General features: G+C 37.2%; 1 protein-coding gene across 1 annotated transcript; it reads right to left on the bottom strand.

Moving 5' to 3' along the window:
- Positions 1–3,892: 3,892 nt before the first annotated feature.
- LOC139715837 (CMP-N-acetylneuraminate-beta-1,4-galactoside alpha-2,3-sialyltransferase-like) lies at positions 3,893–16,512 on the bottom strand. Its single transcript, XM_071627373.1, has 8 exons — positions 16,414–16,512; positions 11,279–11,383; positions 9,376–9,470; positions 8,551–8,611; positions 7,906–8,001; positions 6,310–6,496; positions 5,701–5,841; positions 3,893–5,374 (listed from the first exon to the last, which is right to left on the bottom strand). Exons 2-8 carry the CDS (start codon positions 11,299–11,301, stop codon positions 5,138–5,140), a joined length of 840 nt encoding a protein of 279 aa, XP_071483474.1. The 5' UTR covers positions 11,302–11,383; positions 16,414–16,512; the 3' UTR covers positions 3,893–5,137.
- Positions 16,513–64,517: the final 48,005 nt, after the last annotated feature.

Here is a 64,517-nt window from a genome sequence, read left to right as displayed (position 1 = left end):
GTAACACCAAACATACAATATTGCAATGCTACATACATACTACGTAAAAAAAGAAGAAAAAGAGAAATGAAAAATCGATTTTTAAGATGATGCCTATTAATACTAATGAAAAATGACTTACAAATAGAAGAAGGATAACTAAGAGGACTAAGTAAACGAGTTTCCAAATACAAAGGAAATCAGGGCTCGATATTACACTAAGATTATCTCTTTCAAAAGGACGAAGTAGAGTTTTATCATCATCTTGCGGCAAGGTAATGCATTGTGAACAAATCTGTGAAACACGTTTTGATAAAATTCCGCTAAAAACAAACACATTTATCACGTTTTAAATCAACATTATGTAGAAGTACAAGTTTCTTCACTTTAAAAAAAAAAAAAGTTGCTCGAAGGAGGATTCTAGTACTAATGAGTTGCTTGAATTGCAAAAGTCAAGTTTGATGATACTACCATTTTTTTAATGAATTAGTAATCTCCTATCACGAACCTAACACACTGATGGATGATAAGGTCATTGTTCATTACCATTGGCAATTATTTCTATAAGTTTAGAACATAGAAAACGCTGAATGTAATCAGCAAAGAATACTGAACACGACTTGCAGGCCCTATTTCATTAAAAGTTGATACGATAGCAACTGTTGCTGGAATAGCATTGTCATAGTAACAACAAGAATCCAGCTTCCTGATTGGCTGTTGCTCTTTGAAGTTGCCATTCCAGCAAGAGTTGCTATCCTAACATCTTTTATGAAATGGGGCCCATGCTAACGAGATGTCAAGGCACAGACTAGTATCTTTGTACGTGTAAACAAGCTTCTCGCATGGGATACTTCATCAAATCGGGGATCGGATACTAACATTTATAAGTTTGTTTCTACGACAAATCAATGTCTTTTTGTTACAGTTTATTCAACTCTCTTTTTGGATAAAAACTTTTTTTTTAAATCTTCATTTGCAACCTTTTTTTTCAGTCCAATTTAATTCAATTCAATTACGATGTACATGTATATCAACCTTTCAATCTTTCAATGACGTGGTATGAGGCCTTTTTATATTTTTGTTTTAATGTAGTCAACAAAAACTACATATCAAGGTGTAAAGCTTTTTTCTATCATCTCTATAATTCCTTGCATCTTATGGGGCAAAAAGGAAAAATAGAGGAGATAGCAAAAATGGAAAACAGTAATCATCAATCAACTATATCTTACAACATCAACTGGTTCAAAGTGCGACGTTAACAATGCATATTAACACAAACATCAGTAACACAGTATTGTAAACCTTGTCCCGCAACGAGTTTTCAAATTAGTAATGACACATTTACAAAAAGATAAGATAATTCTCTGCACTAAAAGTGGAAACAAAGATATAAAAGTATTTTTTAATGTAAAATCAGATCAGATAGACAAGTTGTATAGACGTCAAGGAAGTTGAAGTCAGTACTTCTTTAAATTTTCTACACAAATAAATCAAATTGAGAATATATTTTGTTCTCTCAAGTTCTAAATTGCCGAAATGTCATTTGGTCAAGTATCAGTCTGACGGCAATGACTGTTTCACTCCAATATAGCAAAGGGTCTATTAAAAATATTGCACGTCGTTAGGTGAGCTTGAACATTAGATAATTACACTTGTCTGGCATTACTGTACATGCAACCACAAAGATTATAGACAGTGCAAGATTTTATCTTCTTTTTGCATGTAACAAGAAGCACATATTCCATAATAATGGCATAGTAAAAGCATACAATCTGTAACATCACTCGGAACAAACAACTTTTCATCGAATTACTTGCCAATTACTGACTCTTATCAAACAGAGAAATCAGTTGTTAAATTTATACTGATTGTCTATATTTGTGATTCAAGATTGTGATTAAAGAGAATGCTTGCTGTATCCTATTAAAGACACAGCCTTACAGGAATAAGTTGAATCACCTTGGCTCGAATTCACGAAGGTGGTACAAATGAAATCACGGTTTAAACCATGGACAAAAACCATGGAGCGCCAAGTGTCGCATGGAATATTACGTTACGAAATCAGTCATTTCGTCGATGAAATGATTATTTTGTAACGAAATGACATCATTTTGTAACTAAATAAACATTTCGTCCACGAAATGATAATTTCGTTAACGAAAGGGTCATTTTGTCGACGAAATGACAGATTTCGCAACGAAATATTCCGTGCGACACTTGGCACTCCATGGATTTTGTCCATGGTTTAAACCATGGTTTCATTAATTTGTACCACCTTCGTGAATTCGGGCTTTTATGTTTTACTTTTGTAAGTAAGAATGATAGTTTTTGCGTCGATTGCATGACTCGTCCAGAGTATACAGGCACTGCTTTTCAGAGTACCTCTCACTCTTTTTTTTCCCCTCAGAACATACTAGTAGATAATGCAACAAATACAATATGTAAGAATAGTGATAGAGACATATTGTTCCATCATTATTTTTTCCTTAAAGGGGCATTCCAGACGATTTTCATAATTTCACATCATGTCTACATAAATCCATGTATAGATTTGTGGAATTTATTGTGGTCCTTGAGCAGAGAAACAGTATACTTACTCTGAAAAATCTTTAACAAATTACAATGAACAGTGTTGATGACATAGGAGCCTCATATATTTCAGAAATGTAGCAGTGTAATTCCATTACAATACCACTTGCTTAACAAGTTCACCTGTGTAGAATGTATGCATGTCATCTTCTTTTGTTCTGCTTCTTTATGCCCCAACTCACGCATTCTTATGGTGAGGCTGCCATGTCACCATCCTTGTTCGTGGTCATTTGTTGGAAAACATTCTTATTCCTCAACCCAATCACTATAAATTCTGAAACTCTGTACTCGGTATAACTAATTTATTGTTGTTCAAATGTAAAAGTCCGAAAATCATCCAGAGGTCTCCTTTAAATGAGTCAAATTTCAAAACGAATAGTTACTCGTAATGAACGAATCCTTTAGCAAATACACAAGAAATCATTAAACAATATTTCTGGAAATTTTACGTTGGAATATAAAATTTGTTAGTATCTCACTGAGAGGCAGTGTCAGCGTAAATTTGGAACAAGTTTCAAAGTGTCAAAGTCAAACTGACAATCATTTGACCTCTCTTCCTTTAACCCTAACTAGGCCGGGGGGGGGGGGGGGGCCTCGGAGGCCCCCCCCCCCCCCCTCGACGTTCCGCGCGATGTATCGCAATCGCAAAAAGCTATCGCTGCGACGTTTCATGACTTTTTTCTTTCGAGTCTTCCGCATCTTTTGACACCAAATTTGCGACGCCCGTGCGCGCGGTTCCGAAGTTACGCATAAATATGTACATGCATGTCAGACCAAAAATTGCTCAAAAACGTTAATTCGTGTACAATTTCAATGCAAACTGTGCTTACAGGCAAATTTCATAAAAGCATGATTATTTTGGTGTTTTATTGACTAAAATCAATGAATAACATATTTTCTTGTTCGGAGCGATGTCGCGGACAAATTTCATCGAAAAAACAATGAAAAACATAAAGTCGAAAAAACAAAGAAATACATAAGAAATTCCAAAAAACAATAAAATCTGATATCACAATTTTTTTCATTACATTTGCTAAGGACACTAAAAAGAATATTTACACAAAAAATGTGCCTGTTTTGAGCTTTATTTTGTGATTGATACCAAATAGTTTGATTTTATGCATCATCATGCATAAATTAGCATAATTTAGCATAAATGATGATTTTATAAAAAAATAACTTCATGGTATTTTAGATTACATCATAGGCAATGTGTGTGCCAATTTTCGTCGCGATCGCGCGGTCGACGGCTGAGATCTGGAGGGGGGGCCTGGGAGGGCCCCCCCCCCCCCCCCCGGCTCTATCAACTACCTAAATAGCCCGGCCTAGTTAGGGTTAAAATGACAAATTAGGAAATGACGAATATGCATACAGAATTGTATAAACCCAGTCCCCATTTTCCTCGCCAGAAAACTTACTGCGAGGCATACTCTTTCGTCTTTACCCATACCGAAAATTTCGGCACTCCGAGAAACTCGCAACGCTGAAAATTATTAGACAACGTGTGGTGAAGTTTCATTTTCCATGGCAAAACGGCGTTGCCCATCGCTAGACTTATGTTTGCAGATGTAACATTGAGCTGTTTTATATAGTCAGTGGCTCCCATGAACATGCATGATTGCATTGCTCAATAAAAAAAAATAAAAAAAAAGTCGTAACGATCGAGGACGGGGAAAGTCCGTGATTATATCATGAAGCAGTTGCTCAAATTGATATTGGTCTTTCTGTCCCCATCTAAATATCACTTGTGCTATGACCTTTGCGAGAAGACACAAATACTTAGGACCTGAGAAACAAGGGAAAACAAAACAAAAACAAAAACAAAAAGAAAATCAAGATACGGACAAAAACGACGAGGAAAAACAAACAGAATCATAATATTTCAGCTTGTGTGCGTCGTATGGTGTTCCGTTAAAACTGTAATTAGCTCCCTGAAAATCAATCTGCAGAATGGGTGGAGATAGCCACCCCATTGCACCCCTATCAATATCTTCTCACGAAAACACATAGCTGGTAACGTGATTCGTCACCTGATATGATATTTGTGCTGCATCATCTATACTGGGCACGTAATGCACAAATCGAAGGTAGAAAAGAGGCGATTAAGCTTCCCATGGCAGAAAACTCTACAATAGCGCGGATTCCACACGGGTTTGCCTTCGTACACACGTCAAAAACAGCGAAACCTTCGTTCCGCGAAGCAGATATCCTCTTGGCGTAACCATCCAAAGTCTGTGCAATTAACGTCCGCCTTGTCCTATCTGTCTGGCATCGCCCATCAAACCGAAAATTGCGAGGTCTATAGTACTGTGTAACACACGGTTTGTTAGCTTGTCGTTAGTCTGGAAAATGGCACCCACAAAGAGAAAGGACATTCTTTAATAAAAAAAAAAGAAAGGAAAAAAAATCTGACCACTCCATAGACAATCCTTGCAGGAGTGAAAGAGACTTACAGCACCAGGAGACTACTGAGAAAGAGAGCCTGAAATCGCGCCTACAGTAGATGGAAACGAAATGAAAGGTGTGTTTTCCTATTCTTCTTTTGGGACTCATCTTGACGCATGGTCCCTCACGTTTTCACTATGCCCCCAGTCAAATCCTGGATGACGCCCTGGACGACCAGCTTCTGGAGCCATTGCTTCTCCTTGTCGATGTTGTGCGTCCACGATTTCTTCATATCACTGGCCTTGCTCTTGTCGTAGTAGTGCAGTGGCTTGTCTTCCCTGTAGCCGAAACCCGCTACGCTCACTTCGTCACACAGACGCGTTGCCATGGAGATCGCTAGGCTGCCTGTTGTCGGTACATTCTGTATGGGCATGCGCAAGAGAGAGAATCTTGTCAAAACATTAAAGAAGTTGTCGATGGAAAGGTTACGCAATGGGAATGGAAAGATAACTAATCAAATACAGCTGATATCAGTTCATTCAATTGATTGTCAAAAATCGTGTGAATTTGAATATCGGTTAATTTGGCTTCATTTTGGCTGTTCTCTTCTTATATCTGTTAGAGACAGACAGACAGACAGACAGACAGACAGACAAACAGAAAAGAGAGACAGAGGCGTAGAGAGAGGGAAACATATAGAATGAGAGAGGGAAAGGGGGTATGAAAAGAGGAAAGGTGTCGCCTCACCTTGTTCATTTTCCCGCTGCTGATATCAAAGCCAATCATCGTTGCTGCCTCCCTCAGGATGAGGGGGTTAAAGATTCGGAATTCATCCGCTGGCTTGGGCAACGACTTGGCCACAGACTTCCAGAAGTGCAGCGAACTTCTCTGCAGACCAATAAAAAAGAAGAAGAGAAAAACAACAACTTTACAACAACCCTGACGATGACCATGATGGTCTTAATGTGACAATAATCACATGAAATAATAATGAGAAAATATCGACATTGATGCTACAACCAATGGTTAATCATGATAATTTCTTCAGTGTCAGTATATTTGGTGTAGGACTCCAATGAAACAGACGTCTGGGATTTATTGACATGTTTTATCTTAGGCTTACCCCCCCCCCCCCTCCCCCCAAATCCCACCCGAATCTTCCGTCTGAGGAATTTGGACCTAATACAATCAGAGTAATATGCAAAATACGTTTTGTTCAAGACGCGAAATATGGTAGCAATTGAGTAGTCATGAAAACTGCGCTTCCAGAGTTTGTAGGCAAAGCTGCAGTATTTAACTTAAGATTTCAAGCATGGTTTCGGGGAGCTGTTTGGAAACTACGAGCGAGCGACGCACCACCGTCTTTCCAGATGCCACGTCCACCAGCCACTCCCCGTCAGACGGCTTGAAAAGGATGACAACATAGAGCCAGTGGTCCCGGTAGAGGTCTCTATTCTGGAAGCTGCTCTCCGGGTAGGCCATCCGCAGGGTGGTCTTCGAGCCAACGTCTTCCTCGTAGCCGGCTGTTGGCGCGTCGTTTAGTCTGGAGAGAGATAGTCATAAAGAGAGAATGAGATAAGAGTAGCTATAGAGAATGATATGTACATAAATTTGTCAACAATTAATACAATCGTAGGCCGATAACTGGGAAAACAAATGCAACAATAGTAATTTTCATCCATCTCCCATAAATCACTATTAGCAGGTATCGGCAAAAATACAATGTATGAACAAATAATTGAATGAAGCTTCTTCAAGTTCCTGAGAAAAGGGAATAATGTTGTTCTATTATAAACGGAAACAGTTAGCACATACATTATGAACTGAGATACGTCACACGGTGATGGTATATAATCTTTGCAGAGCTTCGTTCTACATCGAAACATTGGGATTTTTTTTTTTCTCGCAGGACTGCGTCTTTCCACCGTCTCGATGTGAGACAGAAAGCACTGTTTAAAGTGCTCTCATCGTGGTACTGGGAGAAACTCCGGCAGAAAAGCAGATGTTCATGCTTCCGAAGGTTTCATTAATCCAAAATAATAAGGTTTGTTATTCCCCCCCCCCCCAAAAAAAAGGTTCGTAATTGCGAAACACTGTATATGTACTCCAAGAAAAATAGGCTCAACTTTGCACCTTTACTTGTGACATTACTATTGTAGCACCTTCAAGGGTGCAATTTTGCACCTTTCAGACCAGATGGGTGCGAAGTGGTCTGAAGGGTGCAAAGTTGCACCCGTAAAGTTACTACAATTGCGTCACACGTATAAAGGTTTAGAGTTGAATCTATTTTTCTTAGAATGAGATGTTAGTTCGTTCGTTCGTTAATCCTAAAATAAAAGAAGACTGTTATTCCGAAGGTCCTTTATTCTGAATCTTGTTAATCTGAAAATGAAATAAGGTTTGATAACCCGAAAATCAAAAAAGGTGCGTATTAACCTTAAAGATATCGAACCTTTTTATAAGTTAAAAAAGGAATTCTTCATTGCACAAAGATAACAATATATACATATTTTTGAGTCTCATCAAAGCTGTTAATAGGATTTAAATGAAGCCACAAATAGACATGCCTATAATGTGTTATGTCTATTTGTATGTATACATAAAGTAAATAAATCTACGTATACGTTGCTTGTGTGCAAATAAACATAAAATAGAGATATAAAAAAACATATGATGTATGTATATACAAAGTATAATCCGACATTTTCACTTGAACAATGCCAAAATCCACTAAAGATACTACTATCAACTATTGCATGTCTGCAGGACTTCAGTGAAAATCTTGACAGTTCCTATCTACAGTCTAGCGACAATGGATTCAAACAATACAATATTTCATAGATTTGACGGATTCATCCTTCTGAAAGTTCATCTGCCATCAAAGCACTGATGATGAGGAATCCTTCTCCTAGACGTTGATGATTGTACTGTAGAGGAATCTTAATCACTCACCTAAAGACTACGTCGTGCTCATCTATGGTATTACCCAGTGAAGTTTTCGAGAGTATACCACCGTTGCCGACGACCACGCAGCGTAAACACTGTTTCCTGACATGAGAAATAAACAACATACAACGAAATATCACCACAAGGCCTCGTCTCCTAAGAGATAGAAAATGTTGACCATGATTAAAATTCCTACTCTTACATTTACCATACAACGTCGTATACCATACCTAAATCACACCATACCGCAAAATGGTACACTCTACTTTATCATACCATACCATACCATACCATACCATACCATACCATACCATACCACACGAAAGCATAACAGGACATAATAGGGTAGATCTTTTTTTTAAATCTGATCAAATGGACGGATGAGTCGTGAAACCATTTCCTCAGTAGTATACCCACAAGAAACAGTGCGCCATACTGAACAAGTTCATGAACTTATCAAAGACTTCGTACGTCGTATCTCCGTTCATGAAGTTGGCCCTATTCAACAATTACCACTACATATTCCCCAATTCTCCGAAACTTATCCGATTAAGTTCAGAACGCCCAACACGAAGATCAACAGGAATCCCTGTGTCAAAGGACACAACTAATTGACTGTTGGTTTTTGTTCGTTTTGTGTCGTGGACTTACCGCCTTGTTGCATTGAAGCCAGTCCTGCTGACAACTGCCAGAGCTTTCTTGAGAACGCTCTCTGCGCATAGACACAAACAATGTAGTTATTCTACAGTGATGAAAATATCAAGATACATATATATATATATATATATATATATATATATATATGTATAGTTTATATTCTCGACTTCCAATTAAGCTATGTTCTATATGGCGTGGGAACATTCATTTTCAGTTAGTGGTAAATCTGTATAATCATTAATAATGTATAATTCATCTACAACACAGCATAACAATTTAGAAATAAAGGAAGTGAGATAATTCATACTTCTTAATATACTGTGCCGTAATTCTACAACCACGTTTCTGATAAGCCAGAAGGAGTTAGCGCAATAGACCTCCTCAATGATATTACTTTTCTCGTTGCAACTGATTGACTAATTGCCCTACATCGACGTAGACAAGCACTGAATTGATCAGTGTTTCAGTAGTAGCGCCATGATTTATAAAAAAATCAAAAAACCATGCGCGTAGATACTCGAGCAGGATTCGAACCTTAACGTCGATGTAGGGCAATTTGTCATGAATTTCATGAATTTAGATTACTTTTCTCATCATACAAGTTACATCATTTAGTAGGAAGTCAAAGATGACAATATATACTGGATGCATTTATGCCCTCAACGTCAGTGATCGGACAATGCTCAATATGTCATCGTCAGCTCACTGCTCGGCTACGTCGCAGGAACCAAATAGTTCAAGTAGCGTGTGCCCCTAAACTCCGGCGCCGTAAAATGAAAATACGACCGAAAAAATAAGACGAAAAAACAAATTATTCACCTGAATTCTGCAACCCAAAGGGCAGAGGATAAGAAAAAATATCGGGAATGTTGCTGTGATTTCTTGGCAAGAACGGTGGTAGATTGGCATCGTAGCTGAAATAAAATTATTGACAATGAGCCATGGATATTACTGGTTGTCGATACACTGTATCTAAATTATTTTTCATGACTTTGATTCCAAAGAAAGCAGGAGGTATTATGTTTTACCACTTAGATCTCCTTATTACGATTCGAGTAAAATCGTTCAGAGGATTTTCTTTGTGGTCAAAAGTATGAGAGGTCATTGAATTTGAAAAAAAAAGCAACAACTCAGCTCGGAATGTCCAATAATAATTGAACTTGGCAGAAAGGGTAGAAGTATCATAATATGAGCGTCATGATAGCGATGAAAGGTGAAAGGTGAAAGGTCAAGGTCAAAGGTGATCATGCTTTAGCCACAAATTGTCATTTCCAGTGAGTAGGCCTATACTTGAGCTCGGAATAGCTAGTTTTTATGTAAGTTTAATTGATAGTCATCTCAATGACCATGAAGCGATGAAAGAAGACAAAAGAAGTAATCGTACTTTAGCCGCAGTCAAGGTCAAAAGCAAGTGAAAATGTCATTTTTTTGTGTGTGTTTTTTTTTTTGTGGATATACATGTCTGTTTCCATTTGGTATATCCAATGATAATGTTGTTTGGTTCCGTGGATAGATAGAAACTGGAAAATATCTTCTTTATGCAAAAAGAGCTCAAGATCGACCCATGGCCAATAGTCATGATCACTGAACTTCACCACAACATATATTAAGATCAACATGTATGCTATAAAGTCACATACTGAAGGTCAAATCAAGGTCACACAAAGTCACATACAGATGAAATCATATGCATATTTAAGATATCAAACATCTTTGTTTCAAAAACCATTCGGTATACCGGCTCTAAGTTGTGGAATAAATTGTCAAGTAGTCATAAGAAGCCGCATACATGAAAATCCTTTCTTTTTATAACAGAAATTCTGATAATTAGTTGCTATAAATTAATTTTACAATGAATTGATTCAGGTTATAATCATAGTACGCGCATGATATATCCTATCAGTGTGCATTTCAATTCTGCACCGGAGTACCCTTTTTTCTCGTTTTCTACTCTTTTTCCTTTGTTGGTGTTTTTTAGTTTATTTTTTGTTCGTTTTGTCGTCTGTTACGTGTTGTTATGTGTGTCCGATATAAAGTTGCGCTTTTTGGTGCCATGCCTCCCTTCATGCACATTTATTGTCATCATAGTAATTATTTAGTAATGAAGAAAATAAATGTTACTTTGGAAAATACGACACAAGTGAAAGTGACTTAGTGAAAGTTGGGCGACTGGGCGGCAGTCACATTGCTATACAGGTTTTGCTCGTGTAATTAGAGGTATATTTCTTATTACTTTTGGATGCAGAAAAACTGTAGATTTTTTCTTTGGAAGGAGAATTCAAGCCGTAAAAAATTACATACAATGTACAATTACATTTTTTTTTCAGGAAAGTATTGATGTGTAACAGCGGCCATGGTATTCTTAATAAAGACGTTCGCTTATAACCAATAAATCCATCGAGATTTCATTCGACCACATAACAAAAATCCTGTAATGAGGGGAAAGACATCATTCCCTTGAGGAAAAAATAGGAAATATTTCGCGATGAGCACGAGAAATAGAACATCAACAATAGCATGAATAATCCAAAACGTGCACTGATTGATAATGATTTTTAAGACAACGCAGATACGCCCATATATTAGTAATTTTGCGTCCACTCTATTTCAATGTTTGTTTGCTGTTGTTTTTTAATCGATTCGAAGCACGTATTGTTGCTCAATCTATCAATATCATCTTGTGCATAATATAGACATAGAAAAGTCAAAAGGGTGCATATACCTTTCTCCAAAAAAGTTGCTCATTCTGTCACGTGACTTGTTGTACGAGCATCGAGGTAAGCCATCTCCAGAAATGACCTGGTCATCGGGTGGTACGAGTCGAATTCTAGGAAGAATTAACGTCGTTACAAACACGTAATTTAGTGAAGATTTGTGTTTAGGCCAATGGGAGACTTACAAAGCCATGACGTCATCACCTCATCTGATTTATATATGTTTGCTAGTTAATGTGATCGAAGAGTTTGTTAGCAAAAGGGTTAACTGGCGTTTCCGGACATTTTAAAGTATAATTCCATCATCAGATAGCTCTAGTAAAATACATGTAACTCAGTTGTTGCATACCAAGGAATATTCTTGAAGCATTGAATGTATAAAATCCCACGTTTTCTTATTATGTTCTTTCCTCTTAGCACGTTTAATCGCAAACAACTCAACTATGTTCCTTGCAGAGATAAGGAGCGCAAAACATTCGTTGCCGCACATTTATGTCAGATCTGATGGAAGCTCTACCACTCACTTCGTTCGATCAGGAATGTGTTTTCCAGCCTCCCTGGTTCGATTTTGCTCATCTTTTGAACCACCTGCAATTTAACCCCTTCTGTGCTATGGACTTTGGACAGTGTACATTATAATGTAAAGCTGTGGTGGTTTCTGTACCAATCAGCACTCAAAGCACATAGAGGGTTAAATCGAATCTTCACAATTGCTGTAATTCGGATCAAGCTGCAAAACGAATACCCATGGTACTAATACAGTCATCAGTCAGATGAACCATGGTGTAATAAATATATATCACAGTGACATGATGAATCTCGATAATTATGATCACCGAGAATGTGATCTGTTTTCAAACAATACCTATGCGATTGTTATCAGGATCAAGATGTCTCTATGATACGTGAGGTATAGGACATTATAACAACACTATAATTTGAGCTCTTCCTCAAATGACACATTAAGATCCGTATAATTATATCATAAGACAACACCGATGGGAAGATGAATGTGGACTGGTGAAATTGATTCCTTTCAGAGGGTAGTGGCTTTGTTGCTAGCGGGTAGAGTTGACAATAACATTTTCTGTGTATAGTATTTACATTTGTTTTGTTAAACCCATGAGGTAACAAAGTGGGGAGCACGGACCAGATATCCAGCGATGTCTGTCAGTGTCAGTATTGAAAGATGTACCTTAATATCGTTCTACACTTGTACATTGAAAGCAATGAAGATGATTAAGCATAGGGGTGAAGGTTGGTGTGAGTTTTCTTCAATTTGTCTCCCTCGACAAATGAAATTTGTATGATCGCAACTGCTGATCTATAATTTTAACAAACATGTCAAAAAGAAAGTAACCACGGGACTCGAACCTGTCATTTATTGCTTTCCGGGCAGCGACACTACCACCAGGCTGTCCCTGGTTGGTTGCCGGTAGTGAGACGATGAACTCGAAACAAACCCAAGTTCGGAAATGCCGACATTATTATATTAAGTGGTCACTGCAAGGCGGACAAGGCATTAATGAAAGCAAGGGATTATTGTAAGTTTTCTTCAATTTGTCTTCCTCCATAATGCCGTATTTTTCATCGATTCTTTTTCATTGCTTAGTCCTTTCACAGGCATTGGCCCTTGTTTTTGCCTGTTTCACTTCATGAAATAGTACTTTTGCATTTTGGGTTCCAACACTCCTCCCCAGTCCCTTTAAGTAGTCACTGCAAGGCGGACAAGGCATTAATGAAAGCAAGGGATTATTGTGAGTTTTCTTCAATTTGCCTTCCTCCATGTTTGTTTAAATGATAAGATCAGCAGTTGCGATCTTGCAAATTTCATTTGTACAAATAGCAAATTGAAGAAATTCACACTTGTTCATTGTTTGGAAATTAAAATAAAACTCACACTGAAACTGAAGCTCGCAAAACTTTTAGTAAAGAATATAAACTCATCTTAAAATGTTACATTTTTTAAAAATCTGAACTTTACTTTACTTTTTTAACTTTACTTTTTATTGTCGTTTAGCGTTTATACTTTTAACACAAATTATGATTTTTACTTTTATTTTACTCTTTATCTTCTTTTACCGTTTATACTTTGAACGCCAATTATGATTCTGTCTATAATTAGTTTTAGATAAAGAAACAAAAAATGATACGTGGAACTTCTTAGCAAATACCTGACAGCGCTCTGCGAGGAGCATCGTGTTTGGGAAGAAAAACATCGCCTAACTGATTCCCTTAGGACTTTTTCCAACAAGTAATTGGCGCTCACAGGGCGGAAATAATACAAGCTTCCCACCAAAGTGAAAGTTAACCAAATTGACGCATAACAAGATAGTTACTGGCGGTCCCGAATCTACGATCGAAGGTCCATAAACACCTAGCTCCCTAGACAATTTTGCACCAAGCGGCAAAACTCATGACAGACTCAGAATTTGTCCTTTTTAGTTCGACCTATAAGCGAACAGAAAAACATTTTAGCTTTTTCTTTTTTCTACTGTTGTGCTTGAGCAACCCAATCACTTAATCACGTTCATTCTATATCTATGACCCCCTTTACAATAACGAAATGCTAATGATAATAAAACTAAGATAAGCATAACATGAACATGTACTGCATTTTTGGTGTGGTTTTTTTGTTTGTTTGTTTGTTTGTTTGTTTGTTTGTTGTTGTTGTTGTTGTTGGTGGTGGTGGTGATGGTGATAAAACTTCCACAGACCTGGCAAACATTTTGTATAAAACTAATATGAAAACTGATTATAAAACTAAGATAAGCATAACGTGAACATGTAGGCCCTACTGCATTTTGGGTGGGTTTTACTGTCTCTTTTTTGTTGTTTTGTTTTGTTTTGTTTGTTGTTGGTGGTGGTGGTGATGGTGGTGAAAACGTTGTTAAATTTCCACATACCTGGCAAGCATTTGGTAGGTAATTTTGCCATTACAATATACCTCTAGGCTAAATAAGCCCACTGATTAACAGGAAGGACTGGATCATAATTCCGCATGATACACGTATTGACAAAAAGCAACACAATTGCTCGGTGTTTAATCATTTTGACAATATTGCCCCCAAATCTGACAAATAAAATATGTAGGCCGCAAACCCGAAAAAGACAAAAGACGCCAACGAGACGTTGTGTACACATCGGTACTTCGGTATATGCCTTACATTTTGCGCAGTCGCCCGGAGCGGAATATGCTGTATTTTGAAATGTCAAGCGCCATATTTTCGTTCTGCGCACTATCAAATGAAAGAATGAATAAATGAATAAATTACAGACAGATGGATCTTTTTCACACACACACACACACACACAAACTAACAATACTATGTACATTGTGGGAGTACCTCGTTATTTTCTCCCACAAACTTAATACTCCCACGATATCAATTCTTATCCCCACAATACCTTACTAAATAGAGCGAATCAAAAAAGGAATACCCTCACAATGGATCTCTTGCTCGTCCATTTACACACACATACTCACACACTAAGCATTATTGTATACGCACAAGCATGCATGTGCACATTACAGTATATGGGCAAAAAAAAATAACAGTGTATGATGATTCAACGTAACGATACATTTTGAAACACCTTCCCAGATAAATTCATTCATTGATTAAAATGATCATGGTAGTCCAATGGCATTGGATTTGTTTAAACAAGCAAGTACATAGCCAATTCTCATTAGTTTTACTGGCTCAGTGTAAAATGTTCTTGTAATCTTTATCGTGTATCCACGGAGGAGTGAAATCTTCTTTTGTGGGCAAAATCATAAAGTAAAAACAAGAACACAGGTCGTCTTACGTGGCCAGATTTGTGACTAACAGATTTAGAAATAAGTGACGTTATGTTTGAAAACCCCGTAAAAAAGTTCTTGTTATAATAGAACACTTTTGAGCAGGTAAGACAGACAATCCCTTCCATATTGAATATATCAAACTGAACAACTGGCTTATTCTGCATTCTATAAGAGCCATGATTTAATTTTCTCAATGCATAATTTTGCAATGCAACATCGTTCTAATTTTTACCATTGATTGGTGTTTCTTTTTATGCATATTCAGTGTCTATCTAAAATCTTTTCTACGAGGCCAAAAAGAAAATTGTGAAATACACGTGGATTCTATGTGATCATCAGTTTGCGTATTGTTATTTCGTCTTCATCACTTCAGGTCTCATGACAACGTATTACTGCTACAAGGTTCCACAATTGTATTCTTCTCAGTTTACTTTGTTTTGCTTATGCAACCTTATTCTCTGTTACGACGGAAAGTGAAATGTCTATGTTATTTTCGAAAAATGAAATAAAATTTGAATTGAATTGAATTGAATTGAATTGAATTAAATCGAATTGAATTGAATCACCTATCTATTATGCGCCTGAAAAAAAAACACATAAACAAAAGCAAGCACCAAGGGGCCCATTGGTCTAGCAGTATCCTGAGCCATTGGGCTAAAAACGAATCAAATGAAGCACAAAACCCAACAACAATTGCAAACAATAAATATTATTGAGGAATGTTCAAACTTATGCTTCTGCTATCGCATTTGAGAAAAAGTGGATGGAGAGAAAAATGGGAATTGAATTTGTATTGAGAACATAATGTGACGAGTATAATCGATTTTGAAAGGTTGAAAATCCCTGTTCTCAGCAAATTCACATTAGAAAGAATTCCGGACTTTTATTCCAAGCAAGAATACTTACAGTCCTTCTAGGGACTCAGTGGATGTGTAGAATGTGACTAAATTTTTATGTTAAACGTGTTTCATTTTAATACTTTATCAAGTACCGGAGTTGGTTCTTTTTTTTAAGGTCTTGTATGTATAATTTCTATAATTTGTTCACTACATAACGATAATAATTTGTGTTTTGATAGAATGTTCAGTTTATTGTAACAATTCGAGTATCCATTCTCTGTTATATATAAAATTTATCAACATTATGTTGTTTAGATGTTTCAATATAGTGTACGTGCTACAAAACCGAATTTCCAAGCCATGTTTTAATACGTAACTTGGACAAATACAGAAATGAAATGAATACTAAGTAACATTTCTCATCATGCAAATCTTGCAAACAATGATCAAATCAGGTTTGAGAAAATACAAAGAGGTAGTCAAGAGTAGATTTACGTACTTTTCGCTAGTAACTTTCTTTCCTATAGACTCCACAGCGTGTGGCAGAGTGCGGTTTTGACCAAGGTTTAGCTCCAGAACTTCCAAAGCACGCTCGGCGTGTGCATCCAGACGAATTTCAGTCTTGGAAGGCGATTTATCATTAGTACTAATTCCTGTAAAAGAAGAAGGTAGAGAAAGACACGGAAATTGAGGAAAAGTGGATGGAAAAGATTTTTTTTTAAAGTAGAAGAGGAAGGAAAAGTGAAGGCAGGATATGAAGGAAGAGAAAAGAAGGAGAAAGTGACGGAGAAGATGGAGAGGAGAAAAGAAGATGAAGGAGGCAGGTGGAGGTGCAAGGAGGAGGAGTAGAAGAGGGAGACGGAGGAGGAGGATGAGGAGGATTGAGTCACTTCACACAAGTCAATGATAATCACAAATGGAGCTGAAAGAATAAATTTGATTAGCTTTAGATCACGTGAAAAAGATGACCCCCTTGAGATGTTTATGATATGGTCCGTTGTCTTAGTTGCCTTGCCGATGACATTCAAACTGTCGTAATCTTCAAACTCATCCAATTTCCTCTATTTGACGTCCTTTTGCTATATGTAACGTATTTTCTGCCCTCGGGAATTCTCATTTACTTTCGAATTAGATCGTAAGACCAAAAGATAACTGGGCATCGACAATTCGCAGTAACATATTTTCAATATACATGTTGAATAGGGGTTATATGATTATGTAACCATTATGAATGAAGATCATTCCTTTTGACACCAACAAAGTCAGTTAGAGGGATGTTAAGTGATTCGCTACATTTTCCTTTTGCTCTGTTGTGAATTTGTCCTGGTTGTTGCTGTTGATATTTCATTGGCATATAGTTGACATATTGTTTCAATGAATCGTTTTTCATTGCTCTATAATCATAGTGTCACTTTGAATACCCCGTGTAATAAAATATGTCGTTGCTAGGCAACAGATGAAAGGGTGAGACACACCTATAAGAGACCGTAGTGAGCTGACGACCCCAGTCCGCTTCGCGGGATCCAAAATGGCCGCCACTGGGCCTTTCAGATCCACAAAATGGGACTGCTCCTCGGCAAAGTTCAGTTCTCTAACCTGTCCCTCCGTTAAATGGGATGCCCGTGCACTGACTCGATCCTCGGCGGGCCGTACGAAGTAGAGCATCCACACCAGGCCGACGATGGCAAGGGCAAGAAGGTAGACCTTGCGTGGCCGCAACCGGCCGATGTAACCACCGGCTCGCATGACTGTGGGTTTCTCTGTCATGGACCTGTCGCTCTCGAAGCATACACTGCATCTTACAGGGCAACTGTGCTCTGCAAGTAGAGAAAGGTGATAACGTATACACGAGAGATTAATACCAAAATATAAAACCAGTCCATTTGTCACTATCGTTCGTCACTAGAATTCAACAGCATCACAAATATACAAAAGGTGAGCAAACATTTACTATTACCAGCACAAAGCAAACACTACTCCAGAAATACAAAGTACTGTATAGTTACTATAAACCTCAGGGCGAGGTTGTTTACATAGTACTGACCAGCACCATATTATAACTATATGTATGTAATAAACACTAATATGCATATACACTCCGAAAAAAAAAAAGTTTGGAAATTTGAGTTTGGTCTATTTTTTTTTCTTATCTCAGCGATAGCAACGCATGCTTGGTAACTACGGAAAGATTGTTCAATTCTCTCTAAAATGATCCCAGTACCCTAGGATAGTTACTTGAGTACTTGTTATGTTTATGGTTTACATTGAAGTGAAGCGCTTTGGAATGTGGGGTAAGGTCAAAATTGAAAAGTTTCAAAATTACCCAACTTCGGTATTTAAAGTCACTGAATTGTTTCCTTTCAATTTCTTGCCCTTAATTGTTGATGAATGGACGTTCCAGTGACTCTTTGGCTGTTATGCATTCTCATCAGCATTATCAAAGTCATGGAATCAAACGAACATGATGTGTGCACAAGCAACAGACAAATAAACACGCATGGGCATAAAAATAAACACAGGGCTCAAACCATTTAAATGGTGTGTACAGTTCTGGTTGAGGTGAGGATTTAGCTTTTAACGTTTTGCGAGATATTCAGAGTATGAGATGTCAAAGAGCATGCGATTCTAAGGGGCATCAAAAGTTTATTTGATGAAAATCGGTTTTGAAATGGCTGAGATATCCAAAAACAAGGTGAAACAAAGAGATCCTAATAAAAGGCGTGGCCTGTCGCCTTTTATCATTATCACTGTTTTGGATATCTCAGCCATTTGAAAACCAATTTTCATCAAATAAACGTTGAATCCTTCCTAAAATTACTTGCTCTTTCATATTTCATAAGAGGTTTTTCATTATCTCACTTACGAATGTTCAAAACATGAATCCCCACCTCAACCAGTACTGTACAGTCCCTTTATTATCACAAAACTTTCACCATGTTAGCACAACAAGGTCAAAAACAAACAAAGTGGCAGGGGTTTTATAATTATCATGGATTTTTATCTTTATTGTCACAGCGATCATCGATTTCTTCAGGCTCAGTTAATTGATTTCGATGTCAATATTCAGAGGATGTTCGTGGCACCAATGAAGGCGGGTCTACTTCTGCAGTATAGCAGTCATTGCTGACTTTTCTGTAGTCTTCCGTGCTCCGGAGATGAGCTACAAAGAAGCGGTTTCGAAACAGTCTGGACCCTCAATTGCATTGTACCTATACAGCTTCTCACAACACTTAGTTATAATCTATATACGCTGTGACGTTCGCTTGCCATCCTGTAGGGCAATTAAGCACCCTGATGTAACGGTCTTCTTGTTCCGTTGTTATCTCCGCACGTCCGCTCGTGGCCAGGGTCGGTCCTTGACATCTCCTGTTGTTTGGAATTTTAGTTTCCCTCATTAGGCAATGGTCACAGGGCTTACTCTCAGCCACATCTTCTTGAAGCATCCCTGCTTCGATTTGCCCTTTTGCATTTCTTTCACGTGGTATGATGAAAAAATGAAAACAAAATGAGATATCAACCTTGCCTGACATGGCCTCACCAGATATGCTCGAATGTTAATTTAAGAATTCTGTTGATACTTCCATTCGTGGCTGTATAATCAGCTGAAAACAAAAGACATATAACTCAATACGAAAGAGCGTGTTCTTTATTGACGCGTCATGAGCACTTATGTTCATTTTGCAACTTTTCAATGATAATGATGATAATAATAATAATGATAATGATGATAATTATAATAAGAACAATAATAATAGTTATGATAATAACAATAATAATATTAGTAATAATAACAATAACAATGAAGCTTCTATAGTGCATATAACAAATTAATGTTCCCTATGCGCTTTAAAATATTAAATCACAAAACATAATTGACAAATTACATTATCCCATACTTTGAAATACTGCCCTTTTCCCAAATGAAGTATTCGTAACAGCTAGGTTTTATAGGGAATCATTTTAAAGAGAACTGAATGATCTTTGTCAGTGTACCATGCATCGATTATAACTATTAAAAAAAAGGTAGAAACAATAGACTTTTTTTTGCGGAGTTTGCATCTATATTCCAAGCACATAAAGCAAGGAAACTTGACCTTGATTGCTATATATTTTTGTAACATTAGAACAATATAGTCGCTATATTTAGTTTCATCTTGAAGCTTGAGTGGTTCTCTATCCGACAGTTTTGATATTACCTCTATCATTCTTTGTTGAATGAGACGCTTGCATTGGGGAGTGAAGGCAAAGAGACGGAAGAGAAAAGTTGCAAATTGACTTGGTTGTTAAAAATGATGAAGTGTTTTATTTTGCAAAATCACGGCGCTATGACAGAACGCAATCACAAACAAAACCAACAAAAATCAAGTAGTTTTGTAGTGTTTGATAACAGCTGGGAGATAGTGGGTGTAACCCCAAAGGCGTTGACAATAGCCTGACACCTCCTCACACTGTTCACCAATTTCCTCACTCGCTGTTGTTGGACAGCATCTCACTCCTCAATCAGGAACTCTGGTCAGTGACACGCCTCTACACAGCTCGACCGAGTTCATCTCACAGGCGCTCTATTGGGTTAAGAGCTAGGCTGATTGCCTGAAGGCCATTCCATCCGGTCATCTTCTTCAAGGAACTCGTTGATGATCCTTGCTCTGTGATGAGGCCGCGCTTTTTTGTCGTCCTGATGTAGATCAGCACTTGGTTCCATGTAGCGAAGATAAGACAGTGCTATGGGCTGAAGAACTTCATCTCTGTACCGTTGGGCATTGGGGTTTCCGTCAATACTTCCAAGGTTGATGTCTTTCCACGAAGCGGACGACATAATTATCATCTCCCCACACAATCCTACTCCCACCACCAAAGGGCGTTACAGCGGTAACACAAGAATCGGCAAAACGCTCCTTTCGTCGCTGGTCTACGCCATACCCTTTCATCGATTAAACGAAGGCAAAATCTTGGTTCACCACTGAACATGACTGATATTACCACCTGACTCGATTCCATCTCAGGTGAGCGTGTCTCCAGCGCAACCGAGCCCGACAATGGAGGTTATAAGGAGAACGAATACGGCTTAGCAGATCTTCGTGGTATACAGCCTGTTTGAACAGCTGACGTCTCCCATAACTATCGCCTCACAAAAATGGCGGATACCTCCCTCAGTGATCGTCATCGGTACCTTATGGAATTCAGCTTGATGAACCTATATCATCGTCATTCGTGGTCGACTTGGGATGTGCAGATCGGGGTTGGCCTTTGACGGAGCCTGTGTCTTGGAATTTTCTGTCAGTTTAGATGTGGTACTTTTGCTGACACCAAACATCCGGATTATGCATCTCGCAGAGAAAGCCGAGCTTCAATCTGCCCTGTGGCACGGCCCCTGTCACAATCTCTAATTCTTGGTATGATGCGGCTGCAAGAAAAGAAACCACTACATGGGCGCTAACTCAATATACAAGGCAGTTAATGAAACTAATGACATAACGACATAACATATGAATAGTAAATATTGATTTCAGGCTTCAAAGACATTATGGAGATCATAGGTCTATTTTGGCAACTTCATTCATGTTTTTTATTGTGTTAAAGTTGTCTTTTGTTCTTATTGTTACACGGCAGAGCACTTATGAAGAGCACGCAGGAATGACAACTTGTTCATTTTTGCAACTTTTACTATCGTGCCTTCGAAGAGTAAAAGAAGGTGTTCACTCAGGCGTAAAGTGTCCCTTTTTATTGACCTACCAGGTTGATAACCGATTAGATTACCTTTCATATGGTAAATAATACATTAACTTCTAGCCAAATATTCTATGAGAAATATAAACTTGAAAAAGTGTTTTCTTTTTTGTTTTGCTGAGTGTATATGTATGCTTCTACTTGTACATTGTAAATATTTTTCTCATGAAATTGTGCTTTTGAATCATCTTAGCATGAATATGTAATGGCACCTTTGAAGAGGTGAATGTAGAAGAAATGAAATGATATCATTACAAACTGTTCTGACATGACGTTGAATATCCAAATGTTTATACTATGAAACTATTCAGTTTTGAAGTCTTTGCTTTATATATTCTTATATACATACTCATGAATTCTTATTGTACATTTTTTGTATAACCATCGATCTTTTATTATAATCAATAAACGAAACAAATTAACGTCCTTTGTTTTTGTTTTGTTTTGTTGTTTCTTCTACTCTTTGACTGATTATTGTTCTGGTTTTGGAGAAAACTATGGCTATTTGGTATGTATAAACTTTCATATCCCATTGAATTTCCCTTGAAAATATTTCATTTTCAGCATAACAATGACAATATCACCCAGTGGAAGTTTTGGTCCGAGGTGCTTCCCGCCTTTTCTTGGAGTCGAGGCTTTGGAAATTGGAGGCAGTGATTTCAAAATCTTGTTACTGGTATGTTCATCAGTCGTTGCATAGGCTATTCTCTGAACACGACCTTAGAGAAATAGTAACATTTTATATCTTGACTGAACCTCCACAGCAGCGATGGCTCACTTTTTTTTTTGGGGGGGGGGGGGCATGTTGGGGGGTGTTCTATGCGGACAAAACGCTGAATTGGTTTATTATTGTACCGCATTATCGATTCTTCGCAAAGATCGCAAAATCTATAACAATTTCCTCTTGTCATCCGAGAAGAAGAGGAGCATATTAACGCTGCTCAAAGTCTGCAAGATTAATGTCTTTATTGGTTTCAGATGACAGTGACTTAATGTATTCCCCATCTATGCCACAATCACCTTGAGGTTTCAGTCATTGTTTACCCTGCGTGTTGGTCCAAAGTCAATTTGACTCGACAAAATTCTTGAGACTGCATGCTCTTTGGATTCTTGTCCCCACACTCTTGTGTGATCAGACGTACTATACGAACACAATGTGAACATGCAGTTCAGGTATACTTCTCACCAGAGCCTTTTATTAAATGTAATAAAAGGCTCTGCTTCTCACCATCTATAGTTACCACGGAAATTATTTCGTAACGCGTGGACGCATACACACAACGTACAACTCGGGGCCATCAGGAGATAAAAGCTTCAGATTTCGCATAGCACCCTATATTTCACCACAACGCCATGGGCATCTTTTTGGACATTGGAGTTATGATAACGACAGTAACAAATGATCGTGACATACCAGTCCAAAGCATATCTTCACCTTTGAATTATTTTTTCCCAACACACACAGCATAACATACTAAAGTGATACGCACCAAAATTAAAGGCATTGTTTATCATTTGCTGATGAAGCAAAAACCCGCCATTAGTGCTTTAAAATAGTTCTAAAATGTGATTTAAGTATAAAAACAACGACTGTAAAAATTGGAATCAGTAAAATCGATGTTGAGTATTGTTAAATATACAAAATGTTAACAACAGTTATAATACGAATGTTTTGAAACTAGATCTACAGTTACGGTTCATTAAGAAAAATACTTATCTCCTAATATTTCAGGCTTTATTGTGAAAATTGTATAATAATGGTAGGATGTTTGTGGTACAATAGACCTACTCATATGCATCAAATGTGATAACTTGAACATTTTTCAAATCACTGCTCCTAAAGTTAAACTGGGCCGTTAATGTGACACGATTTTTTTTTCTCTCTCCCCCTTTTTCTCATACGCTGTTGAACATCATTCCATGTTATATGAAGGAAGTTTCCAGTGTTAACGTGCAAACCCGTTTGTTGTTTTTTTTTTTCGTCTTTTTCACACAATGCACAATCATTTCACTTTCCCCACTTTACCAACCACGGTATGTATCCTTACTGTAAGTTTTTAATAATTGTTTTCTTTGTATAAATTTACATGCATCACTTTTATCACTGAAGAAAGTGAGATCTATGTTTATATTATTTCATTGTGAAAAAAAAAACCGAAATAAATTTAAACTGAACTGAACTGAACCCCTTCTCAAGACTTTTCTGTTTAAAGAGTATTTCAAATGCGTCTTGGTCTTGCAAACTGCAACTCCTGTACAGTATTTACACAGTAGAATATTTCCTTTTTTTCCATTTTCAACCCGATATAGCAGTTTATATATATGCGCTATAATAAGCCCTGTAGTATTTTTGTTTTTGTTATTATTCTTATCCCTCCCTGTCTCTTTTGAATACGTCTTATAATGAATGTTTTGGATAGAACCGACATAGAAATGATTGAAATTACACAAACATTGTCAGCAATAGCCTCTTTTTTTATATGCACCAACATTTCACATTTTGCGCCTCATAACATGATTATACATGTACTAAGATTTAGATGCATTCGGTCGCTTAACTTTGGTGACATTTTTCTGCCGGTAGCGAAGGCGTACAGGGACAAAAATAAACCACCGGGAAGGCAAAATAAAAGGATTCTGCGGCTAAAACAGATATACTGTTTGCAAGAATATTACACCAGCTTTTCCTAAAATAGGCATAATCCATTTACATGCTGAAATCGAAATTCGGCGGTTTCGCAGTCAAATCCCTTTCCAAAGGTTACTAGTAGTGCATGGTGACTACAAACATGTGATATGTCTATACAAATAGTAACAAATATTTTGATTTAATCTGCATATCTTGTTGCCTAAAGGTGACGTTTACACGCAGAGACTTCATACGAATTAAACGAAAGGTACAATATTGGCGTCATACAACTATAGGGCAATTGAAATACTCCGGAAAATTGATAACTCGTTGATTTCTATAGATTGTGTAAAGGAAATGGAGGTATGCCTTCACAACATCAAAGACAAAATTAGCCGATATGAGTAATTTTCTTAAGAGTAACCGTTTATTCCTCGTGCATGCGTGAAGATAATAGCTGCACGATATAACAAATTGATTCTCATCTATAATTTCCCAAGACCGCGCGCAACATTGTTTATCAAAAAGTGAATGTATCATTACTATTATGGCATCAATAGAGGATCTGTTTCATCGGTTTTTATTAATTCCTCTGAGCATGCACGAAATATGTATACCTCAGTTCAATTATTTTGAAAATTACCCGGTAAGGACATTCTTTTTATCATTATTATTTCCAGTCTTCCCCAGCGTGAAAAAAAAAAATCAACGAAAGAATTCGCGAAATGTCTGAACTTGAAAAACTTGAAAAACATTCCAAATCACATTTTTTAAATGAAGCTTTGTAGGCTATATAATATATAGCATTTGCCGAATGTAGTCATGGGCTAGTAAACCCCAGTGTGATAGGCGAGTGCTGTGAAGAAGTGTGACGAAATAGCTTCTTGGTTAAAAATTATCCAGCAGCTATAGATTTCGGGAGAAGTTCAGCTGATCTGCTGGAACAGATGACTATGTTCATTATTTACGTAATCACATGCGATGCCCTGCTTGGATGCGACAACTATAGGGCTCAGGTCTGGTCTGCGGAATATGGCGTTGCAGTCGACAAGTAAGCAGAGATACAAATTTTAGCGGGAAAAGATAAGTGTACCCATGGGGCAGATACCTGCCATAAAGTAGTAATGCAAATCATTGCTATCAACAGGGCTCGTGGGGGAAAAAAAAGAGGGGGGGGGGGGGTAATGGGTGTCAGTTCCATCGACCCTCCACCCCCATACACCCGCATCCCTCCCCCCCCCCCACACACACACACATACACACGCTTAATAAAAACAAAACAAAACAAAACGGTTCCCCGGCCCCTCTTTACAGCTACAAAAGTTACACGAAAAAACGGTGTTTTTCTGTTTGGCTTTGTTGCTGAAAGTCCTAGATTTGGTGGTGTGCGCCGCGATTTTTTCATTATGGAAAGTCATAATTTACAAAATGCATTCTGTTCGTTCAGTATATCAATATAAAGGTCTTTTACTCCTCAGGTTATCAACAGGTTCACAGAACATGCCTCCTAACAACCAGAAAACATTTCGCTGAAAGCAGATATTTAGAACCAACATGGTTTTGTGATTTTTTTTTTTTTTAAATTCCATCTCTGGTCTGTTTCTACTACACTATCGGCACTGCAAAGCAGTCCAGTCAACGGGTATTGTGTCTTTTGGCCTATATAGTACAACATGGCAATACTGTTGTTATTCTCTTCCAAGCAATAATTTTGACACGGAAGTCTCTTGTCATGAAGCATCACTTAACATCATGAACTCACCTTATGATGGCTATTCATTTTGAGCAGTGGAACAATGTTTCCTTTATGGTTGATGGCTCAGCATGCAAACTCAAACTTGGAGTAGTAAGATCACGTCTTGATGTGTACAACACAAGCGACAGCTCCAAGAAAGCAATGTTAAATTCACATACACGAAAATAAACTGAAGATCCTAAGCCGTGTTTGCTCTAGATACGAATACTGAATAGCATTGCTGCAACTCGCCCTCGTGTAATCTTCGTTGTTCTGTACTGTAGGACTTTGATCGCATTGCACAAGGCCTGCGGATGGATACCTTATACACCGCGTTCTACTCGAGTAGCAAAATTTTATATATCGTGCACCATTATAAGGGGTCATTGTAAAGGGTGGGTATTATATTCGCTTTTCAACTTCGCTCGGGCTTGAATTACACCTCAAAATGAAAAGTCAAATGAAAAGAAGAAAAAAATCTTGTCAAACGCTATGCTGTGTACAGAGGTGGAATCAGTTATAATGAACTATAGGCCTATAAGATACACATCACTTCCTGGTATAGGTTTTTATCGTCTTTAGCGAACCCATAAAATGAATGATACAGCCTATAATGTGTACCCATTTTCATACCAATGCATAACAAACTGTCTGTTTGCTCTGTTACCATCGTTATAACTTGAGTCTCACAAGGGTAAAAAAAAAAGATCCCGAAATTCCCGCAAGTATCTTCTTTTTTTTCTGATGTGATATACGGAGTAGGCTCTACATGGGTATCACGAAACGCTATAGGTAGGTGCGAGGAGAGGAGTTACATGCTACAGCCCCGGTAGCCAGTAAAGAAGCAAAATGCCATTGTTCCCGGGTAAGGTAAATCATTCCCGAAAGAAATATAGTGGACTGTTACAACAACGAAACTAATCATCACTCTCCTTGTCCGATTTCTTAAAGTATTTCTGTCCAACGTAGCCGCCATTCAAAGAACAACAAGCAAACAAAAAACAACAACAGCTACAAAAAAACAAACAAACAAACATTTGGGAGCGGGATGAAAATAATCCCGACGGGACAATTTCTGTGTTCTCGTGGTTGTTGATATACCGGTATCGTTTTCCTGATTGAATGAATATACTTGGTGCAGAGTTTCATATGTTCGCATCACACTCCGAGTGGGTTCAAGCGCTGTATTGCACGCTCTCGTTTTTTGTCATCTCGGCATACCAAAAAAAAAAAAATAGTCGTCGGTTTATCGACATTATTTGATTCCGTCAACCTAAGATGAAGTATTCACAAATCACGAAAGTATTTTCTATATTTTCTGTGTCATTTTGAGCTCGATGGGGATGATGAGTTGAAGAACTATAAAGCATGTCAAAATACTAAGTTTTAGCAAGCAAGCAGATATACGACGTCATACAAATGCTGTGAATCATCATCACCACCATCATCATCAATTCCAAATTGCTCGAATTTGGGTTTGTCGACAGTAGGTCCTACATTATATAGCATATTTTCTGTTATTTCTCCATTTCTTTGGAACAAACTCCCTCTCTATGTTCGTAATGCTGAAAGTGTTGATAAAATATAAAGTTTAAATCATTGCTGAAAACTTATCTATTTACTCAATCCTAACTGTTTTTGTTGTTGTTGTTGTTGTTGTTGTTGTTATATCCTATGTACATAATGCTGTATTTTATTTCATTTTTTTCCCGGATTAATGCACTTAGAAACACGAGTATTAAGCGCTAGTGTTATTCATTATCATAATCATTAGCATGCACATGATGGATGTTGTATAGCCCCAATATTTATCATTAAACGAGTAAAATCTCGTTTCATTAGTTCTATCATCAAATAGGCCCTACATCTACTCTCTGTGCTTTGCTGATATAGGAATGCGTGTCAGGTAATGTTTAGACAAATTAGATAATTTTTATAAGAAAAGTAGGTACATCTGCGTGATGTAAACAAAGGTTTCATACAATGTGTAGATATAATGAATGTTCTAAAAAAATAAAATGATATCAAGAAATGTCAGAATGTAACCGAAAACCCTCTCTCTAAACTCTTTCCCGCTCACACTGTATTTTCATTCCAGATGATGACAGCCAATAAACAGATATTTAGAGTTTACACCGGTATGAGTGGATTTCCTTACAGCCTGCACGACTGTACGCCTACATGGTATGCGTATACTTCTGCACGGTTACTATTAGGGCACTGAAAATGTTGACTCGTGACCTAGTAGAACATACTGATACCAGACCGGAAAGAGTGTATGTAGCGCTGGATTAAATGCCGCCTTTGGTAGTCTGTGCCAAACCATTTTTTTTTTTCACGTCTGGCTTTGTAAGTGGGAGCCGGGAATAAACGAACGATCATGTTGCGAAATTGATACCGAACAATTTTATGCAAGCACACCGATATTCGCAAAACGAGAATTATTATCAGTTTCATTCTGCGCATTCGTTGGGAGAGATCGTACATAACCCAAAATAACCTCATGACGGGGAATGCCACAAATATCACAAATGTGAACCATCCCCCAAACTGGCCACTGCACTGTCATGCACACCAAAGTCGTGTCTGAAGTGTGCACGGTACCATATCATGCCCCCACTCACTAGTAAAGTGGTGAGAACCTTCTGTTCGCCTAGATACTTCCTGGTATTTTCACGCACAAAGCAAATAACGCAGGCCCAACAGCCGTTTACACATTTACATCTCTTTCCTTGCTCAAATATGGCAAGAGGAAATCGATTTACAGGGGCAAAATCGATTAAACATAACACGAGCAAAATCACATTCAAGCATTAATACGCACAGCTTGCATGGTTCATTGTGGATATTATAGGCATCTAAATCAAATTCGATTCTGGGTAGCTCTAGTGGATCAAGTGCAGCAGCTAGTGAACAGCGTTGTACGCTTTATATCCCATAATCCGCGACAAGAAACTAGGGGTCTGACATGATTGAAGGAAACTTGGCACTCCGTATAAAAGCTGTGATAATGTGACAAACATCTAGAGATCAACAATCTACAACATTACTTAATGCGGATTCGATATTGTTCTCAGTTTCGATTCTATTATTAGTATTAGCGCCATATATCGGTTATCTTTAATAATTGCAATGCTGGACTGTATTGTAAACACTAACAGACTATACAAGTTGGGACTCGAGAATAATTAGGCTATTAATCAACCAATACTAATTACTAACGTTGACAGCGTGCCGTTGTACATAAAAATGCACCTATATTGCATGAGAAGTACACTTGTGAGTTGTAGTTGTACTCCGGTAGTAAAACTAGACACACGAATTGCATTGTTTTATACATTGCTGCAAAAGCTGAATTGTTGGACTAACCACTTACTTGTTCTTGTTTCTTTTGTTGATCTTGTTGAACCAGGTATTCTAGCAAGGTATATAATTTGAAAACGCTACAAAATTCATGAAAAGCGCACGATATGAACAAAAACGCAATTTTTGATTGATTTAGAAACTAGATTCTAACGTTACAAGTCCTGATTGAACCATCTCTGTTAAAAACTTGTCACTGTCAAAATATTTTACCTGGGCACACGGAAGCAACAATACAACATTACAAGCATATTCCTCCCACCTCTTTATTACCAACCTATTTGAAATCTATATTTTTCAATTCAATTCAATTCAATTCAATTCAATTCAATTCAATTCAATTTATTTCACACACCATTCTCATGTGTCACAAACCCCTTGTGGGGACAAGTACATTGCTTAGTATAATTACAAAAAAATTGAACAAGGTTGATATTTACATGGAATGTTGCGTGGGGGACCTTGAGAAAGCACAGCTTGTTAAACAAGGTCCCCTCAAAAAAGAAATATTACATGCAGATGAGTGGAAGTGATATATAGTGTGTTGCAAAATGAATGAAGAGGAGGGAGAAAGAGAGGAAAAGAAATAAAAGACGGAGAGTAGTGACATACAGTTCAAATAGGTGTAAATACACACACTGAAGGTTACCTGCCGCTGGCTGTTGATTCATACTCCGAAACTGGAATGACAAGTTAAGGACCCTGCACTCTAAACTGGATAACGGGGACCGGATGTCAAGTCCCTGTGCACATCAGACATAAAATGTATTATCGCTGTGCTGTGAGCCTGTGTTCAGAAGGACTCGACACAAAGCAATACTAGAGTAATCACACGTGACTCAGAGAGCCGTGTTAACGTGTTACATGAAAGTATCCGCAGCATTCTTCCGCATTTCAACTACAAGTGTATCCACTCACGGGCCGAGATGCCAAATAGGATTACGTACAATGTACTGATCTGAGTACTAGTTGCGGTGACGGGGCTAATAAACTAGTGATTGATTAGCGCGTGCGCGCGCGATCAAAATAGTAGCGAACGCGCTTCATCACTTGTGACGTCATAGACACATGTGTCGTGATGAACCGATAGTAAACGCAAAATACCAGCTGAATGCTGACACAAGTCATTAAAAAAAAAAGAATATTCAAGGTAATGAGGTAACATTGGTTATCTCATATAGGGATATAAGCATCCACTGTCTTGGAGTTGCAAAAGAGCAAAACAACAACAACAATAACAACAACAACAACAACAAGAAATTTGAATAGGCCTGAGGGCAGATCCTACTCTAGACGTGTTCCTCTGAGACTCAAGTTCCTATCTACGACCACGGCCCGGTTAATGTGTCGACGAGTCCTTTATATAGGCCTATAACATCAATACAATACAGATGAATTGCACAGGAGCATAACGTGTCGTATAATATCATGTGCACGGGAAAAGACTGCAGTGAAAAGCAGGGATTTATCAACTGTGATTCGAAGAATATGAGCGGCTACACAGATTGGCAAACCACGGTGTAAAGAAAAAGGGATCTCCTGAAAAATGATGAAGCAAAAAGGTCGCAATACTCAGGAAGCATCGCTTTAATAAGTAAGAGAATAGATCAATTACATCCTGCGAATGAGATGTCAATGTCAAATGAAAAATAGAATCATTTCCAAACGCCTCCGGAAACGCAATAGCCATCGCCACGGGAAACGACCTGGCGACGAACCATCACTATGGCAACGCACACACACACAGAACGCGCATTGTGCGACTGACATCAGCCTCGTCTAGCATCGTATATCAATATTGATCTGAACCAGGGAGAAGGCGAAGGCTAAAGTAAAATACTGTTATAGAGAAAGCCAATTTGAGCAAGAAGTATAGGCTACAGTTTCCCCTTTTTATTTCACTGTCTTTGAACTTGATGTGCCAAGGACTTGGCGAATTTGTCCAAGAAAAACTAAATCTCACGTATTTTCTAGCACCGAATAATGGCTATTCGCAGTGTATGTGATGTTAAAGGGGTTGTGTAGTTTTGATTGAGACCTGACTTCAGCTATCATTTTTCTTTTTTTTTTGGTGAGATAATGAGAAACCTTTCATTGAATAGAGTATTCTAAGAGAAATTCAATGTTTATTTGATGAAAATTGGTTGTAAAATGGCTGATATATCCAAAGCAAACGATACCAATAAAAGGTGGGACCCGTCTTTTATTTGGATCGCTTTGTATTACTTTGTTTTTTCTAAACCTATTTCATCAAATAAACTTTGAATTCCTCTTAGAATAGTATGTTCTGTAACATTGCATAAATGGTTTCTTCATATCTTGCAAAAAAAGTTACAAGCTCAATTCTCATTTCCACCAATACATCCATCCCTTGAAGCGTGCAATTCTTGAATGACTTTGTAATCATGAAAATTATAGGAATATTATTTCATAGAGGTATTTCCATCCATTTTCAAATTTTCATTGCATACATTTCATGAAATTTATTTCAGTCCCATCCAGTTGAATTTATGTTGTTACTCGTGATCACATGTATTTTGTATTTGTACAACCACGTTATTGAAATTATTGCAAATATGTTCTGTTAATGCATTGTATATAATTTTCCCTGTTTATTTAATGGAAATGAAAAAAAAAAATAAGGTTACAAGTTACAAAAGTTACAAGTTGAACCCACATAACATAGAGTGAACTTCAATGTAGCCAATTTTGTAATTGTCAGTTAGATATCCATTTTTTTTTTTTTTTTTGGAAATAGATATACTATACAATGCCATGCAGTCTCCATATTGTCAATGAAATTTGCCCCCCCCCCCCCCTGCTGACCTGCTGAGCCACCGAGGACTGCGTCGCTCAAATTCGGTTTTATTCAAACGTCATTTCATGAACTAAACACACACACACACATACACAACAAAGAAACGAAAACAGTCATAATGAATTGCATGCTTCTTCTTGATTCGGGACGATTCTTTGAATCATTTTTTTTTTCACTTTCGAGACCCGGCACTCAGAAACAGAGGTGATAACGAAGTACCAAAATTAATTCAAGATACATTCATGGTATATTCTCCCCAGCATGACTAACATGAGTTGCGTATTATGGAAGAGACAGGAGGAGCAGGCTGACCTCTCCTCTTCCGTCACCCCAGCCCCACAGTAATTACGCCTATTTTATACCTTTACAAATGAGATGACCATGAACATTCATACACATGCAATAAACAAATAGAATGATTTAAATTCGGTATTCCAAAGCTGTTTAAGTCTGTGCTTACTATACCCTTTCTAAAGTATAATAGGCATTGCGGAATGCCATAACTGTTGCTGCAATAAATTAGGTCACTTGATTGCCGCTGAAGAGATCACGAAAAGAAAATTGCAATCAGCTATTGATACATGTCTGCCAGGTATAGCATACTCTGATATATAGAATTCGTATTCGTTAAGATAGTTGATTATGAATATCAGGTTATCGAGAATATTCATTGTTTATTTCAATTCAATTCAATTCAATTCAAATCTTATTTTCATTTTTTTTCGGCAGAACGAAATGGCATACACTTTACTCTTTTTTAACACACACACACACACACACACACACACATGAGGGGATTTTACTTTCAGCACTTTTATGACTGAATAAAGCAATTACAGCGCATTTTTACATTATTCCTGCTTGACAACATATCCTGTGATATTCTTTATACCAATAGGCCCTATGTAATGGCGAGATGAAACTTCCCAATTCGCCATGTAAAAGTTTGCCAAAACAGACTCTGTAATTAATCACTTACTTTGAAACAGGTCATATCTCTTCGAAAGTTACATGCACTATTGAATGTCATTCTGTATCTATGACGGGCTCACTGCACGACTAATAAATTCGCAAATGCGGTGATTGATGTGCAGACGATTTGCAGGTTATTAAGGTTTTGACTTCCAATTAATGAAATCTTACGTCGAGACGTTTTTATTGCAACTGATGGACAAATTGCCCTTCATCGACGTAAAATCCAAACACAGTATAATGCCTATTATTTTTTTTTTGTATCATGCCTATACTATATACTTAAACGCTGAATAATCTGTGCGTATTCATGTCGATAAAGGGCAATTTGTCTGTCAGGCTTCCACTTTGTGATAAATGTTTTCAATATGGAAACTCCTGAAAGAAACTACAGATGCGTGCATAACAAAATCTATCAAATACACACTTTAAATGCCAAGGACGGTATTCTGAAATCAATTTTGCTTTCTGCCAAAATGGTCTACACAGAACTAGCGTATCGATGGAAATGTATGTGTAATTATACTACAAAAGATAGCTACGTCCAGTGTATCAAGCCTCGCTCACATCGTAGGCCAACGTATATGATTTAAGTGTATGTGTGTGTGTGTGTGTGTTTGTGTGTGCATGTATATGTGTGTGCAATTCATAAATATCTTCAGTCAAACAGTTCTTATACCCATGAGTTATGCTTGTGAACATTTCGATTGCAAAGGTATCAGTAGTAATTTTCATCATGGGTATGTTTCCTGACAGTTATGTTGAAAAGAAATCGAATATTTTGAGTGTTAAATTTAACATTTTAAGTGTTTAATTTAACATTTACAAAGGATTCGAGGACTGACAACATTTAAGATATTGGTTTTATCATCTAACTTTTGAGAATGTAGGAATTAAACAGAACGTGTGAAAGGAAACATAATATTGTATAAGAGATATTTACGAAATAGAACCGAAAATTGACTGAGTGCATACAAGATGTAACTTTGTTGACAATTCAGTGAAGAAGTTTCGAGAAATTATCATATACGAAAATAAATACTCTTGCTAATGGAAATTTGGGGAAAATGTGGAACGCTATAAACTTGATAAACTAATTTCTGTATAAAAATGATTGCTATTGTATACACATCTTACTGAGATAATGTATAATCATATGTGATCAAAGAAGTATGATAGTGATGGAAAATAATATTGATTTATGTAATCTTTTATCCACTTACAGGTATACGTTTAATAATAACACCAAATCAATATGCTTTTAGAAGTGGGCATTCCACATCTCGTGCTTTATTGAATTCATACACGAAGTACTTGATGCTTTTGAGAGAAAATGAATAATGGTTGGTTTATTTACATTTAAGTATAGGGCTTTTTATACTATATGCACCAAGCGCTCTCTCTCTCTCTCTCTCTCTCTCTCTCTCTCTCTCTCAATATATATATATATATATATATATATATATATATATATACATCGCATTATGGATTTCGTGGCGTTTATGGTTGAAATATTATTTTATCAATGGGGAAAAATATGTTTAAATAGGTGATGTACAATCTCACCACAGAAACGTAAGGTGTGCAGTGCCCAGTAGGGCTCTATCATTGGACCGTCATTATTGATATGAAATGTAAATAATGTCAGCGGTATTTCCGAGGAGCTTGAATTCATTCAGTTTGCTGATGACACAAATGCGTTCATCATAATTATATCTAATAGCAATTCTGGCATCTGCAACATGTATGTTATCATGAGATAAGTCAATTTACTGAATGTCTGCAAGCAAATAAACTTTCATTGGCTCTTAACAAAAACGAATTTTGATGGTGTATTCAAATAAGCTGATAAATAAACACGATATTGTGATTTATATTAATGGAAATAGAATGCTACGTGCCTCCCATGTAAAATTTACCTGGGTTGAGACTGATGACTGTTTGTCACGGAAGGAACACTTCGGTGTCATCTGGAATAAACTATCCAAAATCCTGAACAGACGACGGTCATATTTTAATACTGTAAAACACCATCATCCTATCATTTCAATTATTGCATTTTAGCTTGAGGAAAATCCAGTGAGCAAAATACGTAGAGACTGCTCAAACATTTTTTTCCCTCCTCATTCATCCCTCTCTCTCTCTCTCTCTCTCTCTCACCACTCAGTGAGTGGTGACTTGAATGTTATATTCTTAGTATGTCGTATTGTTTAGACAATCATTTCTGAGACCATTATCCTCGTCAAGCGTTTGCTTATGCTGATGGTCTCCTGTATTTCTGTTATATCAAGAGTTGCTTAATTTGTCTTTTGAACGACTGATACACGGGATCCTGTGTTTGCATAAATATGTATGCATGTAAAATAATGCTTGTCTGTTTTCATTTTGCATTGTGTTAGAAAAAAAATGTTGGATATTTGAATTAGATTCTCTGTTTTAATTGTCAGATTCAAATTATACTGTGCTCAATTTCTTCGTTCAATTGACTTTTTATATCATTTATGTATGAAAAAGAAATTCAGAAATAAAATAAAATTAAAAAAATCGAGCTATTAGAATAGTCTCACATTCACCGTACAGAGCGCCTTCATTTCCGCTACTTTATCCATTTTAGCTGTGTTTGATAGGTATTTACAATTTGTATTTCAAGGTATATTCTTTTATGCTATTATAGAGTCCTCGCCTGATCCACTTCTTGATCATTTCAAATCAAGCAAAGAAAATCATAATTAGGATTCAAGAAATTGTAGAAATTTCTACCTTCACATGATTTGTACATCTTTTTTCAATGTCTATATTCAATACCCAACGCACATGATATATTTGATGAACATATTACATAATACAAATATATATATATATATATACATAATATATATATGTGTGTGTGTGTGTGTGTGTGTTACTTACAATACATATGATATTCTAGTATATTACGCGGAATACGCTAGAAAGCACAAAAGTTGAGAAATAGAACAAGAGTATTAAATGTCATGGTCATCGTACTATTGTGAATAAACGACGCTCTTCTGTATTATCGTCTTCAACGTCCAAATTGGAGAGCAAATATATCGAAGTCATGCTTTATACCCAATGTAGGCATATGTATTATGTATAATCTACTTTTATGTAAAATGCAAAAGAACTTGTGATAAATATTTCGCTCTGCGTAAATAAAAGCCTTTGAATTTCATAATCAAGACTGTGCTGTATATTATGCCAGTGACAGAAAAAGTTGCCATACTTAGATATTGCAAATTTGTCGCCTTGTCTTAGATCAAACATGAGGAAGATATACACGAAAAAAAGAAAAAAAAAAACATTCTCTACGCAAGAGCTGGCCTCGGAAGTAAGGTAACTTTAGCAGGGGTGAAGTCTTCTTATCAAAGATCTGCGTGAAAGCAAGCTAGTACCGGTGTCTAGTTACATTTATTTTTCCATTGACATCAGTTAGCTCTGTTTACCCGCATATCCGTGTTCTATCTTATAGACATCCTTTTCGAAATGAGAAAAAATACCCCCGTTAAAAACGTTGTTTATTTTCACCTTGAAAATTATATAGGATACCGTTCACACTCTGAAAAAACTTTTGACATACGAAATAAAGATTGCATACAAAATAAAAATACCCATATGTATGTACAGGCTTAAAATTACAAAAACTAATTAATCAGAAATATTTTAGATACAATAGTGGGGGACGTAAATTTCTGGTTTCTTAACATCCTTTTATTGGAGAAACAAACAATATATTATGGACCAAAAGGGTGAAAAAAATGTCCTCATTTTGATCATGATATTTTGGTTTTATGTAATATCCTGCATTGCATTACTTTTGTAATATGAAGGGGGAAACCCCCCAAAGAAAAAAAAAAAAAAAAAAAAAAAACGGAGAGCAATGAAGGGACAGAAAAAATATATAGAGAATGGAAGGAGAGGATAAAAAGAGGAGAAATGATTGACAGAGGTATAGAGAAAAGAGAGAGAGAGAGAGAGAGAGAGATAAGAGAAAAGAATGAGTGGAAGACAGTTTGAGAAGGATGGAAAGAGAGAAAAGGAGAGAAAGAGAAAAGAGAGGAAAATAAAAAATGGGGAAAAAAACCTAAAATCAAAACAAGCGAAGGCAAAGCATATTAATGCTAAAATCATGATTTTCAAACATACACTCAAGAAAAAAATAGGTTTTAAACATTGAAACCTTTTAAAATAGTAAACAGATTTGTAGCACCTTTATGGGTACAATTTTTGAAACCGTTTTCAGACCAGAAAAAGTGCAAAAGTTTGCACCTTCAAAGGTTTCTTACTGGTCTGAAAAGTTTGCAAAAAACGTTTACAGCAGTAAAAGGTGCTACATAATTTTGTGTCAAAACGCAAAGGTGCAAAAGTTGAAACCTGTTTTTTCAAAGAGTGTATACCACTTTACAATAGCTCCTATCTCTATTTTTCATGTCGCAAGTACAATAAGCCAGCAAACATTGTGTACCACTTACCCTGTGTAAAAAAACTAATTACTTTTGTTTTTGTGATGAGCATACAAATCAGGTATAGTTTCAAAAAGTTTTAAACTACTGTGAAAATAGAATTTTTGTTTCAATCATTGTATTTTTTTAGTTTTAATGTTTAATTCCTTGTGTTTATGAACACTTTCATGCGGGCACTTACAAAGACAATATAGAAATATCACTTCGAACTTTTTTTTTTCAGGCAAGAAACATCAGGAGTTTCGGTTTTGTTTTCATTAAGCTTAAACCGCAGGGGCAGATCTAGAGGGCACGTATAGAAGTGTATCAGTCTATGGATGGAAAAATTACTGTCCCAGGAGGGGCTTAGTACTTTCACTATACTCGTTTGATGGAAAAAAATTTTAGGGTAAGGAGGGACTACTGGTCCCATCTGGGGGGGGGGGGGGGGGGCATTTCATGAAAGCGTTTGCTCTCAGCCAATCAGATACAAGGATATTAGTAACTTATAAACAGTTTTTTTCAGAGAAAAACCTCTGACAAAAACGCTTCATGAAATGCCGCCCTGAAACTCCAAACACCGCATGTGCCTCCCTTTGAAGTTCCCCTTTAAAAAATTAATTTGCAAAAAAAGACGTTTATCCACAGAAAATTTTGTAGATATGTTTATTTCTATACCTCATTTCGCTTTCCTTCTCTAAAAAAATTTTCATTTTTTTCATCCATCTTTGAAACACACACTCAGACACAGACGCACAGACTTGGCATCGAATGTGTCACATTATTGCAACTTTATATCTTATGTAGATTGGTGTGATTGCTTGAAGAGAGAAATCAATTCATATAAGACGTGCGGACGAGTGAGTATGTGTATATGTGCATTATGTATATAATTACTATTACGCTCAATTCTCGTGCGTATTAATGTGTGTATAATATGAAAATGGGTCTGTTTGTATGTGACCCTTTGGTTGATGGCAGTGCAGATACAATGTATTTGTACTTGATATTTTACGTAGAATTATACGTATCTATATACACAGTAACTTCAAAGTGCACTGACCATGGACAAGAGAAACTTAAACTATAAGACATATTGTAAGAAATCAGGATTTTGCACCGCTCGTTTGCAGTGTTCCTTTTCCATAATCAGTCTCTGTAACCAGGTCCATAACTCAGCAGATCACGAACCTAGCATTATGTTTGGAGACAAAGCCATCATCTAAGAGCAGTGCTATGAGGAGAGAAATCGGCTGTTTTTTTACCCTTTGTGTGCTTCGTTAGAGAATGATATTTATATCGACAGGGAATTCTAACCGATTATATACATCATTTTATATGTAAAAAGAAAAATCATATTCAGAGTCTCTGAATTCATTATAAAAAATAGGGCAAAATTTCCTGTTTCTCATTTTCTCGAATCGTCTGTTGCACCTGAAGGAAAATGGCGAGGAAACGGAGAGAATGCTTCTTTTATTTTTGTCTCCCGAAGTTGAGTATTGAATAATAACTTGGCCGTAAATAACAGGAAGGGGGAATAATGTGTCCTTCATCCAGCATGCATGTTATCCACCCCCTTTGGCGGCATGGAGATGACAGTTTGAATATTGGCATCTACATGATGTGGCTGGACTTTGGGGGAATGACGTTCAATAGAGGAAAGGGAAATAGCACAACAACTACTGTTCAGTTATCGCGCGCTCGGTACCCGGTTGAACCCCATGTAGTCATGCAGGTGCATCCTTGCTGTGTATCCTTTCCATCAATGTCACTCTGTTATTAACGTGTTAGATGCAGGCGCACTATACTCCAGTAAACCATACTCTACCCTCTACGTTATTAACTGCCCTGCATGTGCGTACACGAAGATTAGTTCAAAATGACATACACCATAGAGCTTTAACTCACCTGTGCAATCAGTACCACCGATTTGCAAGGTTAAGAACAAACCATGCTATGCTGCATCCCCACTGTGAAATCCGTAGTACTTGATGTCGCCAGTGAAACTGTCCGCCAAAAGGCATCAAGCCCGCATGTACTGCGAGCGAGCTCAGTCTCTCCCCCTATATATTTCCGTGCGTCTCTATCCTTGCACGCTTTCCGAAAAGCAGCTACCAATGCTCCATAATAATGGAGGGAGCATTCTCCACTCACGCCATATATCTGCGTTCCTCTTCCCACGGTGTTCTTCCTGTCCTCCCTACGATAAACCGACACAACCCCGGTTGTTGGGTCGAAGAGAAATGCATTATCATTTCAGCTCGCTCTCCATCTGGCATGAGGGGAGCTCGCCGCATGCGCTGGAGAACGATCCCTCGCTTTGCTATATGGAATGCAAGGCTAGAAAGCGGGCCTCATGCACTAGTTCTCAGCCACGGCGCTGTAATGAGGTAGGGGCGAGCCCAGTTCCTAATCAAAGTGCCATATCTCTGGCGACGTGAGTGCTTTTGCATCTTAAAGGCAGTTATCGTCGTTCTATCGACGCCCTCCCTATAATGCCACCAAATGATGTCGGGAAAGTTATTGTTAAAGGACAACGTGTGTAATGCTGCAGCTGAAAGTTCACGCTTGTTTAGCGTGGCACACACACACACATTCTGAAATACACAGCAATGTTTTTATTTTTCATTGGATGCCTTAAGGCACAGCAAAATAATTATTCTGTGGATTTCAAGTCGTTAAATTAAATGTGTTTACAATGTATAGAATCAATTAGTCACTACAGACGGTACCGTGTTTTTGTATCATCCATTCTTTTGGCAACCTTTGTCAGAAGGCAGATTGTATAAATATTTGCGTGTTTATTGTTTCTTGCTAGATAAGTGAAAATCATTAGGCCCTATACTTCGAAGCAAATGAACCACTAGGCACCCTGAGCATTTCAGTAGTTTGGAAGAAAAAAAAAAAGGAGGGAGGATTATTCGCATTCTTCCCTACTGTTCAAATGTTTGAACCATAATATTGTATGCAGATCCTACGAAATGTCAGATATGGACAAATTCTGATGGAAATTCACATTCCTATATAAGATGAAACTTATACAGCGTGGTTTGTTGGGGTTTTTGTGCAAGTTCACTCCGTCTCTTGATATGTCTGCTCATGCTTTTTATCGTTTCATGATTCATATCATTATTATTATTATTGTGTTTTTTTGTTTTGTTTTGTTTTGTTTTGTTTTGTTTTGCTTTTTTTTTTTGGGGGGGGGGGGTAAAAGAGATAGAGATCAGCGGAATGACAGAGTGAATATCAGTGTGTCAAGAAGTCCTTTCAAGGTAGTCATATTGTAATACGTTTTACGGGTAAAAAAACACACAAAAAACCCGTATTATATACACCTGATGCGATGACACCAAAGAGATTTTACATGAGTCTCTATGGATCACACACACACACACACACACACACACACATTCAAATACAATCAATGTATAATCTGCTCCACACACATACCACACACACACGCACACACACACACATAAACACTCACTAGTTCAATTTAAGGTAAAGTGCCTAAATTCATACTCGTCACACACACACACACACATAAACTTGCAGACATAATTCATTTTGTTGGTAGTGGTATAAGATTTATTTACATTGCCAAAGTATATGAAATCATACAAAATGAACAATTATTAATTGTGTAATCAAGGCTTGATTCGCATTGTCTCATGGAACTTTTCAGAGTGTGACTTATGATAATAACAGTAATAATGATAATAATAATAATAGTGATAATAACGAAAATAATACGATAATTGAGTACTGATTACATGGAATTCTTTATCCAGAGCAACCTCTTCAGTGTTGACGCTGTTCTACCAGCATGGTCATCACCAGAGGGCCCTGATGCCATTATTATAACCCTATATATAACTTTACCATGTGTAAAAAAAAAGAAAGTGTCACTGAAAAATAAACGTTTTATAAACTGGTGAAACTTATAAAAGTGCATCCATGTTCTATTAACATGAACACACCCATATCATTTAAGATAACGAGAATGCAACGCACATAATCACTCTGTAACCCTACATCCAGTACACCATGGTGTGTAATCATAAAGATACGAGCAGACACGTATTACATGCGAAATCACCTGAAACTGAAGACGGCAAAGCTTACCGCAAATACATTTGTTTTACAGTCACCTACGTTAGATATTGTCTAGTGTCTACCAATGCATTCTTGAATATCTATACAAACAGTGACTGTCTACCAGATTATAGCTTAAAGATGTTTTGGTTGCTTTTAAGCGGTAATGACGCCTTGTTTGACACTTCACGTAAAGTTAATGTAATAATTATATTTGCAAATGTTGTACCATTCTCTGACAGTACTGCCTAATTTTTCCCAAAGTGGAATGGCGGTTTTATCCTAGAGTGATTGTGTTCCATTGAAATTTTTGATCTTTTGTCACTGTTAAAAACAAAACAAAACAAAATAAAACAAAACAAAACAAAAACACCAGCATAGTAAGACCCTGCTAACTCAACATGATGATAAATGTATAGCTCTACAAAGCTTGACGAACAAAAGATCAAGTTGAACTGAAATCAATACGAAATGCTTTCATTTCATGTTTTGGAGTGTGTTTTTTTTTCTTTTTTTTTTTAGTATGCACGGGTTTTAATTTCCAAAAGCTGCTTGCCGTGAGTCTTTAACAGTACTCATGCACACAACTTATGAAATCAATACGGCAGATGTTTTTCCCGAAATGTGTTTATCCATGTCTGATAGCGTGACAAATCATCGAGACTTTGCTTCAATGTATGCAGAATGATTATACCACCAAAATGAGGTAGATTAACATGAAACCTAATGCGAGTTGCCAACATGTCTCACATCCCGACACATTGCACGCAAACGGTCAATAGCCCCTCCCTGCCTTATTAAAATGAAGAAAAATGGTTTGATTTGTTTAATCTCATTAACACTATTGCACTGCATGTGGCTACACCTGAGAGCATTGCACTTTGTTTACTTATATTTTTTTAATTATGTTGACTTATAACATTATGTCATGAAATTTTGAAACATTGTATTGACTCCAAAACAATGCAGGGTAAACTACCGTTGTCTTTAATGCTGCCAGACAGAACAGACAGCTCCAGATGTTCGTTGCCTGCGAAGAATTGATGGTGTCTCACCAAATGTAATAAACAATATCTTACTCAACGGAGTTGAATGATAGGTATATAATACGTTGTAATAAATCTATGAATAAAAAAAAAAAACGACGAAGAGAAGAAAAATAGATATAAATATAATCAAGCCGAAGAATGGTAACTATTGACGATAATATTGGTTTACATGAATATCATAATCATATATATATATATATATATATATATATATATATATATATATATATATATAATCATTGCTATAATCTATGTGGAGCATTATAAAAACGTATATTCAAGGCTATTCATCTTGTACACCCTGAATATGCTACATGGTATATGCAGTGATAAAACATCTCACCGTGTTAATTCTACCGTGTTATTAAGACTCCTGATCCGATTTTCAAAGTGGCAACCGCTCCTCAAGATATTAGAATTAAAAAAAAAAGGTGCGATATAGGGCTTTGAATGATTTTAATCCGTATTAGGTAAAAGCTATAAAGGAGTAAACCTTGACCGCTTATAACGATGCTGATTTTTAACATTCAGGCCATGGACGTATGTCGTAAAGGTCACACAAAATATTGTGGCCTCAGCTGTGGCCAATTCAGTTACTAACAGTGAAGACTATTCTTCTCGGATTAAAGGCTAAAGCATACACGTTATAGCGTTATAAGCAGCGGCCGAGTAATGATAACCGCAGTATGGTCAACGTGTACATTAAAATGAGTCGATCTGTGTTAAATAACACCTCGTAAAATCACTGTACGTACAGGGGACGAGGTCATGAGAGTATTCATAACACTGTCATACCAGGACAAATAGATTGAATACACAAGGAAAGCTCGACTGTGATTTTCAAGCTGTATAGTACAGCTGACTACAGCTGATTACTATTTGTAATGATTTTGTTTAGTGCATATTACGTTTTGGGTGATCCACGTATTAAAAGCCTTGCTTTTCACTGGATCACACTTATTCCATCTCTTTTTCCGAGATCTTTTCAAAGTATGCACTGATATTTGTTATTCTGCTTAGTTGTATATAATTATTGTATCTTATCATATACTTCACGATTCATATTGCATTATCACAGACTATATGTATTATTTTTTTCAAACTGACCAAACAATGTGATTTTGTAATGCATACTTTGTATTTTGTTGTACTCTTTGTTGGATGTTGAATGGAAAATACATGTAAGTGAAACTGACCTGGAAAAAAGAAACCCTGAATCGAGTAGGTCAGTGTGGGGCATCGATCAAAGACATTGATGAAGAGGGTAATACCGATGTGTGATGAACAAAGTATGCATCAAGTGCGCCATCACTCTTCAATTTAATGTCGCGGTAAGACAACATACTAATTACCCTATATGTTCCTCCACCCGGTCAGTCATCCAACAGGTGTCTGCTTGACGGCATGCTTAGTCTGGCACAAAACGTATTATGCTGCAGACTATACATGCTTATGCATTATACACACATGAATGCATATCGATACACACAATGCATATGAATGCTTGAATCACAGTGCGTGTAATGATATGACAGAATATTGCGAGATGAGCAATATAATCAATCATCAAGGCACCATATTGCATGTTTAGTGTGCTGTGAGCCATATCTTTAGTTTGTTGTACTTTCTTTGTTTTGCTGTTGGTTTCGTTATTTCATTGTTTATCATAGTCCATTGTTTGTTGTTGCTTTCTTGGAGGGGGGACTAGATGTATGACGCGTAAGGATATCAGCAAGTGCATCGTCAGGACGTTGCCGTATGTGAGAATTAAATAGTAAAACATTAACATCACCCTTACATCGTTCATCCGACAAATATTTGAAATGCACAACTTGTTGGTAAGCCGTTGCCCTCGAAGTGCGCAATTCTTAAACTCCACTGCGGTAGACGCATCATTCTTGTATTAATCACACACTCAGCAGTACATAGTTTATAACGCTCAGAAAACACCCTATATGTTTTGGCTGCCAAAGGTTTAGTTACGTATTAGGATGTTCGATTTCTCCTTATTAGATTCTTCTAATAGGTAATACATCCAAGCTGATAAATTGCTCACTTATGCATTAACAAATAATGATGGTATTCATTTCTCTCTCAATACATATACGTGTATTATAGTGAAAAAATTGAGCAAAGAAAATGGGTCTTCATCGGGATTCGTGTGGTCAGAAGCTATAGTGTGTGTATGTGTGGCACACATACACACACTATAGCTTCTGACCACACGAGCAAAGAGAATTAAGGGTTTGGGACAACACCAAGCTCGGGCTTTCAATAGCTCAGTCGGTAGCGCACCGGTCTAGTAATCCGGAGGTCTCGGGTTCGAATCCCGATGAAAACCTATCATCTTTGCTCAAAGTTTTCACTATTTATTATTTGTTTCTGGTCAGTTTTCCCTCTCTTTGTTTCAATATATAAATATATATATATATATATATATATATATATATATATATATATATATATGTTGCTCTTCATGTGTCAAGTTGTTTTAATGTAAAGATGCAATGTTAATGACTCTTAATTTACAGAGGGTATTATTACTACATCCTGTACCCCCATGTAAGAACACATCTGTCATGTAGATAAAGATAATCTTCAACATTACTTCCTACATATAAATTTAGTGTCATCATGTTCGGATAATTTGCCTTTGTTTCATCGGTTCATGTTCTGCATCATGTCATGTTCAACATGTACTCTGATTTATTCTTTGTATACTATTTTACTGCTTCGGAAATAAAAAAAAAATCCTATTCGTTACAGTCGTGAAACTGGCACCATATATCAAAGTGGATTCTGCAACAAACGGAACAAAATATTTAATTCATATATAATTCATAACATAATGCATATTAGTTTGTCATTCAGTAAGTTTTCTTCCTTTGCTTATAAAAAATAACTCCTGTGAATTTTGAAAAGAGAATATAACTCATATATAATTTATATATATTTCATAACATAATACATAATTATTAGTTTGTCATTCAGTAAGTTTTCTTTGTTTGCTTATAAAAAATAACTTGTGATTTTTGAAAAGAGACCATTATTTTTGTCTTTAATGTGTGCTCACTCATGCATGACTTGACTGATCATTCTCATTTTATACAAGAGTTTATACGACCAGCAATTCCCCAGTAAAATCACTTTGCTCAAAAGCTTTTCTTTAAAAAGTTATGCTATTTTGTTTGCGGGGAGTCACTTTTTCGTTGTGTGTGTCATGTACATGAGTGTGCTCCCTTGAATGGGAGATATTGCTCTTAATTGGTGTGTTCCTATGTTATAAATACGTTTGTGGTTGACAAAAGTTGATTTTGATGAAAAGCACACATGCATTCCCTCAAACTGTTTATTGAGATAGCACCTTAAGGATACATCATTTCCTGCAGAGGGATGCATTTTTTTTTTGAAGAGTCAGATAGAAGATTTAATTCTTTCGATGCCTCAGAAATAAGTTTCCTTTTTTCATATGTATACAGCTTTTCTTCACATTACGAATAATATCTGAACTCCTGTGACACTGGGACCTGTGTCAAAGTTTCCTTTAAGAAGGCCATAAAATGGAGTCAATCAAATTTATAAAATAATTAAAACATTTGAACGGACAGTCCGATTTTCCACAAACTGCAGCAAATGATTCGTTCATTTCCAACATTTGCTGACATATAACTAGGGTACATGAATTTTGGAGAGCACCCCCTTTAAATACATTGAGTTGCTCTATGGAACATCACCATTTCTCATCGCATGTAACACAAAATGTCTCATTTCTATTTTTTCCAGGTTTCTATCAAACAATATGGTAACGAATATTGACAAAAGGCAAAATAGACAAAGGGCAAATCTTTATGAGTGGATGTTAGACGTACCAGGGAGGCGAGACTCACCTCCCTGGACGTACTTACAGACTGTACCCACAAAGGACGGGAACTCAAGCGTGCATAGTGGAAACAATATCAGTATTCTATTCTTTCATTACCATCGGATATTCTTCCCGGGGCATACACCTCTCCGCACCGATTGAAGTTCAGGAGGGAATAACGTTCTCCCCTCCCCCCCCCCCCCCCCCCGATACGCCCATTGCTTTGCCCCGATCTTGCCCTCCAAACATATCTCGTGCGTAAACGAGTGAGTCATTGTTCACTTTGATTATCACTACCAAGGCACCACCAGTATGCTGTACGAAAGAATTATGGTAAAGGACCAACTATTGATGCACTCATTAGCCGGGTTCACACGTACACCAATTAGCGGGATACAAATCTCGAGATTTGCATCGCGATCGTCATCCCGCTATTTTGTACGTGTGAACCCGGCTTTTTTTTGTGTGTGTGTGTGTGTGTGTGTGTGTGTGTGTGTGTGTGTGTATGCGCGCGCGTGTCTAAATTTTGGATAATGAGTTTGGATAATGAGATTATATTCCTGATGGTTTTCGGTTTTAATAAATTGGTCGCTTTATAGCATTATATATATATAATTCTCTTTTTTTAAGAAACAAGTATATAAGCGAAATGCGCTCTTTGTACAATGTTTTGCTTTGTTTTTGTGCATGCGAATTTTGTGGCATCGAACGAAATTTGAATAAAGAATTTAAAAAAAAAGTCTTAAGTCATTAATCGTACGTAGGCACCTAAGCTGAAACTTCAAGCATTTTGACAGCAAGACCTTATGGCATAGTAGTTATTTGCATTCTTGGGAAAGTGATTAGTAGACACCATTAATACTTCGTAACAAAGGAGGTCTACCTCCTTGGTATAACATGTATCTCATCTTCAGAAGAACGTTGGTTGTGTATAGGGTATAACACATGTTTATGAGTGATTACCTTCATGAGTGTAGGTTCCCTCTGTATACACTTCTCAATTTACCTGGATCATCCTTTATTTTCTTTGTTTCCTTTCCTTGTTTTGTTTTGTTCTGTTTTGTTTTTCCTGTTCAGGGCAACCCTTTATTTCTCCAGACTAATTATGAGATGAGATTGGATTTGAACGGCAACACGGTCACCTCCTAATATTTCTTTTGAATATCATTCTGTTGGCCACACGCTTTTTTCCCTTTCTCTTCGTGGTAGTTTGTCATCTCACCCAAAGTAAGTCAGTAACTCGTAGTAAGGGTGATGAATCCCTTTAGAGGGTCCCTGACACGTTTGGTCCCACTGTATATGAAGACACTTCCTCTTCGTTCTCTTCCTGTATGGCAGCGATTTAGAGTATGGGATTTGTCCAGGGTCTCTGTATCGGGTTCTCAATTTACCTGGATCATCCTTTATTTTCTTTGTTTCCTTTCCTTGTTTTGTTTTGTTTTGTTTTGTTTTTCCTGTTCAGGGCAACCCTTTATTTCTCCAGACTAATTATGAGATGAGATTGGATTTGAACGGCAACGCGATCACCTCCTAATATTTCTTTTGAATATCATTCTGTTGGCCACACGCTTTTTTCCCTTTCTCTTCGTGGTAGTTTGTCATCTCACCCAAAGTAAGTCAGTTACTCGTAGTAAGGGTGATGAATCCCTTTAGAGGGTCCCTGACACGTTTGGTCCCACTGTATATGAAGACACTTCCTCTTCGTTCTCTTCCTGTATGGCAGCGATTTAGAGTATGGGATTTGTCCAGGGTCTCTGTATCGGGTTCTCAATTTACCTGGATCATCCTTTATTTTCTTTGTTTCCTTTCCTTGTTTTGTTTTGTTCTGTTTTGTTTTTCCTGTTCAGGGCAACCCTTTATTTCTCCAGACTAATTATGAGATGAGATTGGATTTGAACGGCAACGCGATCACCTCCTAATATTTCTTTTGAATATCATTCTGTTGGCCACACGCTTTTTTCCCTTTCTCTTCGTGGTAGTTTGTCATCTCACCCAAAGTAAGTCAGTTACTCGTAGTAAGGGTGATGAATCCCTTTAGAGGGTCCCTGACACGTTTGGTCCCACTGTATATGAAGACACTTCCTCTTCGTTCTCTTCCTGTATGGCAGCGATTTAGAGTATGGGATTTGTCCAGGGTCTCTGTATCGGGTTAGTTAGGTTTCCCTATCTTATTTTCTTTTGTATTTCCACTTTTCATGCATTATACTGTATATACAGTGTATCAGTCATGTAATTTGTTGCATTACGTGTGGGGGGAATGCACCTTACAAGCACTGCTTTTTTAGTATTCCTCCCCATTTTCCAGTATTTGCGAAATACTTTAAATATTCTGTAAACCTATCCTTTATTATGATATCGTGCCGAAATTTTATGTATCCAACTTCTTTGAAATATATATGTTTCTGTTGGAAATGAAAAAAAAATGAATGAATGAATGACTAAATGAATGAATGAATGAATGAATGAATGAATGAATGAATGAAAGAATTATTATTACCGAGCTTTAGATTTTGCGACGCGAAACGCTAAGACGACACAGCCCTTGCCAAATGTTGGACAATGGAAAACAACTGTCCTCGCCGCATAATGCCAGAACACCATTTTGGCATATTATAGTGTCGTCTTTTACAAACATTCGCGTCGCAGATCTAACGCTCGCTAATATATATCATGCCAGTATGTCAACATTTACCGGTAAAAACGTATTGGCCTAACTGTTGAGAACTATACGACTCTCCTTTTTATCACTTTTTTTCTTTGTGAAAAAAAAACTCTATCCTCAAAAAGAATCTTGTCAATTAAATGCATATATTTTAAACGAAGACAAGAATGTAATGTATGTTAAAAACAAGTTTTGCTGCATGTATTTTCTGCCATTATCCTTTTCTGAAGATTTTGTAGATCTGCCCTAGGATGCAGTGAAATAAGATTGAAGAGGGATTATCTTCCTCGGTGGCACTTAAGTACTAAGGCATTCACTAATTGCAGTTCCATTTTTTTGCATGACACAAGTATAACCTCATTTTGTAATGCAAATGCCTGCCTGCCGGTATGAACGAACAAGAAAAGATGTGTTTGACAGAATGTATTGGACTGTTTGAATTTAAAAGGATTCAAAAGAATTGAAAAAAACAGACAAAGATAAGAACGATTTATAAAGATTATTCATTACAAACATGCTAGTAAGGACGATATAGATAATTATGACCATAACAGAAAGGTGTTTATTTCTTGTCTTTTGTTCATATTATATTATACTAAAGCTGAGTTCATTCATCTACGTCATCATTGCAGAATCTTCATCTTCGACATCCTTCTTTGTATACAAATTTCATACCCTGTTCAATCCGTCTTCTTGAACCTTGCACTCTGACGAATCGATCATGTAATTTTGGCATGTATCATCCCCGTATGATACAGTCATGTTGCAATATGTTACTATAATATACAAGATGTCTATAGATTCCTTCAGCCACACACCATAGACTGATAGATATTGGTTTACAAACTAACTTATAATTATTTCTATTTTGTCGTACATAGGCCTATAGGCCTATTTGATTTCTCTTCATCATTGACGTCTGAAATTTGATATACATTAATTGGATAACATAACAAGGCAGTTCCTGAATCGGTACCATTTACATTTTGTCGTCCATTATTATCATACGCTTAATCGAAAATTTGAAGATTATTATTTCGAATTGTACCTTAATTAATATTATGTGCAAAAACATGAAACCTTTCCTTTCTCTTGTACCCATGGAGACAAATTGAGATGAAATTGCCCTTGACATTTTTGCTTCAAGATATTAGTCCTACTTTGCTGCTATAATGCCTTTAAATGATGAGGTTATGTACTATATTATGTGCTCTTACCCGCCCCCTCCCCCCCCCTCCCCCCCCCCCCCCCCCCCCCGCTTACCCTCCAACACGTAAAAGCATCAACCACGTGCGTTAATTGAGCAGCGAGTATTATAGCTGGTGCTCGTGGCCGTACACCGTCAAGGGCCGGGTGGTGTGAATCTCACGGCTCTCGATGGGCGTCTGTTCTTCCCAGCGGCAAACAATCTTCTGGATCTCATCGTGGTCACGTCGCCTGTTTAAAATCCAATAAATATTTAGATTCAGCTAGATTGCCTGCCTCATAAAACGAGAGATATCTCTATCGTTGTTGTTGTGGTGGCGCTTTTCTTCGATGTCAACCGTGGCCTTCCCAGTGTCCCGGCCGATTCACACCCTCGAATTTCCCCCTCGCTGCCACTTCCATGCAATTCATTTTGTTATTCCCGAAATCCATCCTTTTTTTTGACACTCCTTTCTGTGATGTTCCGACAAACTGCTCATCCACGCTGCGACCCCGGGCTGCGACAGCCTTTTAACCCCAGATGTTTAACCAAAACTTTACATATTTTACCCATCACTGAGGGTAACTTTGGAATACATAGGCTTAAAAGAGAGGTTCGAACAATATTTTTAACGAAATTAACAAGAATCTACATAAATCAAATATCTACTGTTCATTTTGTAAACTAAGCCATCAGAATTTTCCAATGTTTTGATATTCATTGCCAATTTTCTGTACGCTCACATTTTTTTTTTTTCGTGATCGTGTGACAGGCCTGCCTCATCACTAAGTATTATGGGTAGAGAGCTCGTCAGTCACAAGCAGTGTACATCATCTCTCATGTACTATCAGTATTATGGTACTCTACCCTCATCATAATTATCAGGCGTATAGGCCTCAGGACACGTTAAAAATGCTGAAAAATATAGTAGGCCCTACGGTTGTATAAATGAAACAGATCAAAAGATATTCGCGGCGTTTTCAAACAAGAACTGTTCCACTATTTTATTCTAAAAGTGATAGTACAGGATTTTGTGGTCTTTACTGATCAGGACAAAGGTGAGCTATAGGACCGTAAAAAAATTGAACGTCCATCCGATAATTTTTGAAAATCATCCGAAAGCCCCCTTTAAATCGTTTCCATCGATGTACATGTATATTTCACTATACCAAACCATTTCGCATCTTTCAGTTTCTTGACTTCCATTATCACTGGACACTAATTTTTCTTATAGTTTTATGGCATGCACAATATTTTATTTCTGTTTGTAAATCTACAGCATCCATTCTTAGGATTTTTACATTTGCCGTCTCTGCTCTTTTATTTTTCTAAGCTTTTGTGGAATATTCTAAACAATGATTCCATCCCCTTGTCATGCTTGTACTTAATCTTCTTTCCGTTTCTCTCTTTCAGGTTTTTTTAAAATATTTTCTATACTCTCTCCTCTATTATGCTCAAACATACAATGGAATATAATTTCTATTGATTTACCCTCGTTTGCCGTGACAAACTGTTAATGATGTTTATAAGAATTAAAAGAATAATAAAACAAGTAAAAGGTTAATTATGATCGATAACAACTTGTCCTTAGCGTGATATTCCTTTGCTTAGACTGCATAGAAAAAAAAAATCAAAGTTATAAGAACAAACCGATGTCGTTTCCTTCGGTGTCTGTTATTTGATTTAAAACATGAGTATACATTATAAATAATCACGTTTGTGTTTGTGGGTTTCTGTCTGTTTTTTTGTCTGTCTGTCTGTCTGTCCCTGGCAAATGCTGTCAGTATCATGCCTGCCGTCTCCGAAGAAGAATCACAGGTGTTTTATTCCCAAGTCACGTGGTCCTTGATCTTCCCTGTGAAAAAAAATGTACGTGCGGTCATGTTGATAAAAGCTAAAACGCACATGCACGTATACGAGGAATATTAATTTCTCCATGCCATAGGAACCCACCAATATTCATGTCCACACCCCGTGTGGATGTCAGTGCTGTTTTTTTTTTCCGGCTCAGTTACTCGGTTGACAAATAGTGACGTAACTAGAGCTGTTCTAGGGTATAACGTTTCCATAAGCGGGAACTGGAGTAATCGTGGATCGTTTACCCAGTATGCCATTATTCTATCACTTGTTTTTTTTTTTTTAAGAAGATTGGATAGAATCTTCTTGATTTTTTTTTCTTATCTGAGTTGATCGCGTTGATGAAAATGTAAAGAACTCGATCACCAAAAACAATAAATGCTTTTTTTTTTCTATAGAATAGTTGATAGTACGCATATGAGAATGCTTTCATTTCTTTAAGTTCAGTTTTACAAGGTAAACAGGTATCATTACTATGATAAATCAGTGGACGTCCCAGTCAAGCTTTTCATATAGCTTAATGACGATCCACACAAAATGTATATGACATAGGCCTAATAGTATTCCATGTACAAACTATATGTGCATGTGTGTATAATACATGTAATGTATGTAATATATATATATATATATATATATATATATATATATACACATATATATATATATATATATGCATTTTGTGAATAAATCAAATCAAATCATAAATCGAATCAATAATATACTTTGTGAAATGATAAATGCAACACACTATATAAGACAAAGCGCACATTTTTATAATCAGCATTCACTTCAAAGCGTCTCTCTGCGGGAGCTTTCCTGCTGGGGACGAATATAGATTTGGATGTACACGACATGTACAGCGCTCAGGTATTAAAGTACATGTTCAGGAGGTTAACTTTAAATTGCAATTAAACTCAAGACCATATTGGGTAAAACATGAGAACAGAACAGAAGCTACATCAACATAGGGGCGTTGTGCAATTTGAGGTGAAAGGGTTCTCAACTCACAACAGTCAAGTAGAGGATTGCTGGTTAGTCCGCAAGAAATACTATAAGATTAATATTTTCGTTAATAATGTATAGCAACTACGATCCATTAGCGCTACACGCCATAATTACTGGGTTAATGATGTGAACATGTTTGTCATTGTTTGATGTGAAGTAGGCATAAGGGATATTATGCAAGAAGTATACATGGTCTTCAACGCACTAATCTAGATTATAATGCATAATCAGCCATAATTAGATGGAATAGAAGTGCACGAGGGGTTATCATGCATATTTTGGAGTGTATGATATTGGCTAGAATAGTGCGCATGTACCGTTTGTTATACAAATATCTAGGCTAGATATATTATTATAGCCTATATAGTAATAAGTTATAGTTAAAATAGTGTAATGTCTGTCTGCATTCTCAAAATGACATACAAATACTGTAATACCCAAACAAACAAACAAACAAACAGCCCTTTTTCAATCAAATTGTTTGATTCACGCTGTCAAGAGTGTATACCAAACATACTGCGTTTGCATGCACCACCTCCTGTTCGTGCATATAGGTCTCCGCATTTGACAACTTCATATCAGGCCAAGAAAGCAGTACAAGACAGTTAGTGCAGGTGCATATAGCGTATACACTTAATAATAAAGCCCGTGGCACGTGTTGTAAATATAATATACTGTCGCTCATCGTGGACTCCTCATTAAATTGACGTTCTAATTACATGATTACACTGTGTATTGTCTGCGGCCCCCAGTGATGAAGGTCGTCGCTCGGTTTTGTTATGTTAACGGGCTGGTTCATTATGCTCTCAAGCACGCGTTAATTTTCTTCACAAAGCCATTAAATAGACCCACATTATGCCAATGCCACAATGAAGGTTTTGTTTGTGTTTCTTTTTTTCAATTCAGCAATAGCGCTTGTAGTAGACATAGACCCTGAATGCCTCTTTAAGAAAGAAATTGCGTTGGCGTCATGGTACTGACAAGTATTTTCATATGCGAAATCAACATATATACAAAATGAAGAGTTCACTTCCAAAAGGCGGTAAATCCACTAAAAAATGATGGATTTAGCACCTTTTGGAAGCACACTCTTCAAAGTGCCCCAAAGCGATGAAATCCATTTTGATGTTTACACGTAGATGTGGAGCAAGAATCTGTAAAGGTTCGCCAAAAACAATCTTGCTGGTTATCAGTAGCAAAATCCTAAGATTATTTTCTCTTCATGAACGAGTTTTTACTATGAATTTTGGTTCGATTCTTTGATCTCTATACAATGAAATTATAACACTTCGGAAGGTTCTTTGGATGCAAAATATTTGTCGTGAAAATGCTGGTTGGCAAAAAGAGAGGGTCAAATGCGTGAAAATGAGATTGTTCATTTGTGTTTGAATGCGTGGCATGGTCAGACAGAAAATGCAAGAGAGTATATTGCACTGCACATTGTATGTGGTTAGAATGGCTGTGTGTGTGAATATTTCGTGCAAGGGAGGTTGTATCTTTTCGTAGGTTTTTGTGTATGTGCTGCATTTGTGTACGTCCCGCGCATTCAACATTCATTTTAGTCAACAGCAGAGCTTTTAGATATTAATATATATATATATATATATATATATATATATATATATATATATATATAATTATATAATATATACATATATATATATATATATATATATAATTATATAATATATACATATATATATATATATATATATATATATATGTGTGTGTGTGTGTGTGTGTGTGTGTGTGTGTGTGTGTGTTTGTTTCCCTAGGGAAAGACAAATCGTTCTAATGTAATTGAAACAGGCAGTGACTTCACACATAAACACTTACACACTTATACGCACACAATGATAACAAGCCAGTATCTTTCACCCATTCATTATTCCTTAGCCTACACGAACGAGATATACACAGTCGGAAGAAAGTGTTAACATAAGGTCCAAGCGAAATGAACTGAAAAATAAAGGTTCCCTTGCGACATCCATTAATGGTTAACTCCACTGGTGTGCAATATGAAACGGTCCATTCATAAATACTAAAACTCTTTGATTGACATATTAATACGTCAGATTCTTTTTTTAATCATGTATCATTTTTATTTGTAGTGCATTTACTAAATTCCGCTCCTAAATATAACGAATTTTCTGCATTTCGTTATGTCATCAAAGGTAGATAGACATTAAAAACAAACAAACCATCAAACAAACAAAAAACATCACCACAATACATAATATCATACCTGGTATCATTAAAATCTTATTTCGGCTGACTTTGCAGTTGGTGACAATGAGAGCAATAATAAATATTTTGAGAGGCGGAGCTATAGTGATGAGTACAGACAAAATTAATGAAAATTGTAATGATTCTAAAGCATTCGATTTGTATGGTAATCAAATGATCCTGAATTTGTGATGTGGAAACATGTTCACATCAGCAGAAGTCCGGACACCAGACAGGAATTGGATGCCAGGGACCATATTATAAGCACGGGCACGGATTTTCTTTTCATGGCTTACCATGTACAATGAATATCGACATGGCCAGACCCGAACGGCGCCTTCTACACTCTCCAATCGGAAGAAGAGCACGCAATTGGAATACCCATGCGTGAAATGTACTTTCGAGCTGCTGCTTAAATACGGTAGCTTGTATACGCAATTGTGCTCTACTTAAGTGTGTGTGTGCTGTGTGTCCGTGTGTGTGAGTGTGTTTGGAGTGGATGTGGTTGTAAAGCATTAGCTCAGCTGTGTGACCATGCACATGCGGACTGCTAGAACCTTGGCGCCTATCGATTAGTGCATTGATGATGGCGTCTCTCTTGGAGTACTGTCTACCAAAGTATTTATCACTAATTCACTTTTGCTGTTTTGACGGTCTACGAAGACAGAACAATACAGCTGAAAGATCAACAGTGCTTAGCACCTCTAAGTGATGCATTGATACAATAAGCATTATATCCTTTCTTTACATTTATAGCGTCAACGGTAATCTATATGGCATTATCAATTTTATGGCATCTCTCTTCGAATGGTGTCAATAAATATCACTATCATCCACTTTTGCTGCTTTGACTTTTCAAAAACTTAATGAACCTCTAAGTAATGCAAAGCTCTAAGTGATGTATTGATGCAATTAGCATTATTTCTTTTCTTTACGTTTATGGCCATCACAAAACGGTAATCTATAGCATTATTTATTTTATGGCGTCTCTCTTCGAGCATAGAGTCAATCTATCACTAATTCACTTTTGCTGTTTTAGCTGTTCAAGAAGACAGAACGATAAACTGAAAGACCACTTATAGTCTTAAGACGTCTATGTGATGCATCGATGCAATAAGCATTATTTCCTTTCTTTACATTATTATTCAGCGTCATCATAAAACGGTAATTTATGACATTAGTTTGAACGGATTCAACATTGAAGGTGTAATATCTTTCGTATTTTAAAAGTGTTTGAAATTCTTCTTCTCTACCTTCTTCTGATTAAGTCTGCCTCCTTCAATAAGCTGAAGATTCTTGCAGACTGCTCTATTAACATTATAATACAGTTCATTAAGAGATGTTTACAAGCACAAATATGTCATTATGCTTCATATGTTTATGCTTTAATACTGGCTTTGTTGTTGTTGTTCTTGTTGTTGTTGTTCTTTGTTTGGTTGTTTGATTTTTTATTTTTTTATAATCATTTATGTGATATCGACTTCATTCATTCACACATGATTGATCCCACACTTCGAATACAGCCGACAGATTCATTACAAAGCAACATGAAAATATAGATTACTACGGCAAGAACCAAGTTCACGTGAATCCAGAAATCACACGTATTTCTTTTTATATGAAAAATAGCGTGACGTTTTGCGCAAGACTATATAGCCATAGTCCATTTTCTCACGCGGCTGTTACACTTAACAGTATGAAATTGCCATCAACAGAAGATGTGGAATAATGTACACGTATACCATCATGTACTACTGCAGGTATTTAGCTCTCTTGGTGCAGAAGTACACTGTGACCTATTTCCATGCAGAGTACACTCGTGTCATTAAATGCACAACACAACATCCTACCCATAGATCACCAACAGAGCTCCTAAGACATGCACGGAATCATGATACTGCCGTGTATTTGGATTGATTAATGAAATTGTGCTTCGATGAGATCTTTCTGAGGATTTAGCAAATACGTATATAAATAATCTCAACATACACACACACACACATACACACACGCACGCGCGCGCACACACACGAAAGGGGGAGGGGGCTGGGGGCTGCATCCCTCCGATCTCCCATAAACAAGGAAATAAAAACAATACAAAATCATAATGAACCTCCGAGAGTGCCACTCGGAGATTCTTCCAGTCAAAAAAAAAAAAAAAAAAAAAAAAAAAAAGGGGGGTGTATTAGCACATTCTATACACTGACCCTTCAGGTGTTCCACACCCCCATTGGCCTACAGCGCCCCCCCCCCCCCCCACACACACACACACACATACGCACACATTTTCATATTACACCCATGGATGCATTACTACACAAACGGACATGTATACTTGTTCCCAGCAAATATGTGGGGAAAAGGGTCCTCTACACCGCCAACTCTACCGCCACTTTCCGCTCATTACTTCTCCAGTGTGGCGATGTCAATCCCAACCCCGGTCCTTTGCCTGAAACATCTAAGGATAGACTGAAATATTCATGTGAGTACCTACGTAGCAAACGAGATCAATGTAGAAATATGAAGGTATCGCCTCAAACATGGAAGGTCATAACAGATCTAGGAATCAATTCTAAACCTAAATCACACAGGGGGAAGCGTGGTGGTAAATCAACAAAAATGTCCTCCTCCCCTGAAATCTCGTGCACAAGTCTCGATGTTGGCCAACAGATTCCAGTGATCCATAGACCGAGAGGAGAAAAGAGCTATCCCCCTCAACAACACCGCAAAAGGAAACAATTCCTCACTAACATTGATACTCACCACTCTCATCATCAGTTTTGTGTAAAAGGATATGATCTGCCTACAGTGTTACTGTCAAATGTGCGGTCTCTACATAATAAGTTGGATGATCTCACGATTGTGGCCACACATAATAATGCAGATGTTATCGCCCTGACAGAGACATGGTTTGACCCACTGACACCTCTGGAGCAATATTCCTTACCTGACTGCTCTCTCTTCTCTAATCACCGGAGTGGACGACCTGGAGGTGGAGTAGCAATATACGCTAAGCACCATCTTAAACCAAGTCTTCTGTCTGTCAAAATACCAGATAACATTGAAACTATATGGTTACATCTGAGACCGCCACGTTTACCTCGGCAGTTATCTAGTCTCATCGTCTGTGTCGTATACTACCCCCCTCGTCACCCATATGCTGAACAATATATTGATCATTTGATATCTACAAGTGATGCACTGATGTTACAGTATCCTGAAGCGGGAATATCATTCATGGGGGATTTCAACGATTTGAATCTTGAAATGATCCTCGCTAATAACAAATATACCCAAGTAGTGATGGAACCCACCAGAGGAAACAATGTTTTGGATAAGATCGTGACTAATCATGCCAATCTTTACTCTCATGTTCAAGTTATCTCTCCTATTGCTGCCAGCGATCATAATTGTGTTCTTTGGATCCCAGCCAACCGATCACGTCCACAAAATACAACAAAGAAAAGAGTCGTACGTCCCCTAAAAGATAGTGGATTGAGGTCTTTTGGAGATTGGATTACTCACCATACTTGGGAAGAACTTGCGCAGATTGATGATCTTTCCAAAAAGTGTGATGTGCTCTTGGAAAACATTCGCTCTCGTCTTGACACTTACCTTCCAACAAAGACCATCCGGCTGCACAAATCAGATAAACCATGGGTTACCGCTAAAGTCAAAACTTTTATACGTCGCAGGCAGATAGCTTTTGCTAGTAAACAATTATCTCTGTGGCGCCATCTAAGAAACAAAACACTACGAGAAATAACAAAAGCAAAAAATCGTTATTACAACACCAGAATTCGCGATCTGAAGGCAAGAGATCCTGCATCATGGTATAGACAAATAAAACTCATCACACATGGTGCGCAAGATGATACTACCATCCACATTCCAGACAATGATACAGCTGATGACGTGTCAATTGCCAATTATATCAATGAATATTTCTGTTCGATAGCAGCTGACTTACCTTCACTGGACAGAAGCAGGTTACCAGCCTTCCTTCCAGCCCAACATCAGTGTCCTATAGTACGGCCTTGGGAGGTGTATAAAATCTTGAGCACATTAAACCAGGGAAAGGCGAGCATTACAGGAGACCTACCTGTACGGATCCTGAGAGAATTCGCTTGTGAATTAGCTTCTCCCCTTGCTGATATTTTGAATGCTTCTTTCCGAAAGGGTGTAGTACCACATCAGTGGAAATGTGCTGAAATAGTTCCGATCCCCAAGTGTGTATCCCCCACTGTACAGGATTTGCGCCCGATAGTTATCACGAGTTACTTTGCAAAAACTGCGGAATCGTTCATTGCTAAATGGTTAGTTGAAGACATAGCTCAGCATATTGATCCCAACCAGTACGGAAATCGGAAAGGCCTGTCAACAAATCACTACCTCATCCAGTTGCTTCACCAAATACTAACAAATGCTGAAAATTCAAAGGCGATATCAACTATTGTTTTGACCGATTTTTCTAAAGCATTCGATAACATAGACCATAACATCCTCGTACAGAAGTTGCTTGACATGAGTGTAAGACCCTGCCTTGTTTCTTGGATCGTGAGTTTTCTTGAATTTCGTTCTCAGTGTGTTAAGTACCATGGAAAGCTATCGGACTGGAAAAACATAAATGCAGGTGTCCCCCAGGGCACTAAACTTGGGCCAATTTTATTTCTGATAATGACCAATGATGTATGTTCAAATGTTCCAGTCCAGCATTTAAAGTATGTGGATGATATGACTTTGATTGAGAGTAGGAAAATGACTCAACCATCCAACATGCAGCATGCTTTGGATGAAATTAACCAGTGGACCAGACACAACAATATGAAATTGAACCCCTCAAAGTGTGTATCAATGACAATAACTTTTTGTAAAAACCCTCCTCTGCATAATGCTTTGTTCATTGCAGACGTTGAACTAGGTACTGTCACCCAGACAAGGATATTAGGTGTTGTGATTCAATCAAACTTGAAATGGGATGGTCATGTTACTGAGGTCCTAAAAAAGTGCAACAAAAAGTTATACATGCTTCGCTCCCTCAAACGTTTCCACCTCCCCACAGCTGATTTAGTTACTGTATACTCAGGATACATACGTCCTGTTCTTGAGTATGGCTGCCCAGTGTTCAGTGGCTCCCTCACAAAGAAACTTGAAAGTCAGTTGGAAATGATTCAGAAAAGAGCCTGCAGAATAATATTAGGCAAAAACTACACATCGTACATTACAGCTCTTGAAACCTGCAAGTTGGGCACTTTAGCTGAAAGGAGAAGACAGCTGAGTATAGAATTTGCTTGTCGGATGGTTAAAAACCCGCTCGTATCCCACTGGCTACCTGCTAAACACCAAGGGCATCAATACACATTGCGTTCGAACACAAGGTACCAGCAATACAAATGTAAAACAAAACGGTTTCAGGACAGTGCAATTCCATATTTCATTAATCTACTGAATAATAAAGATTAGAAGTTTTTATGCATTTGTATAAGTAGCATTTCAAGTATGATGTTTTCCGGCTGTATGTTCATCAGTCTATTTGCCTGTGTTGTTTTTGATATGGTATTATTTGTAATAGAAAAATATATTGCGGATTTGAGTAAATGACCGGATATTTGGTACATATGAAGTAACAGTGAGAATTTAACTGATCTTATCAGTTTTTGAGCTATAATTTTTATGATTGTTATAGCAGAGACGGGTAGATTTCGCTTTTTTTTTTAATTTCGGATATTGTTTTGTTATAAAGAAAAACAATGAGTGTGGATTGAGTTGATCTCTTTTTCATTTCAGATTTTGATTTGAGATATAGTTTCTTTTTTTCTGATGGATGTAGTTTTTTGATATGTAGGCCTAAAAGATATGTTTTATTTATGTTGAAGGATGAGCTGTCATGATGATAATAATTGTTTAAAAGAAAAGAAAGAAATATTGTTTATTTTATTGAAATTTGGCACACGTGATTAATGTGATGTGTAGGTGTGATTTTTTTAAAAATCAAAATCAATATATGTAGATGAAATAGTAATGGAAATTTTTTAATGATTAGTTGTGTAATGATATGTTGACAGTGAATGTTTTCCCTTTTCCTCATTTCTTCTTTTTTCGTTTTTCTTTTCTTTTTGAACAAGTAATCTGAGTATTGATGGGCTGGTACCCTCACTGATTTTATTATCAGTTGTAATAGTAATGATTTTTTTTTATTCAGTGTTGAGCAGTGTTGCCATGTTGACAGGATATTTTTTATCTCCTTTTTTCTTCTCGTTTTTGTAAAAGCAATTTCAGAATTGATTGGGCTGGTACCCTCATAGATTGATCACTTCTTGTGATTTACCACATGTGACCACTGTAATATTTGTTCTTTTTTATGTCATGTCCTTGTATCATTGTTTGTACAGAGCACCGAAATAATCTGTCTATTTTTATAACTATGATTGTAAAACATGTGCAATTCAGCCTTTGGCTGCCAGACATGATTTCTAATAAAACCTGTTCAATTCAATTCCATTCAATTCAATTCAATGGGGAAAACCAAAAATTAAAGCATAAACAAAACAAGAGACCCGGGGGTCTTGCGCTCACCCGAGTATCGCAAGTTCACTTTCATGCAGTCACTAATCTAAATTATTCACAGCTCTACCAAAATTTGACCAGGCATTCTCAAGTAGAAGATGAAAATGTACAATAAGGGCCCACATTTTTTTTAAAGATTCCTTAATTTTGGGGGATTGGGACCCCCTGGGTGGGGCATGGTGCCCATTACAATAAATTGAGATCCTAACCCCATAGGGATACTATACCTGCCAAGTTTGGTGAAAATCCATCATGAGGTTTTCAAGCAGAAGATGAAAATGTACAATTTAGGCCCCCATTTGGACCTCCCCACAACTCCCACCTGCCCCCAAGAGGGGCACCCCAGGATCTGCTATGAACAAACTTGCAACTACAGTCAATAATGTACTAATTCATAGTATTATCTTAGCTCTATATCACTTCTGATTCTAGAGAAGATTTTTAAAGATTCCTTAATTTCGGGAGGTTTGGGCCCCTTGGGACCCTCTAGGTGGGACACGGTGCCCATTTTAACAAATTGAGATCCTAACCCCCTAGGGATACTACCTGCCAAGTTTGGTGATAATCGGTTATGAGGTTCTCAAGAAGAAGATGAAAATGTACAATTTAGGCCCCATTCAAGGACCCCTCCCCACCCCACTCCCCTGGGTCCCAAGGGGGGGGGGGGGGCACCCGTGATTCCGCCATGAATAAACTTGTAACTATACAGTCATCAATGTACTAACTCATAGATATACATTTAGTGAACCCTGGTACTGCACTAGCCTATAAATCAATCAGACATAGCGGTCCTGATGTCTGGAATGCGCTACCTCAGCATGTTCGTAACTTACAAAAAATAGTTACTTTCAAAAGGTCGATCAAACATATTCTATTATCAGCTTCACGCTGAACTCCTGGGTACTATTAACTATTAATCTTGCTGTGATCATATATTTCCCCTGAAATCGACATTTGAATGGGATTTATGAGAAATTTAATCAGTATAATTTGCTAATGACTTGACACTTTAAATATTTTTTTTTGTTCTCTCTTGTCAATGTTCGACAGGACAAATAGGCACCACACATGCATTTCTTCTTTCCCCCCCTCATGTTCCTCTCTTTGTAAATACCCCCCCCCCCAACTCATCGTTAAAACTATTTGCAAGCATATAGATTGTGTGCACGGGGGTTGCAACGATTTTCAAGCTTTAAGCTTATGTTGCAATTCCTTTGCGTGTTCGTTACCTTGAATAATGTAGCTCTCTTAGAGTTGTATACTACACGTATTTCTGTAACTGCTTCTTACCAATGTATACTTATTGTATATATTCTGTCTTGGCTATATGAGATGTACTTGCATACATTTTGTATGCACTCCTATTTTGTGAACACGCATGAAATCTTGAATAAATAAATAAATAAATAAATAAATAAATAAATAAATAAATAAATAAATAAATAGTATTAACTTTGCTCTATCACTTCTGGTTCTAGAGAAGAAGATTTTTAAAGATTTCTTCTCTTTTTTTTTTTTTTTTTTTTTTTGGGGGGGGGGGGGGTTGGCCCCCTGGGGGCCCCTGTGTGAGGCATGGTGCCCATTTTAACAAATTGAGATCCTAACCCCCTAGGGATGCTACCTGCCAAGTTTGGTGAAAATTGGTCTTGGGGTTTTCAAGGAGAAGATGAAAATGTAAAAAGTTTACGCACGACGCACGACGCACGACGCACGACGGACGACGGACGACGGACGACGGACGACGGACGACGAACGCCGGACGATCAAGAACGATCGCAATACAATAGCTCACTTGAGCCTTTGGCTCAGGTGAGCTAACAAAACAAACAAACAAGAAAACGTTCCGGGGCCATTCTAGTAGTCAGCAAGTTATTCATTTACGATGTAGGGTCTACGTAGCGATGGAATATCATGCAGGATTATATTCAGGTAATAGAAAACTAAAATCATTATGCCTCTATCGAACCTATGCTGGTCGAAGACATGGGGCCATTAGGCCCTTCTGCCTATAGAAGTTCATCGTACGTACCCTTTAGTTTCGACGTTTTTCCATCGCCAGATGGTGGAATGACTGTGGTGATATATCTAATACATTGTGTATGTTCGAGAAAACCAAATTGTCATACATGTATTCTCAAATATAAACGCTCTGGTGAGTATGATTGCACATTAAATTGGTATTCTGTATAATTACACAGAGGATCGAACGATCATTCCAATGGGATTCGATCGCCTCTGTTTCGAGTAAATTTGGCTGTGACATTAGTTGGGGAATAAATAATGTCATCTAAATGCAAGAGAATCTTATGGCGAAAACAACAGACCTAAACTTAAACAACAATAACGAAGTTAGCTCCTTACATCGCGACAATTTTCGACCCAATCTG

This window comes from Diadema antillarum, unplaced genomic scaffold (assembly GCF_040938485.1).
Source record: "Diadema antillarum isolate AM-2024a unplaced genomic scaffold, OU_Dant_1.0 scf00000056, whole genome shotgun sequence".
NCBI lineage: Eukaryota > Metazoa > Echinodermata > Echinoidea > Diadematoida > Diadematidae > Diadema > Diadema antillarum.
Note: the sequence above shows the minus strand (reverse complement) of the source record. Positions and strands in the feature narration are given on the sequence as shown.

Excerpts from the sequence above, each read along its gene's own strand:
- LOC139715837 (XM_071627373.1), bottom strand. The coding sequence starts at position 11,301 with ATGAGCAACTTTTTTGGAGAAAG. Across the intron at positions 8,612-9,375 it reads CTTTGGGTTGCAGAATTCAG|AGAGCGTTCTCAAGAAAGCT; the intron begins GTGAATAATTTG and ends GTCTATGCGCAG. Across the intron at positions 6,497-7,905 it reads GAGCACGACGTAGTCTTTAG|ACTAAACGACGCGCCAACAG; the intron begins GTGAGTGATTAA and ends ATCTCTCTCCAG.